The sequence below is a fragment of the Pelecanus crispus genome, chromosome 1, assembly GCF_030463565.1.
Source record: "Pelecanus crispus isolate bPelCri1 chromosome 1, bPelCri1.pri, whole genome shotgun sequence".
Classification (NCBI taxonomy): Eukaryota; Metazoa; Chordata; class Aves; order Pelecaniformes; family Pelecanidae; genus Pelecanus; species Pelecanus crispus.
The window spans coordinates 72,715,796-72,787,884 of NC_134643.1; the positions used below are offsets into that span (position 1 = coordinate 72,715,796).

At 38.8% G+C, this 72,089-nt stretch overlaps 1 protein-coding gene across 1 annotated transcript; it reads right to left on the minus strand.

Annotated features, from left to right (window-relative positions):
• Window positions 1-16,448: 16,448 nt before the first annotated feature.
• Window positions 16,449-51,632, minus strand: SLC15A5 (solute carrier family 15 member 5). The gene is made up of 9 exons (XM_075727879.1): window positions 51,263-51,632; window positions 49,221-49,443; window positions 43,092-43,261; window positions 38,955-39,175; window positions 36,205-36,391; window positions 31,252-31,440; window positions 26,623-26,754; window positions 18,456-18,564; window positions 16,449-16,593 (listed from the first exon to the last, which is right to left on the minus strand). The coding sequence occupies exons 1-9, from the start codon at window positions 51,630-51,632 to the stop codon at window positions 16,449-16,451; spliced, it is 1,746 nt and encodes a 581-aa protein (XP_075583994.1).
• Between the last annotated feature and the right edge of the window lie 20,457 nt (window positions 51,633-72,089).

The following is a 72,089-nucleotide window of genomic DNA, read 5'->3' on the forward strand; positions in this document are numbered from 1 at the left end:
GGCTCGCAGTAGTATGACTATATAGATACCTGAGCTCCTACTGAAGTCAGGCGGAAGTAAAACTTCTCAAGTGCTCGTGTGAGGTTGATCACATGCCTCTTGTATTCAGTTTTGGAAGATCACAGGGTTGTCTCCACTTCCCTATTTCTGGCCTCCTACAGCCTCTGCTAATATAAAATAGAAGGACTTCCCATCTGGATGGGTCTTCTGACAAGCACAAACAACATACGACTCCATTTCCATCAGAAGTACAGAAGAATGCACAGTGGGAAAACGTATCTTTGAATTCAAGATTTTTGAACTTATTTTCATTCTATGAAAAATTCATTTGTGCTATTAAAAACTGTTGTGGCGGAAACCCAAAAATCCAAGCCAATTTCATAATGGAAGGCAATTAAGTTGATTGCTGAATGATAAACACCACATCTTTCTTCAATGGGGATACTGTTCTTGAGCAAGCAAACTGTTTTCTGTTCATGAATTTAAAAGAATGCATCATAAATCTCTCAAAAGTTCAGTGGAAAGCAAACATTCATTACCAAGTCCCTGTTGAAAGTCTCAGCCGTTTAAAGAGCTTATATACTAATAATGGGGACAGAAAAAAACAAACTGGCTCTTATGCAAAAAATATTAGGATTAGAAAAAATACTTCTACAAATCCTGAGCTATATTTTTGCTTTCCAGCTGTCTATTCATTTTCAGGAATGAACGTCTTCCTCTGGAATCTGTAGGTTGATTTAAGACTGGAATGAGAGAGTCACTATGAAAGAGACAGTTATTGCCTTGCATGTAGTCAAATGACAAAGTTTATTTCTTAAGTAGGACAAGAAAAAATGTGCAACAGAAGCCTACTGATTTGTTCCCTTGGTCCAGGTTATGCAAACTATATAGGTTAAGATCCTTTGTTCTGAAAACCAAACCAAACCAACCCCATCAAGAATTGACTATACCAGTCTAGGAATTCAAACTGAACAGAGAAAAAGAATTTTAGTGCTAGGCAGACCTTGAAAAGGCTTAAGTAGGAGAAAAATACATGGTTAAATTTGCAGTAGAGATCTATTTTGAAAGTAAAGTCAGGTAAGAATCTGGGGCACTAATTATACTTTGCAGATTCCTGGACTTCAGTATTTTTCTGCAGCAGTAAAGTCACAAATGACAAAATGCCACACTTTACTATTGCATGATCACCAAAACCTAAATGTAGTTCTTAGCTTCTGTAAACCATACACATTACACATAAAATGTAGGGAATGTAAAAAAAACCAACCAAACAAACAAAAAAACCCCCACAAAACCAAACAACCAAACAACAACAACAAACAAAACCTTTATGGCAATTTTAGGACTTTATGGTTGAAAAATCCCATAGGTCACACCACACATTCATGCAAAACATACTGGGCACACTTAGACCCTCACAAAGGACTTTAAGTCAAGCCAGGTAGCAAAATTAAACCAGGTATTAAACCCTGAACACGAGTCCACTGCAGTTGTGATTCTCATGATCTAGAACTAATATTATTCACCAACAGCTGAGATGAAACTCAAACCACATGAAATGATGTTATCAAAAGACATTAACTGAAGAAAAATTTTAATTGCTTGGAATAAGTGATATTTCTCTCCTGTTTCTCAGTATTCTTCATTGTTTCAAAAGGCACCAACAAGTTCCTGGGGTTAGAGACGCTCCATCTGTTGTATTTGAACAATACAGAGAGAAGTGAACCCTGGATGTAATCTGAATCTTTGGACACATTAAGGAAATTAACACCAACACTAAAAAAAGTTAATATTCTCAGCAAGCTGCTCCTCCCTTCAACTCTCTTCTGTACAGGTCAGGCTAAGATTTGACTAAAGATAATACAGTATTTTAAAAAAAAAAACAAAACGTATTTTCAGTGGGAAAACCCAATGTTTTTGATGCTTTGTAGTGTCAAGAGGCAGAAGCAGCTCTTTGAATTATAACTTTAGAAAGAGATTAAATAAGAAATATATTGTACAGCCGTAATTGTGGAATGGAATGGTTACCTGGAAAGTAGCAAACAGTGCAAGCTACAGTAGCCATTATCAGAAAGGCTATAATGTGCAAAAATACTGGATGATTAGGCACAGCAGATTACTAGGAAGGTACTCCAACTCAGAAGCCCCAAAGCCAACATGATGATATGATCCTTTCTCATGCCAAACAATCTCAAAATGTTGTGTGGGAAATGCTGGCTTGTAGTTTGCTGACAAATGGCATCTGGGTGCTCAAGATGATATTTCACCCAAACTCAATTTTCACAGGGTGCTCATGACTCTTGTAGATCACACGTCTTAAGGGCAGCCAAAATGGGCATTTTAACTGGAAGGTACTGCCAGAGTCATAGAAATGACCCTAGACCTGTCCCCCATTCTTTGCTCCCTTAGTCAACTGGCTGCAGTGCATTTGAGGAAGATCAGCACCTTCAGCAGTTCTGCACACAAGTCAGGCTTTGAGATCTCCCATTCAAGAGACATGCTTCAATTGTGTTTATTATAACAAACTACATCCCCTGCACGCTGCAGCTCCCTCACCAGGTTTCTATTTGAGCAGAGACTAGGTTAAGCAATTTGGGAAGCTCTTAAGACATGTACACTGCCAGATAATTAAAAAAAAAAAAAAAAAAGTGGCTGCCTGGCATGACTCAGCAGTCACATATTTTCATTCAGAGACATTTAGCATTAAAATTCAAACCAACTCAGGTGTCATTAGCTATTTATAAGGGAAAGAATCTCAATTAAGTATTCTTCATTTGTTAACGATTCAAGTTACAATGGAGCTTTTACTTCCTTTTAATTGTAAGCAAACAATGTTATTAGTACTCAAGGCAGACAAAACAGCGGTATTACCATTATTCATTTACCATTATTACTAAAAAGTACAAGAAAAAGCAACAAAAACCCCCAACCTCAATCTTTTCCTCCACCCCTCAAGATATCCTTTCTAATCCTATAAAAGCATCTGTCTTTGATTTCAAGTGGAGTACCTGCTGTGCAGGATGCAATGCCAATCCAATTTGTGTGCAACAAAAACCAAATGGGTTGAAATGAACTCTGCATTTTAAAGATGTTTTTGTTTAATCATTACCGTCACTCCTCTTTAATGAATGCATTAATCAAGCAAAACTTCAAGCAAAATCGGAAAGGCTCATCTCAAGAAATGAAAAAACAAACAACCCCCTCCCCCCACCATCTTCACAATATCCGCTACTGTCAAACACTGTTACACTTTCCTTTGGCAGAACTTCAAATGCATATTACTGTAGGTTGTTTGGAGACATTAAGTAGAAGCAGCAAGCTCCCTCCAGAAAGAAGCGGAGGAGGAAACAGGTGAGCTGCCGTGTAGTCTCAGCTCTGCTACTGAGCTGATTAATGACCTGCTACACAGGATGTACAGCTCTGAGTTTTCCTGAGCACCCCCTCAAACATCCTAGAATTCCATTTTATTTTAAGGAAATAACAAGAACGGTCAATACTGCATTGTCAGCAACATGTAAAAACCATGTACATAACATTTATTCAGCCCTTCGAAATTAGTTGGTTTCAAAGCTCGGTATCAGTAAGAACAATTTGATATTCGGAAGATTTCCACTAGACAATAAAAGGCACAGGGCTGGCCTAAAGTGAAACTTTATAGAAATTAGGGTATGCAAATGCTGACTTCTGCCATAAATTCAGTCACACCCATTATTTACCTTATGATGTTTATCCAAATTTTTGAAGCAGGGATTGAAGATGAATTTACATGGGAAAATACTGGCCAAGAAGAACAGAAAATAGGAGAACACCACAGCTTTTCCAGTCTGGCATTCCCACCATCTCCATCACCCAGGCAAAATTAAGGATTTGTTGAAATACAACCATCATGATACACTGGAACAAGCCAGTTATCATTTCACAAATAGTGGAGATAATTCGATATAACTTGCTCAGATGACAAATGCATTTTATATAAATGTTTTTCCTTTATAAGAATTTTCCTTGTTGAAATTGTCATATTCTTTCATCAAGGTAATGTTTAAAATCCATTAATTCTCTCTTGCTTCATTTGTGCATCATTTTTTTTCCAAATGTTTAAGGCATTTCTACTGGTCACTGCCACCAAGGTACCACATGCAAACCTGGGGAAAAGGGTTGCTGAGAGCTGTACCAAAGTTGCAATGTTCCTTCGAAAGGCTTTATTACAGAGCTAGATCCTTTCCAGGAGGAATTATCCAATAGCACTCCATTAAAGGATCATAAAAATTTTAAAGACATTTTATGATTAGGCCATTGACCTTTACCAGAATTTCTCCCATGGCTTCCACAAATTTTATCTCAATGTGGAAACAAAAAACAGCAGAGGAACAATCATACTGTTTAAATTAATTTGTAGTTTGACAACAAAAAAAGGCAGTGTTTCCAGTATCAAATGTACTATAGTAATAGCACACAAAATTATCATAAATGAATTTTTTTCTAAAGAAAAAAAAAGAAATTAAATTAGATTTTTATGTGCTCTCTCGATCCCTGGAGGATTCATATTCTTTTTTCATATTTCTGAACAAAACTAGGGAGTGAAGTTGGCTATACTGATGCACAGCAGATAGACATTTTGCTGTTCTGATGCTACTAACTAGAAGATCAGCTAGTACCTTTTCTGGAGTAACTGCATGGGCAAAGGACAGTTGACTCCTCTACATGATCAGACAACAAGCAGTCATTAGACAGGGCAGGGCAAGAAACATCTTCCATCCTCTGATGTAAAGGTCTGGAATTCACTGATGTTGTTATTCTTTGTATTATATTGTATTACGACAACCACAGAACAGGTCTTTTTTTATTAGTTTGTTTTAAAATCTATCCCATTCAGAATTATTCCAGAACAGCCCACTCAGTCAGAAAAATGGGGGACTCTGCTCCCCTGATGAGCAGTGACTGAATCTGATCACCGCCAGGTTCAGAAAAGGGAAGGAGACAGCTCCTCTCAGTCTCATTACAGACTCCAGATGAACCAAGGTACGCATGAATTATGCATGAGGTAATTTGAAGAAGTTGTTTAAAAAGTTTAAGTTCTGATTATTTGTCATCAATTTAAAAAAAAAAAAATCTGTCACCACTAGCAACATTTATTTACCAGTTATTCCAGTGTTATGCATTCAAAATAATAGCTAATATTTTCCTTACTCTTTCATTCCAAATTCTCCATTTGAAAAGCAATTAAAAGATATCCTCAGATATTCTTCTGAGAAAGACTCAATTTCCTAATTTCAGTTGTTGATAGATACGAAGCAACATCACATAGGGGGGCAGAAAAAGAAAAAGACGAGAGAAAGAAGTCATCCCAGCCTTCTGTCAGGCACTTTACAGCATAACGAGCTATGATGAAAAACAAGTCAAACGCCGAGCAAACAAGAAAGCTGGGAAAATTTGATCTTCCTGACGGGATCAGGAGTAATTAATTATAACCCATGTGACCACTGGATGTCCCCACTGTTCCTCAAATGCAGCACAGACACCATCTACCCGGCAGTTACAAAGCCAGCAGATCTGACAAAGAGCAGGGAGTGTGCAACTACACGGGTAGCGATGATACCCACAGTAATCAAATCCCCAACGCACGCGGACACGCACACGCCCGCCTGTGTGGGAGCAAACTGGAGAGCAGGGGAACAGCAGATCACACACGCTGAGAGAGAAACGCTCTTTGAATACACTTTCCACCAAGTTCGCTTGGTGTCTACTCGATGCTTAATAATGCAACACGGAGCCAGGCTGGGTGACAGATCCTCAGAGGGAGCCGGGAAAGCAGAGTTACTTCTGAAGAGATGTGCAGGAAGCCTGGATTAGAGCGTGGCATGCAATGGGGCAAATGGAAAAAACCTTTGTGCCATAGCAAGTGACAGGAAAGGTGAGCAGGAGCAGGGATGCCAGCATAAGATCACCAAGCACCTGCCAGTCAAAAGCGTCCAAGAGAGCTGAAATAACAAGAGAACAGCTGTAACGCCATGGGGTGCTCTTCATATCAAAGCTTGGAGGGCACTGGTGGGATGAAAGCTGGAGAAGGCAAAGGAAAACAAACAAACAAAAAACCCAAGTGCACTTGGAAGACTACTTTTACACATCCTTCTTTTGAGGCCAGGTCATATGAGAGGTTTAAGTTCACATGAAGGTGTAGGAAGCCGAGGTGTTAGCATCAACTCATTTTTATTTATTTTGTCATGTGACAAAAAGCCAGACCCAATTCTGCCATCAAGGAAGAACCAAGTGCCTTGCTTACTATGATAAAAAGGAAGGAGGTCATCCTATTTTTTAATGAAAGGAATCTCCTACTAATAGATTCAAAAGCAAATTTCACATCGACCACGTGTCTATTTTGCAGACGTAGAAAGCTCAAGCTCTGATAGGTCATGACTTATTTCACGCTTGTAATAAGAGGTTACACCACAAAAAACATCAGATCCCTCCTCTGTCCCCAGCTCCTTTTATTAGCACAGCTCACTGATGTTAGAAGTTGAACTACAAAGCTATGGGAAGGGCAGCAGTTGCTCATACAAAGTAATATTTGAAGAGTTTGCACTCCGTGAAGGTGATTTGTGAGTTTATTCTCTTTCCTCCATCCTTTCTCCCCTTCCTACCACATGTAGAAGCCTGATCAGTGAAGAGTCTGGGCCACGGCTGACTTCACCTTGGACTTCAAAAAGCAAGGCATAAAAATCCTGCAAGAGCACAAGCACTAGCAGAGAGATACTAAAACCAAATAGAAACTGAAAACAGGTACCTAAACCACACATTTCACTAGAACATGCTAAACTGGCAATTAGTATTATTTTTAGTTATTATTAGTATTCTGATTAGTTACAGAAGCTATTGGGACAAACAGAAACACAGAACTAAGGATAACTCCTTCAGCCTGGATGCCTGAAAGGGTTTACTAGAAGGGTTTCATGTTTTGTTCTGTACTTTTTCCCTTCACACACTGTTAGAAGGATGACTGGTCTGACACACTGGAGATATTCTTTTGTTCAGATTTCAGATGTTCACAAAACAGAGCTGCACTGAAAAGACGGGGTTTTTTTAGGGGGAGAGCCCTGGGGGAGGGAAGTGCATGAATATATTTGAATAATAAATTGAGAATTTCATGGTTTGCAATTAAATTAATTAGGTACTCTGAATTACTGGCCAGTGACTCTTCAAGCTAGTTCTACTTGGTTTGAAGTGATGTATACACACAAATGTGCCAGAAAACCTATAGATAGCTTTTGTTCCCTCCCCTCGATCTCATCTCTACTTTCAGATCAGCAACTGACCATAATACATATGCTTTGTATGAAGAATAAAATGGATAAAGTGATTTGCTGAGATTTCACAATAATAATAAAAAATTGTTACCTGTTAGGCTGACTTCTTGTAGCCAACACTCTCTTTTGCAGCACGTTGTCCGACAGAGAGAATTCATTGAGTATATTTCAGCCTTCCAAAAATAAGAGTTACTATCATGAGTCTTCATCCAAAGATCTGAGATTGCTTAAAAATGTCAGGGATGCTTTATGACAGCTGTTCAAATTCCAAGCAGTTTCTTTATAGCTTTTGGCTCTAAAGGAGGATAAGTAACATATCTAATCCCGAGACCTGATTACTTTCCCAGGTTTAAAATGGAGACTGTGCACTCTCATTTTCAGACTCGTTGGAAAGCTAGCTAGTTCTCTGGCACTTCCTCCTCTCTCAAGATGTTACATCTCCACTTGACTCCAAGCTGAAGTCAAGTAATAGTGCTCTGCACTCTCCAGCACTCAGCTTTTTGCGTCTTAATCAGGTGCTACAATTAGAAGTCAGCCATAATTAAGGCCTATGTAAGTTTAGGAAAAAACAACAGATAAAAATATCAAGAAACGGTGAAAATCCATTGAGCCAAACATTTTGGGGCCCAAAAGTTCAAGATCTCATCCACCCTCTTTGTCCTAGAGCCTAGAGAAGGAAGAGTTTAGCCTATAGTCTTATGGCTGTGATAGTAAGATAGACCCTTCAGAATCAGTCTGATTCCTCTAATTTTAATATTATTGTGGTTTGAAACTTGTAAGGCCCACTGTGGAGCAATTTAAATTAAATCTTTAGCCATTAGAGATACAACTAAGCCTCATTAGTGTTTACAAAGAATTACCAGGCTCGTAGGAATTATACTTAGGTAAACAAAACAAAAACTACCGAGCCATTGCTAGGGTCCTCGCCAGTGCCTCTGCAGAAAAGGTTTTGCCTATGCAAGCTGGAAGACAATTGAATGGAGGAGTATTAAAAGGCATACACAGAAGAAGAAAAAAAAAATGGCTTAGGCCAAGTTTGCTCATACCTTTATTCTGTGGCGTTTGTTCCTTACCAGCCATTAATTTAGCAGAGAAGAATTTGGCCTAGAGTTGCTAGTTATCTCTGATTAAGTTTTAGCTAATCTTGTGTGATAGAAAATGCATGCATGAAATCGCTCTGTAGTCCAGTCTGAAACACTCATAATGCCTTGATAGAGCCCTTTAAGCATGATAAACTAGAACAAGACTACACAGTAAATCCCATCTTGCGCTAAGGAGTCTCACAAATTCAGTTTTAATTTTTATAAACAGATTGCTTCTTAGGTTGTTATTATTAGTGTGAGCTGGACAGCTTGAATTAGGGAATAATTTATTCCCTGTGCATTTCTAATTACAGAAAAGAGGTTCACTCACTGACACACTTGTCCGTCTTGTTCTTTCCTGTCTTTCAGGCATGGCTGATTGCAGCTAAATAGACAGACCAGCACAAACTGCATAAGAAACACAACTCTGTCAAAAAAGGACTGAAGTGTTACCATTAATTATTCTGGACCATGTGCTCATTTACAACAGATCTAACATGAGAAATATTCTCAGAGGTGTCAAACAGCCTCAGTTTCATAGGTGCATGGGGGTAGCACTGACTAAATGTTTGAGTGACTGGTAGGATGTGACCTGCCAGAGACCCTTGAAGCTTGGGGATTTCATGTGCAATTTGTGTTTCAGCATTCAATAGATAATTTAAATTGGGCCACTCTCTCTGAGCATTTCTGAAGGATCTACATGCCTGAGCCTGTGTCGGAACTGCACAAGTACCTCAAAAAAAAAAGCATTTATGAGCATCTGCAAGTGATTATTTGGAACTCGCTGCATCTTAAATAGGCTCAAAGAAAGTGAAAATACTGTTTTCTAAAGAATGTCGAAAGGTAGGCGTAACAATCACTGAGTGCATAGGAAGATAGCTTGAAAATGCTAACTGGGGGAAAGAGCAAAGACAAAATCACCATGATTTAGTTAACCCTCGCTACAACAGGGGCTGTCATTTTAAATAACTGAGCAGAGAATAGGCCACTTTAGCCATTAATCAGATGAACAAACTTTGCAAAGGCAAGAATCAATTGACTGGTAATTCACATTGGAACTGAAAAGAAAAGAAGCACTGGATTTACTGGGTAAGTTATATCCTTCAACTATTTTAGCCAGAACTACAAGAGTACCCTCTTTCTGGTCATTTTTTTTTTTAAATTTGAGAAATATGTGCATTAGGTGTGCCCTCACTGCAACTGTGTTTAGTCTTTTTAACATCTATGCAATCTAACAGACAAGACCTTCATCCACCCTCATGTATTCTCACAAACATGAATTTCCTACCCCAAGCAAGGAGCAGTAATTGAAAGCTCTTCCATAATGAAGCAACACCATTTTCAAATAGGTAATATAATCACCTCCCTCCCCTCTTGGTACAGTTTGCTGCTTTCTCTGTTGTTGAAATTATTTGCTTATTTTTGCAAGACCTGCATAATTTCTGTACTTGGATCTCTGCAATGAAGTTTCTCCCTTAAGGTCACAGACATTCCCTAGCTCTTTTTCACAGAATACGTAAGGCAGAACTTTTTGCTGCTTAAGGTTTTACATGATATTCTCGCCATTAAAGTTTAGTTTACAAACAGCTTAAGCTTAAAGAGCGTTTCCACTAAATGACAGCTCATTACAAACAGTGACAAAACTTATTGAGGGGGTTATCATCTGTCAGCATGATATTAAAATCTCTTAGGTTTTTCAACTGAATATTTTAAAAAGGAACCATTTCAAGACAATAGGAAAGTGTCAAGGTAAAGAAATTCAGAATTGCATGTAATACTGGTTTCGCTTTCAAGCAGCATCCTCTTGCAACCTTTGGTTTGCTATTGAACATTTGTTTTGAATTTATGATTTTGCTTGGTATCAAAGATTGCCTCTTTCTGCCAGATAAATAGACAGTATCTTCATATCATATTCATTGACCATCCGAAAAACAAAGCTGAGATAACTTGCTGTGCCTTTTTACTAAGTGCTACTGTAACTACCATCCCCAACCTCATCAGCAAACTTGCTTCTGAAGTTCACATGACATGACAATGAAAGCATTCAGGATCTGTTTTCAAAAGATGCTTTTTACCAGGCTACAAAGCAGGTAGGACAAACGTTGACTGCTTTAAGCTGGGTTTTTTTGTTGGTTCACTCCCCCTGCTCCCCAGTGGTTGGGTTTTTTGGTTTTTTTGTTAAATGCTTCAGATTTCAAAACATTACTTCTGATCTGAAAGGAAAAAGAAAATACATATATATATATTTAAATACTAAAAGAAGTATCTAGAAAATATGCACACCTACATTCAGACTCCATCCAGTCATCACACACTGCTGGGTATACAGGACTCAGTTTCAAATCCTCTGTTCTAAGCTAAGCTGTTCCAGATGTGGTAGAGCAAGCACTTGAACAGGAGTTTCCCATATTAACAGGAAAGAAGTCTAACCCTCAAAATGTAAAGTTAATATCTTGTAATATTTTATAGACGTGCTTTTTCTCAGAAATGTATTAGATAACTGGAATGAGCATATTTTGGCTCTACACAAAATTCTGGTGTTTGGAAAGGTGGTGGACTACCCTCCAGCCAAACTGTAGATATACCTACTCCACATTTTTTATTTACTCTGGGGGAAAAAAACCCAAACAAACAACAAAAAAAAAAAAAACCAAAACAAAACAAACCAACCTCTCCCCACCCCCAAGAAAAAAAAAAGTAGGAAGAGATGCTGGTCATACAATATTTTAAAAAAAGTTTCTGCTACTTTTCTTTTTGAGAGCATGTATCCCCCAACAAAATGTGTAGACTGTATCTACAATTTGGTAGTCTTAGGGTGCATTATCCAGTACTCTGCAGGATAAAGTATCCTCAAAACACTGAAAAATCATTGTTAGAGCAGTTCCTTTCAGTCTTACTACCATTGAGTATTAGAAATGATTAACTAACTATAAAGAGCACCAGTACTAGTACACTGCATGAGGTTCAGATGTCAGCCTTCTCTGAATCAAGGAAATTTATATTTACAGTTACACACAGAGACTGAAACTAGAATAATTTAAAGTACTACGCCAACAGAATATTAATTCTGTGGTGAGACTTTCTAGAGACCAGGTAGATAGAAAGGAAAAGGTCATTTTTATTCTATTCAGAACATAGGCATGATGAGGAGACTTGTGAATTTTTGATAATTTTTTGTTAAAGATTAAATAAAAGCAGTCTTTCAAAACATCCTCTGGAAGGTAGCTACATTTGCCCTTGCCAAGACAAATCTAGTACATGTTATAGCAAACAGACACCAAGCTGAAGTCTAAAAGCTTTAGTTCTGCTCTGCAGCTCTGGTCTAGGGCCCCAAGGAAGGCATTCTCCTACCTCATCTTTCCAGCTCAGTTTCCACAGAAGCTGAACAAGACTGATTTTCATATCAAGTGGGTCACGCACCTCTTCCATCACTGGCAGAAAGCCAGCAATTCTAGAAAATTTACAAGAACTTTCAAGATGCAATAGTAGCTCCAACTAAAAGAAGGGAAAAGAAATTCAGCACAGACCCAGACAGCTCAGTTCAATGCTGTAAAAAAGAAATTTTTTACAATGAGGGTGGTCAAGCACTGGAACAGGTTGCCCAGAGAGGTGGTAGAGGCCCCATCCCTGGCAACATTCAAGGTCATGTTGGCTGGGGCTGTGAGCAACCTGATCTGGTTAAAGCTGTCCCTGCTCCCTGCAGGGGGGTTGGGCTAGATGACCTCTAAAGGTCCCTTCCAACCCAAAGCATTCTATGATTCTATGAAAATTACCTCTAGGGTATTTTAATTAGACACACTCAGGATTCTTTACCAAAAAGAGACTTCTGGATGTTATTCTTCCCTTCATACCTAGGGAACCTGACTGAAACAGATTACATAACTTGCACAAGGATACTCAAAGGCTGTGTAGTGTCTGATCTGGGATCTACCTTCTGTCTACTACTGCTGAGTCTTAACAACTCCCTCTTTCCTCTGCAAAGCTGCAGGCTTCAGCAAACAAAGCATTCCTTATACCTAATTGGTATTACATGGAAACTCAACTGCTCTTATTTACAAAACCACAGATTTATGTCAAGCAAAGCCAATTATGCTTAATGTTTAAACTATTGCAGGTGCTCAATGACATTGTTGCTAGGCAGTAGAAGTGAAATTGCTCTTTTAATGCATCTTGTTCCAACTGGGAGCATGTGTTTTATCATCAGTGCAAACTTAACAGATGGAGATCTTAATCCTCTCCAGCAAGCTTTCTTCACCCTCCCTCACTCACTCAAATGGTGTCCCATGCATTTAGACTTAACTGAGGTGCTCAATGAACAATCTGGGACAGAACTTGTATTTTTTGTATGTGCATACATGAATACAGTATATAACAAACATTTAACCCTTAAAAAAAAACCAAAACCCAAAACTGTACCAACAGTAATCAGCAATACATATGACTATTCGAGGTTAGTAATGACCTCTGCTGAGCACAGTGCCTACTTAAACAGTGATAACCAGAGCTGATAGAGACCACAAAAGCAGCTTCTTTCAAAGTTAAGACTAAATCTACAGAGTCCTTTATACTAATTTCACTGTGTGCTGGGACAAGATTTATAAAATACAGGCAGTACTCAAACTGCAGAACAGAACTGGGATGTTTCTGGTCACTTCTAACCTCACTTAGGAGGCAGCTTCTTCCACAATAAATTTCAAAACTATAATCTTTTATGGTGAGGATTACAACATGCAGATCTTAGATCTACTTTGTGCAAAGAAATGTCACCAGGTGACCTCAAGCACAGGCAATCAGACCTGAATGTTTTGTTCTCTCCCATGAAAACTGCCATGTATCAACAAAATGCTGAAAAGAAGGCTATTTAACATTTTCCAGTTGCTTATTGCATTCTTTCACATGCACATGCATTTCCTTATTTTGTCTGTCCCCTCATTTTTTCTAATATATTAAACCAGATGTGAAAAGCAGCTTCTTTCAATGTCAAGACAAAACCTATGGAGTCCTTTATACTAATTTCACTGTGTGCTGGTACAAGATTTATAAAATTTAGGCAGTGCTCTGAAAATACAAAGGATTCCATCAGCTTTGTATGGAGTCCCAGATGCTGCAGTTCAAGAAGCATCGCTGTCTGTTGGGTATAACTGCTAAATTGCTCTGTCATAACAGCTAGCATGATTGATAGACTTTTGCACATAGCTTCCTCTGCACCAATGGCTGAAATAAGTCAAAATCCAGCAATCGGTACCCCTTTTCTTTTGCCATCCATCGAAAAGGCCAAATTCTTACCTAAATCTGATAGATAAAGCCTTCATCTAGTCCATGTGAAGAAGGCAGAGAGTTTTCAGTAGTCAACTCTTCATCCCAAGGTCCATTCTAACCCATATCTTCCACAGTACCTCTTTATGAAGGCTGCCCAAAAATCCTCTTTTTCTTGCAAAATGATCTTCATCAGTCAATTAAACTGCAATAGCTGCATTCTGTTCTCTGCTGTCATCTATTCTCACATTTTGATTTCTGAGGAGGAAAAAAAAAAAAAGATCTTAGGAAGCTTGAGGTCATTCAGCCTGAGCATGCACCAGAGGAAACACTTTCTCTTAAAAGAAAGTTAGGTTTCTTTTTTTCGTGTCTAATGTAAGTGGTTCCAAACTGCTGTTATTTTTTCAGTTTTAAAAAAAAATATATACATAATTATCATTAAGTGTTAAAAACATCTCCAGCCCAGTTATACTCACTGGCTCAAATCTTAGATTTTACCCTTTTATTACATAGTTGTTCTCCTTTTGTGTGTAACTCTCAAATGCATTGACAGTGACCACATACCTGTTGTCAGCAGACTCCAGCCAGCGTCTTTGCAGCTTTTCTGTGCCAAGACAAAAGTCAAGTCAAGTATTCAGGAATTTCTCACTTTTTCTTTATGGAAAAAACTAGATGGTTCTGTGGCTTAAAGCTGGGTTTATTGCAATAGAGATACCATTTAGAAAATAATACCTTACGAGCAAATAACTGTCAGGTGGGATGAACAGATTTACTCAAATATCTGGAAATTAGTCTGCCTCCCACTCTCCAGTGCCCTTGGGGACTAGGTCCTTCAGCCTTTTGCTGCCTCTCCTTCTCACAGCCTGAGCACCAGCCCAGCTTATGCAGTCACTTTTGGAGAAAGAAGCTGTCTCTTGCTGGCAGGGCAAGAACCAGGGCAAGGCAAGGAGGCAGCCTTTTTTCCCCCCACACCACTTGTTACAGGGCAAACAGGATTGTACACTCAGCTCCATCATCATGGCATGACGTCCCACACTAGTCAGTAAGCACATCTTTGACATGGTTGACCGTTTCAGATGAACTTGTATGAAGATATACTTACTTCTTCCATCTCCACCAGTGCATCCTAGGATCACGTTCTCTTTTACCACAAAGGAAGATATTAAACAAGTTCCACAAAAAACTCACCTCCAGATGGGCATCTCCCCTTTCTACAATATCTGTTGCCACCTGGGCATTAACAGGTCCCTCAGCCACCTTGTAGCTCTTCTGCTGACCCTGATCTCCATCTTCGCAAGTTATTTCCCACGGGACATGTCAAATGCTTTACTGAAATCAAGGCAGATCATCTCTACTATGTTTTGTTTAGACAATGAATTCTCATTACACACAGACAATAAGGTAGTCTGGCAAATCTACCTTTGATACATTTCTGTTGCATTGTATTCAATTTTCCTTTTATCTCATGACTTTAAATATTCTCTTATAACTTTTTTAAAAACACCTTAAATACTAGCGAGATCAAACTAACAGCTCCTGACTGCCTACCTTCCTACTTCTTAGATGTATTTACTACATTTTGCTCCCCCTCCTGCAACGCCCAACCCAAAGTTACAGCATTAAATACAGTTAATGGTGGCAAGATGATTTATTTTACCAGCCCTTTCATGGTTTCAGCTCACAACCTACCCTCTGTGTCACTTCAGTGCATTATATTCCTTTAATGCAGTTTCTCCTGCGGTAGAGCATTCCTCATATCTAGCAAGTATTCTGGCTTGACTACCACTTCCAATACAAACATCTTGATATCAAAGTGCTCCTTTAGTTTTTGGGTTCAATATGCTTACTTATCACATAAAGACCCCACTTCTAGCCTCATTCTTTTTAGTAACACAACTTTAAAAAAAAAAAAAAAAAAAGTTAAGTGTTAGATTAGCATTGCTCACCATACCCAAGTCAGCCAATCTGGGGAGTGTTTAACACTGTTTAGATCTTTAAAGTGGAATGCATTTTACTAATATTTTTTCCCACCCATTTTTTCCCCATTTCCAACTGCATCTACCCTTTCCCAATCTTCTTCTCCTAATTCCCTTCACTGCCTTCAACTGGGCGACAATTAGTAATTTTGGTGTAAATAAATTCTAGTCTCCAGTTCTCCTACTAACAATTTTCTATATATCATCCTTTAGCAATGACAAATCTCACAGTGCTTCTGCCAAATAAAAGACTAGATGCCTCAGCATCAATGTTTCATGGCATACTTTATGGACTTATTACTGGTATATAGTTTCTAGTATATTTTTGGTAGATCTCAAAGCAATTTGCAAAGAAGGGTAGTACAGCAGCATCCATTTTAGTGATGAGGAAACTAAGGTAAAGAAACAACTTGCTGAAGGCTGGGTAACAGATAAGTAGCAGAGCCAAGAATAGCACACAAGTCTCCCACCTTTGCCAGTATCAACCAGCCAATACCAGACTCCAAAATTATTTGTAAATGATACTGTCACAAAGTAATCTGCTAGACAAACGTATACATGAGTTTATTAATTTTGAACCATTACTAAGTACAAATACATGTGGATACCTATTTCCCTATAAAGATTAAAAGCTTCTCTCCATCAACCATGCCAAGCAGTGAGCTCTCATCCTCAATGTGCTTTACGACACCGCAGCATCCTATGACAACATTATTATTCCTAAAATAATTCATAAATACATTGGCAGTTCCACTTAAGTATGCTAGGTAATTTATCATTAGAAAACCGGTTGGTAACACACTCAAAATTTAGTCAACAAGGGTGAAATTTTATCACGTTTTCTCCATAGGAGACAAAATGGGAGAATTTTCCAGGACGCTACCATAATGCTTGATGGCTTTTTCATGCTTCAAAAGTTTTTCTTCAGGAAGACTTCCTCTGAATTCATTGGTGTATTCCTGATTCAGATTGTTGTATCTAGGAGGGAGGATAGGGAAGGAAAATACTAAAATAATCACCCTTTCTGGGATTAGCTTCACCCACTGTTTATTAGGTAATATTTTGCAAGTTACAATGCCATCTGAGTCCTGGACTTCTAAGCAGCCAAAAAAATAGGACAGTGATATGCACTTTCCCAGAACCTTTCAGAACTTCAGGATGAGAAGTGCCAAATGGGATGCAGGTGTTAATAATAGCTGTACCATGTAATTTTAACAAATTTAAAAGAGAAACATTTTTTTTCCTCAGAGAAATTTTAGTGTATTTTTTCTAATTCAGAGTTTTAAAGCCTGATTTACCCCCAATGCTAAATCAGTGTTTATCTGAATAGTCCTCACCCTTTTTTTCTCCCCTCGGGACAATTCTTATTCTTATTATAATTATATTTGACCTCAAAAAACCACATTTCATGTAGGTTTTGGTTGTCTTTTTGAAAAATGAGGTACCTTTGAAGCAAAATACCAATTTAAAATAAAATTTAAAAAACACCCTTTTTTTTTTTTTTCTCCCCAAAGGATGACTGGAGGTCAAATTTCCTGATAAAATATATTAATTTATGGCAAAATTATTTGTTGAGTTCAACATAATTCTATGGCCACTTTTTGACAACCAAAATCTTTTAGTTTTCAGCAGTAAATGTCACAAATGAAAACTTCATTTTACAGAAGAATAAAATCCTGTTTTATAAAAGGAAGACAAAGCACATGCAGGAGAAACATTTCTAATCATGGCTCGGGTCACATTTAAAAGAAGAGAATCAAGAACTAGCCACTGGAATGAATGGACACTTGTTTCTCAGGTTACAATGAAATAGTTGACAAGACACTATGATAATCTTTGGTGCTGCAAAGTTAGTGCTATATGTAATAAAAAAAGCAGTATTTTTCTCAAGAGTTCTAGAAGTACACTGCCCTTGGAAATTTTCTATTATTGTCATCATCAAGTCACTACTTCATCAAGGTTTCTGAAAGATTTCCATAGAACTGCTGCCCAATGTCTAGGAGAGAATGCCACTGACACGTGACCCTTCCCACTCATGGTGACACAGGTTGCTTCCCTCCCTGTTCTTGACTACGAGTTGTTACTTATAACGCTGACAACAGGAAGTTAACTGTTATTAAATGTTCTGGAATACAGGAGGCAGGCCAACTTTCAAACCACCCTGGATGTAAAAGGGGATTGCAGTTGTGAGTTCCTTGCATTTTACAGGCAATATGCAGGGCATTAAACCCAGGCTCTATAGGTGGCATAAAATTGCTTCTTGTGGGGGGGCTAATTGAGCAATTCTATTGCCTCCAGCAGAAAGTTGCTTTTATCTCATTGCCCAGTAAAGTATCAGAAGGCATTTCAGGGTTATTCTGTTGAAACCACTGCATACAGCATTAACCAGTAGCGGTCTGCTGTTTCCTTGCAATCCCTTCGCCTGCTGTCCTATACTAGCTCACTGAGATGACAGCAACATTTTTTTTATGTATATTGGCACAAAGCCAAGTGCAGTGGAGGTCAGTTCCATGACCGAGATATCTTGGTGCTGTGATCTAAACTCCATGCCAACATTATCCTTCTGTAAAGGATAGGATGCTCTTCTTTCTTCAAAGCATTTTTATATCAAGAATACCGCTTAAATACGTAAGGCTAATTACATTTTTTAACCCTACCACATAATTTTTCCTGCAAAATCTCTTCTCAAGGCAGACAAAAAATACTACAGTCTGAACCCTGAACAATAACATACGATCTATCACTACCAATTCCTTATTACACACTAGTTTACAGGTTTTGCCAGAATTTCTACCCATATCTACAAATGAAACATTAAGCTTTCATTTTCTGACACATACCTGTGTGCAATGGTCCAGAACCCCAGGGTGTTCACCATCATTAAGGAAGCCAAGAAGAAGAAGTATCTCTCCAATTTACCTTCATGTAGCAAGTGTGGAAACCAGTTGCCTGGCAAAGCAGACATTTGAAGCAGAATTAGTTTACCTTGCAGGATGAGACGTGGCTCATATGAAAGACACGAAGAAAACTTTGTATAAAACACAATCACAGCAGGTGCTTTGAACCCCCCCTGTAGCTATTTATACAGACTTCATTGTCACAGCATCTATGGTTTTTTGAGTCTACAGTGTACTTTGCTCCTGCTTTGCAGGCAGGCAATAGAGATCTAGAGAAACTAAAGAACTTTTCTAACAAGTCTGAAGTGTCCTGGAAAACCTGGCTCTGCGCAGCTACTACTATAATGATTGGGCGGTCTTCCCTCTATATTATCCTGTGCACATAGCTAAATAAATGTCAAATATGAAAATTTTAGGAAGAGCTAGAATTAAGGTCATCTCTAGAAATCCTTATTCACACCTCTCATGCTTTTAATAGGCCATTCTTAAGGGGGGAAAAAAAAAAGCAGCATAAAAAGCATTTGTTCAGTGCCTTGGATGGTGCTCCATTACCAGGCGCTACCTGACATTTTACTTTACCTTTCTTTACCTTTCTTTCACAGCCTTTAGCTGTGAGTCTGCAACATGTTCTTGTCTTGCACACAGCATTTATTTGCATGAATCAGACCTTTTTCTACCAAGGCTTTTGGGAATAGTGTCTGGGACATTTTGGCAGCTTGAACTCCATTCAGCAGAGGACAGTACCACCTATATACACGCAGAGTCTTCCCTGCTGGTATTCTTGTGTGCTTTAGTTTGTAACTGTATTGCTTTTGATGTTGTCCATTGCAACAAGTCTGCAAACAAGCTCAGGTAGTAAATAACTATGGAAATCAAGATGCTTAAAAAGAAAGCCAGCCCCAGTCACTCTGCATTTGAAGACAATGAGTACCTGAAGTACCATAATCATCTACAGCAAAAACATAAAACTGAGGTGAAAAAGAAGTTACAGTAGATACAGAATATCAGTGAGAGCTCTACAGTGCAGTAATGACCTTCTGCATTATTTGGGAATACAGGTATTTATTGTCTTTGAAGAAGAAAGAGATGCTGTCTTCATTAGCAAGTAGTGAAGTGCAATAGGAGCAAATACAGAGCGTGAAACAGCTGGTGCTGAGAATGTGATGTCCACACTATACACAACGTAGGGGTGTGCACATCAGACCAGTTCCCACTAACAGCTGGAACACATCAGGCACGAGCATTTTTTTAGTTTAGTTCGATCCAAAAGGAATGCAGGTGTTTTGTGCTCCAAGATCCCTCTGTGATGCAAATCAGAGATGATCAGGTGATTCAGATCAAAAGCACACTCCTGATCTGAACTAAAACACCAGCATCAATGTCGCCTTTCTTTGCTCCCTCCAAGTCTGGCATCAAATCCTACCCACCTAAATGGAGTGGCTATTCACCAGCTGATTGACCTAAAAGGGAGAGGAGGAAAACCAGCTGCCTTTGCCATAGCTGGGCTATACAAACCTGATAGCCTTAACTGATCTTTTGGCCACTAAATGCCATCTTTAGCCATCCAATGCCATTCTTAGCTTGTCAAAATTTTCTACTTAGAGAGAAAGCGCACTTCCACAGCCCAGGAGAGCCAGCATTCAAAGGATTACACCCCACCCCCTCACACACATATATTTACATTTTTCTCTTTCCTCCACATCTTAGAGTTGTAAACACATTTCTTTTCAAAGCAGTTACCTTTAGCTCTCCTGGGATTAACAGAGAACAACTGCCATCAGTGCAGCAGTTTTCCCTAACTCCTCTGCAGTTTGCTCCGTGCCACGTTACCTTTCTGCCTGTCACAGAGCGGCACCACCTCACCTCTGCGTGCGCGGTTCCTTTTGTAGTATTATCTCAGAGCAAGTTTTAAAACGTATCATTTAACATTGTCAGTTGACTGAGCTCCTAGGTGCTATAACTTCATTTTAGTAGCTTATAAACTTTTACTGTCATAATTCACAATCAGGTAGTTTTTCATTTCACATCCCCCAGTGGCCAATAGAAGTCACAGAGAGACCGCGTGTATCTGATGAAAGAGAAAGCACGCATGGGGTTCGGCGCTACAGCTTGTCAAAGCAGAGTTCACACTGTCTGCTAGGTTATTTACATCGGCTAGGCTAACTATATGAGCAGCAGGAGCTTCCTAATGGAACGGCATTTACAATGAAACCTGAACAGAAAATATGTACTTAAAAATAGCACTGAGCGATAAAAAGGAAAAAAAAAAAAAAAAAAAAAAAAAAAAAGAAGAATTTAGCAGCTTCTGAGAGAACGGAGGAAAACGGACCTTTGAAACTGTCTTAACACTAGCAAAGGCACCATATTGAAATGCTGAAAGTGGGAATGTTGGTTTTACCAGGGTGGCAGGGCAGCCCAGCAAGAGATCTGGGTTCTGCCCCCACTTCACCACTGGTCTCCTCCATGGCCTGGGTCAAAGATCATTACTCTGTCTCCTCTCTGCTTCTTTTAGTGATTGCCAGTGTTTAAACAGTGAGGCCAGAATAACAACACAAAGCCTTTGGAAAAATCCCATATTATAAATGAGCAACAGCATAGGCAGGGACACAATTAGATTGGGCATGGTAAGATTCCAGCTCCCATAGCGCTGTCTCTCTCTTTCTCTCTCTCTAGTTTACTGCTCTATCCAAAGCAAGAGGTAGGAGCAAGGCTTTCTTTTCCTTTCAGTGACGGGCAACAAGGTTTGTCAGGGGTGCTTTTCTCTACAGAGAAACAGGGGTGGCAGCAGTCCTAGAGATATCCAGACTTATCTTACTGCTGATACGCATTTTCACCAGTGAATACAGCAAAGATCAATGTAACCACTTCCTATTTTTAGCCAAAACCACTTACTTATCTTTTTTTTTTTTTTTTTCCCTTTCCTTTTCAAATGGAAGTTGGTTTTCCATGAAAGAGGGGATAAACCTGAACTACATTTACTTCTACTTACACTCATTGCACAAAGAATCCTCTGCTGGCAGGAAGTCTTGGGAGAACAGCCGTCGGTGTTAAAACATCAGCCATGTGTTTCAGGCAGCAAAACTCCCTTTAGACGCTTTCACGGCTTACCCCACTAACACTTTCCACAAGCTGTCTGCAGACTACAGCACCCTCCACTGACTGGGTTTGGGGTTCATACTTTCAGGATTTTACTCTCAGCCATGAATGTCAGGAACCTATTGGGCCAGTTTGTTTGTTTTTGCTGGAGTAAGATGCCCTGGGCACTATTGTGTTTGAAGAGTCCAGCACTTTCTCACCCTTGAATCAACATGCAATATGCTAACAATTCACTTTCCCCCAAAAGACACTGCTTTTGGGTTCTGTCAATCCTTTACTTTTCTATGGAGATTGCCAACAGAAGTGCCAATTACAAGGTTGGTTTGTCACATAGATAATTGTTCACTGGGAATTAACTTTCTACAACAAGCTCCAGAGTTCCATTTTTATTCCAACAATGGAAATACTTTGTAGCATGAATCACCACAGAAAATCAGAAGTTTCCTTTAGCTGTGTATATTTTAAAAAGCCTTTTCTTATTGGTTAGGGGTGAATTGGTTATGCATTTGATGGCAAATTTAGAACAAATTAGAAGATTAAGTCTAGGTACAGTCAGTTCCTCAACCATACGTCGTTGAAATAAAGTGCCTGGTAAACTTTCACTGATATTTTGCAGTCCTATCGATTTTGTATCAAAAATGCTCAGGTAGTACAAGAGGGAGGAATATTATACAACACCAAGAGAAAATACCTGATCCTACCAACAGAGGCAGAAAAATAGGTGAAGTAGGGATTAGGACACGGACAAAAACACTTTCTTGGGCTGTTTCTGGTGGATGACTGACAGCCACAAACTGTCGGCAATACTAGCCATCAAAGACGACGTGGAAAGGGCTGTAAGCCTGTCTTTGACATATACTAGTGCACACAAGGTATCTGTCACTATGATGGCACTCTTGGAGCTCTCAAGGGATTCACAACAAGCCCCAGAGTTGCATAGGAAGGCATTCAGTTTGTTCACAGAATAACACCATCAGATTTTAGTATTGGGAAAACACAGAGGACAGAGCAAAACAGTCACATTCCAGAAGCTGGTCTATTCTGTATGATTCCCGCATTTTTACAGCTATCCTGTGACCTAGACTATGATTATAGAAAAATTTAATTAATATCTTAGGATTGTATTGCCTTTCATCATTTCATCAAGTTAGTGGGCATATATTTAGTGTTTAATCAAATCCAAATTAAAGTCTCAGTCTGCCTCTAATCCTTATTAGCTAAGTAGGCACCAGTGGACACCACCATCTGGACTGCAAGAAATATCCTTTAGCTTTATCATGTTTGGCATTTAGAATCACACAAGGCTACAAACTGAAAAAAACATAAATCCACAAAAAAACCCAAAACCCTGTTCTCCAAATACAAGCAGGAAAACTGTGTCTGGGACAGTTTCCTTCCTCTGACCTTTTTTTTCCCCCCCTTACATATTTACGTTAATATTTTTAGAGAAATGTATTCTGAAATGATTGGCATAGGAGGACAGGTTTTGTCTTGCATCTTCTTCTGTTAAAATGTTAGGAGAGGTAAGAGATCCAAAAGAAAGCAGTTTCCCAGCTTGTACTGAAAATATCACTGTCACCCGTCATCTGTTTGCACTCGTCAGATTTTTTAAAAAGTCTTATTTTATCATATTCACACCATCCTCCATAGATGCGTTAAAAATGATTAATGCAGCTTTGACTGTGACTGATATCTGATCAACTTTGCCAATAAAAACCCAAATAAAATTCTAAACTAGTGACATGAAATAGGATATAAAAATGTTTAAATTTTGTCAACACCCTCTGTGCTACAGCACTTCAAAATACACACTGGAGGATCTACTTCACTGCATCCTGAATTGCTTCATGGCAAACATGATCTCATTGCTTAGAGATGGGAGAACCAGAAATAGTCTTGGCTCGGGTTTTAGTGAAACAAGAATCATGGGACAAGACAAAAGCACCCATAGCCTGAGAGTTGCACACTAAGCCTTGTTAAATCTTACAAAACCATTGCATAAACACTATCATCTTCTTTCAGCAAAAGAGAAAGAACTTTGGTCTTCCAATATAAATAAATCAGTTCAGCTTTTTTTTTTTTTTGGGGGGGTGGGGGGGGTGGGGGAAGGAAGTTCCAGTTGATTTGCTTTACCCCCAGTTCCATAACTTGTCCGGATACCAAATGTTTTACAAGCTCTTAAAACAGAGCTGAAAGAAATACCAAATGTGAGTAATGAGCTTCATTTGTGTCATTTGACCTAAGAGAGTTCACAATCTTATTCTCTGAAGTGCTGCCATCTTCAGAGGGTTCCATAGGTAACCATTAGGTTTTATAAATTAAAAAATTATTATTTTGCTTAACTTAAGCTTTTCATCACAAGCAAAGAACACTGCAAGAAGCACAATGGAAAATTTTGGAAAAAATACAGATGGAACAAGAGAATTTTGTATATAACATTTCCTGTCAAACTAGGAGAAAAACAAAACCATGCCTAAATGCCTCTTTGGTTTTGTTATAGTCTATACCCAGCTCCAGAAGTCTGATCCAAAGACTACTTTAATTTGTGAGTCAGCAGGACAAAAGTCTAGCTGGGATGAGTAGAGCAATACTCTAAGTCTTCAGTCTGAAGCATTATAACACAAATGAAGATGCAGGAATATCTCCATTATTTACAAGCTGTGAATTGCATGAATTGTGGTAACTTGGAATAATTAACCTCATTCAAGCAGGGAACACTGGGAAAATGATACCCAGTGAGATTCAACTTATTTTTAGAAATAAAATGTGAGAGCCCAATAATATGTTGTTTACATACTAATGGGGAAAATAATCTCTAATGCTTCTAACTAGAGCAACAGAGCAAACATTAAACATTTTTCACTATATTTTCTCTAAAGCTTTTCCGGTTTTGCAGAGGACTTCCCCTATTTAGGGGCTAATTCAGTCCCAGTACAGCACCTTAATCTGAATACAGACCGCCAGAGAATCCCTTGAAAATTTAAGGGTGACCTTTGCCCAGGATAATGGTGTGGTCAATTCCATCTACAGGAATGGCAGGTCTGACAAAGTTAAATAAAGGCATAAGTTATACCTTTTTTTTTCCAAAGCTAAGTAGAGAAGTTTGCCACCCAACTTCATAAAAGTGAGGAGTATTTTAGCCAGGAAACTTTTTCAGTTTGCTCAAAAATCTTGAGCAAAAAGGCTTAGAACATGGCAACTGCAGTCTGGAGAATTTGGAGAGTTCAGGCCTTTTGCTCCCAGCCACGATAAGAATTTGAAGGCTCTGATAAAACAGTATTTCTGCAAGAAATGAACATTTTCTTTTTTGAATCAATTAAATGTTTTCATACAGATTACAGAAAAAGAATAAATCACCTTGATATAAAATTAGACAAAAATCTACTGAATTGCAAATCAAATGCAAAAAATTATTTACTCTATTGCTTTGTATAAAAATATTCTATAAAGGAATAAATTACAGACATAGTGGCACAACATAATCAAAATGTTTTGATGTTGACATTATGCTTATTTATAAATATTTAATTATATCCAAAGTTAAATTACAGTAACATATGTCAATTTTTCTAAAACAAAATATTTCAACTTTATCAAAATTAATAATTTCCATACATTTGGGGGAGGGGAAGAAAAAAAAAGTCAGCAACACGGTCTTTCTTGAAGTGTTACTTTCATTCAACCCATATTACCCAATGAAAAAAAGTCTGTTCCACTGGGAGACATTCAAGGAGCTCTGCTCTCCACACTGGATGCCTAGGTACTTAATAGTTCTTTGCCCGATTCATTTGGGTAAGCATTCCTGGGTTTTGCCCATCTCTAGGTGATGCTTTTATACCTTGCAATAAAATTTTAATTGAATTGTTAACTTAAAATCAGCACTGCATGTCAAAGAACCATTCATTTGTTCAGATCTTGCAAGTAGGAATCAAAATTTCTTGTCACACTTTCAAAAAACCCACTTCCCCTTGTTTTTCAGTTACATGGTTCTTTATGTAGGAAAGAGAAGAACCCAAAACTTAACCATGAGCAGTTACAAAATTCTGCAGCTGTGATAATTGCAATGGTGTTGTGCATTAGGGCCAGCAGTTGTGCTCTTCAAGAGAGCAGTTCTCTGTAATGCAGTAACAACGAAGCTTATCAGTGGAAAGCATCTTTAGAAGTACTGCTTCAGCAAGGGGAACTATTTCAGATATGTGAACAAAGGGATCACTGTCCTTCAGTTCAAGAACTCAAGTACTTTACTTTTTAAATTTACTTATGAAAAAACTCTTTTCTGTACTGAACAAAGATTCATCAGCAAAGGAAAAAGGCCAAGAGTTTCTTAAAGTCTTATCTTGAAAGTCAGCAACCCAGAAAAATCTCCAGTTCAGGGCTTACACTAAATACTCCGCAACAGGCTGAATCTGAAATAACTCTGTGAATTGCAGTATTCATCTGCAAATGGGTAAAACCACAGTGAGACCATATTGTCACAGAATCTAGTTCTTCCAGTAGCTGGGCAAGGAGAGAAACGTAAAAAAGGCAAGACAGAAGTAGTGAGCCTAGGGTACCAAATTCCCTAGACAGCTATGAAACACTCAACCCAACCACCTTTCCCCTACAACACTGTGGAACAGAAAGAAAGGCATGTTCTCCATTCTTTGAAGCACTAATCTGCTCTCATGGCCAGAGGCTTCCACGTAAACATGGCTAACATGAATGTACTTCTTCAAAAACATGAACAGGTCCTTCCTAGACAATTTGTTTTTCTTGTCTTCCAGAACAGAAGTATAGAGATTGGAGGTGAGGGCTTCCTGCAAGATGCCATCCTCTAATTACTCCAACCATCAAAACTAAGATGACTCATTAAAATTGGATGAATACAGCTGGAAGGCTATTTCCTATCTTAATTCCATCTTAATTGTGAGAGCAAATCAATAAAACTTTGGCATCCCCTTTAATTTTGCTGCCTAATTCTTCAAATCAATATTAGAAAACTGCTCAGGAACACTGGTCATGAGCATACTCTTACCTTGAGTGCCTGCATGGGCTGTCTGAACAAAGAAAGCTCCCATAAAGCAGCCAGCTCCATTAAAAAGAGTTAAAAAATGCATGGAAATCCCTCTAATTCTTTCTGGCACAAGCCGGAATGAAAGTAAGGAACCTTAGAAAGGAAGCAGATACAGTTACAGGTTAAAAAAAAAGTAAATTATGGTAGAAGATAAACAAGACAGAAAAAAATCCAAAGTGTCTCTAATAGGAACTTTCCGTATTTTACATGGAGAAGTACTTGCTGCAGAAGGGCAATCAGACTTGTTAGTATGCACCCTATTAACAGAGGATTATCCAAACTGTTTAAATGAATATCCATAATAAATGATCCCACATACAACTATTGATATTCCACAGGTACGTAAAAATCTTTCACCCAGACAACTGCTTTCACCTTTTCACCTCAGGCATAGCAAGACAAGAGAAACACCACCACAGTCAGCAAGCGTGAAGACAGCAGATGGATATTTAACTGCAGGACAGTGGGACCTCGTATGCCAGAGCCAATGCAGCGTGGCCACTAGTAAATACTTGCAAAATCCAGAGCTCTACCTTAACGTGGACAGTTACCTTACTTTAACTTAAGGCTGGGCAATGCTCCTTTACCCCACAGAACAACCCCCAGAGTCACTGGCTAATTTTTAAGACGTCGTTCTTCATTTTCTTGCCAGAAGACTAAACCAGATGAAGCAACAGCTTTGGTGGTGAGGGGGAGCTGTGGCATGCCATTGTAGCATGGATGACTACAAATAATCTAACCAGTTGTAATTTGGCTAAACTAGGTTAGAGTAACAGTAAGTCTTTATGATAGCTGTTCTTTTTGAGTCACTTTCCTTGATTATCAAAACCTTGTTTCCTAATTTTACACCCTGAGCCCCCATCCACACTTGTTCTCCAAGCTGTAGTGTCTCCCAACCTACTTTATTAGTTGAGTTTGAATGACCTCCAGCTTGAGAAACTTGTCAGCAGAGGATCCTATTTGGATGCTGAGTTGCCTGAAGCATCTCTGAATACAAATGAAACTTTGCAATCACCATCTTCCACCCGTTTTAATTTGGATGTCCAAATGAGAGCATTGGAAACATATTAAAGAAAAGAAAAAAAATACCATGGGCAGTGGTTTTTCCTTGTTCACAATAGGAACCAAAAGCCTGAGGGCAAGATAAAGCAGGTGAGCCTGGGACACCATCTGTAGATGCAACAGTACAGTCTGAAACATTGTACGGTCAGTGTCCTAGCTAATTTGAATCACTAAGAGCCTAAAAAGTTTTTGGTTATTCCTCCCTTCTAAAAGCAGGGGTGCAAAACATGCATCTTGGCCAAATTCTGCTTGGGTAATTGCATCCTACTTACCTAAATTACCCCCGCTGCTTCAATTGTATATTCCGTTCCTCGCTTCTCCCATGGTGCTGCTGTGAACTATTAAACAGCTGTTGCATTTCACCCTGGAGACTATTGCATTTCATCAGTGGGTGAAGTGATCCCCAATATATCCTTTAACTAACAGAGCTGTTAGTTACAAGGCTTCCCTTTTCTAAGTGCTTTGAGACATGTTGATGGGCAGATGATATTCTTGCAGCACTTCACCAAACAGTGCAAATCTGCTAACCCTTTGTAGGGCAAAGCAGTTACAGTGCACCAGACGGCTTGGACACTGGCAGTAACACAGCTGCTGCGGCCAGCAGGCTGGCTGCCCATCACCAGCAATCTCATGCACTGTGGGGGCAAATGTCTACTAATATTGTCCCACAGGATGGAGTTGTTTTGTTTGTTTGTTTGGAGTTTTTTTGTGGCAGTATTTTTTGGGGGGTTTTGTGGTGTTCTTTGGTTTTTAGGTAGTTTTGTGGTTTTGGGTTTTTGGGTTTTTTTGGTTTTTTTTTTTAAATCTTTGGGTTTTAAAAGAGTAGTTTCCTAGTTTAAACAAGCTAAGGTTACAAATTCAAGCTGTCAGAGGCCTGAGAGATCTTACATTCTAACATTGCAGAGGAAAGCAATTATTTTATCATGGTTTTATTTTATTTTTTAAAGGCTACCTCAGTACTAGGGAAACATTAAATGCTGATATTATTTTAAGAGATGCCACCTGAAGCAGATGATTATATAAAACTCCTATCAACAAGATAATGAAATATATTATATAAACACAACTGTAAGTATCAGGGCTCAAATGTAGATAAAGAGTTCAATATGCCAATTCTAGCTCCTCTGACCAAGCACTTCAGAAATGAGATATCTCCTCTCTTCCCTCTAATTACAAGTGTGAACATTTCTCTCTTCAACTTGGATCATGTACTTTCAGGTCAAATAAATTATTATGATAATTGAATTTGACCTTCTGCATAACAAAGGCAGTAAAATGTCAGGAAAGGTGAAACAACTATTTAAGTGTCTAGGCTGTCATTACTATCCATGGAGATCCACTGAATGGTTCCTGAACAGCAATTCAGTTCAAATTGAAGTAGAAACCTAGAGCTCAGTTCAGTAGCCTGAATATAGATGCCCAGTGCTGCCTGAAATGCTCTAGTGCACCTTAGCCATCTGCACGGGGCTGTCTGATAAGGTGCAAGTCCTACGGAAAAACCATGCTCTTCTCCAGCAGCAGCTGGAGACCACACAGGTACCGTGAAGAGTCTGCTTGCCCCACATGCATAGCCTAGACAAACGGTGCCAGACACCTATGTGTCAGCAAGTGAATGGAGGCCTGCATCTCCACCGACTACAGTAGTAAAGTACTATTTTAGGTACCTACCTTTAATTTTCTACATGAAAATCTCAAATTCCCATTTACCTGGGTTCTTGATTCCCACCTCTAACTGCAGCTCTTAGCAAGATGCTTAATCTTTATTTAAATGGGGAAGACAACTTTTCTTCCTAAGAGATGTTCCTTCCTAAGAAGTGTTCAAAAAACGGGTAGATGTGGCACTTTGGGACATGGTTTAGTCTAGTCTACCCTTGATTGGTTTAGTGTGGACTTGGTAGTGTAGGTTAATGGTTGGACTGGATGATCTTAAAGGTCTTTTCCAACCTAAACGATTCTATGATTCTAAATTCTAATCACAATCCTTTAAAAAGATTAAAAAAAAAAAAAAAAAGAAAAAAGAAAAAAAACCTCTGAAGACAGAGCTTTTTTCTTTTCTAAAAGCTAATGTCATCTTACAGTCATTGGACTTCTGTTGTGTCCCAGCGTGCTAGATTAAAAAGCCTTATTCTACCAGCAATATTCTTCTCATGCTTCTGCATGAGAAGACTGTAAGCAAGCCACCTCCTAACCTTTTTTTTTGTTAAGCTAAACAGAGAAGGTCACAGTTTTCAGTTACACTTAGCCTGTAACCTAGAAACCACATTACCTGCCTAGAAACCTGTCTCAGTTAAGTACTTGAGAGCTATCGGATGAAGAGGCATTATGAAAGTGCCAAGTATTTAAAACTAGGGAAAATTACCTTTTTAGTGACAGACCGTGACCCACAGCTCTCAGTAGTCTTAGAGTATAAGAATGAAGCTGAGACACCGAAGTTATTTCCTGCTCTTAAATAAAAATCTGAACATTTCTGGGGTTGTACTGGAACAATAGACACTCAACCTGTAGAATTAAATGCCTGCAGAGATCAGGTAGTCAATTACTTTACCTGTGTCTCTTTAAGTGAATGCTGATTACATTATTTTTGTAATACTAACTTTTTTTTAAGCTTTGCAAGGTAAAACACTGCTAAGCACTCTGCGTGCTTCTCAGAAGAAAATAAGCCTCAGGAATGTCAGTGTAGATGTGGATAAGTAAATTATGGAAGGGAGAGAAGGTTCAGACTCACAATCAAGAGCACATCTACATAATTTACATCTACATAATTTACGGATGGCAGGCATGAGCTAAGCTCTGCCGGTGCTCTGCAAAATAGGAGTGTTTATCTCTGGCTCCATGCCACAAACTAAAGCATGATGCTCTGTGCAGGCGTGTTCACATGACTCCCCATTGGAGCACAAACAAAAATCTTGCATCTGCCTACAATATTCTCCAGGTTAGCCTGTCAGTTGAATTGTTACCCACCTGCATATGCTCTGCGTCAGTGAAAAACATGTAATAATTCTGTTAGCTGGGTCTACAAATCAAAAGGGTTAAGCTAAATGGCTTCACCTTGCTTTGACTGTGGCCTAAAAGTGCTCATAGACCATAACCACAGCTCAGCTGTCATGTGCGTATTTGTTCTGTCTCAAGAAAATGATCACAGAAGTGTTCAGGTCAGAAGGGACCTGAGGATCTCATCCAGTCCAGCCCCCATCTGAAGCAGGTTCAGCTTCAAGACTAGTTGCGCATCTGAGCCCAGAGTCCTACCGCTCCAATCATCCCCCCACCAAACAGTGGATTACACACCCCAGGGTCCTGACCAGGCTGTGTCACCTTCCACTTAATCTGGAACAATGTAATTGCTCACTGAGTTACAGCCAGCAAGACAAATTATGCTACTCTGAAGCAGGTAAAGCACAGATCTGCTCATTAAGCCCGTGGAAGAGAGCCAGGGATAAAATATCAGATGACAGCAATTATTTTTAGGAAGCTGATATAATTCTCTGTGAATGAGGACACTCTCACTTTAGCCTATTAGATTTTACTTACAGGAGGGAGTTACCAAAGCTTCCGCCACTCCAAGTAGGATGTACTGAGGAGCTAAGTGGAAGCAAGGCATGGAGGAGACCAGGAGAACCTCCTCTGAAAGCCTCTGCTCCACCTGAGGGAAGTGCTTTCGGTGTATTTCAGAGAAGCCAGCAACCATCACGGAAAGTGCAGCAGTTAACTGACCTACAACTGGGTAAAGAGCACAGAAAGCTTTCACCAAGGTTGTAGTTACAGGCTTATCATGTCTTTAGAATGAAGCACAGTCCCAGGAGATGCAAAAGAAGCTTCCCCTTTTCCTCCCCCTCCGCAATACATCCTCTCTGGGCACAAACACGGACAAAGAGTACTTGCTACACCACAAGCTTAACTCTAAAGATATGGGAAAGGGACACCAGCTCAACACAGAAAGAACTTAGGGATGCAGAATAAATGAGAGGAAAAACTTTCCTGAACAGCAAAGTCACAAAGAATTTTTTTTTTTTTTTTTTTTTTAAGATTGGAGATGGTAAGAAAAAGAGGAGAGAAAGAAAAGGTGCCAGCCCTTCCAGATACCACAAGAGATTGGGTGGGAATAAGACTACCAAGCAGGGCAAATGCTCCTATTCAAGCAGCAATAATATTCTGAAATACACACATACACCATATCTTTTACCCATTTGTTTTCTATACAAAAAGAAGTAGTGCAGGCAGTGGAAGTCCTGGATTTCTAAGGCTGCAGGCCATGGTAAATGTGAGAGAAAAAGATCAGCAGTGCATATCTATCACACCTCAGGAGATCAAGCATTCCTACATTTTCCCCTTTCCCTCCACCATAGAGTTCTCCTGACCTATTTTTGAAAGTTTGTTAGATAGTGCATTTGCTGGACTGTTTAACAGTTTGGGATGAGACGAGCTGCATTGCTGGAAGAGAGAATATCCAGCTTTCTAAGTGTTTACACATAAACCGTTGGACTAGAGTTGCCTCCTGCCTTCTTCAGTTGTCCTGAAGAAGTACCACTGCATGATCCATAACATACTGGATCCATAATACATTTCAATATATTACTGCACATGCAATGCATGGAGTCTTACTGCCTGCCTTAGTGGTAAGGCACAAGTACTGCACAAGCACACAGGTCAGGAAATACACCTTCTATGTTTAGCCTCATAACGCAAGAAAAAGCTTCTAATAAACTCAGATTTATTTTATAGACCACACACTTCACCACACATTGCATAGAGGATGCTATTTAAATGTATTATTTTATATGTCTTGATGTTGACAATATGCAATGGTTGTAGCCTCTCAGAAAAGAAAAACACAAAGAATGCAAAGTTTTCAAGTAAGTCTGCTGAACTTGAAACATTTATACTTCTGATGTTTTGAGCTCCCATTGATTTTGACTAAGTTTGTGGTTTCTCAGCATTTCTAAGCTATAATGTAAGTACGGGTGTGAAAATTTGGTTTCTTTTGACAGCTTTGGCTCAAATACCTGGACTGTGCACTGCTTTCCCCATAAGAAACCTCATCTCACTTCATGACTGGAAATTGTTACACTTACTAGATTTGATGTCAACATTCAAAGGCTTTTGTTTCATTTTGTATTTATAATACATATAAGGTTTGTCTCTTTGGGTGCCAGGACAGAACAGGCAGAAAACTCATACAGCTAAGTGGCCTTAGCTGTGTTGCGTTTTTGCATGCATCTGTATTTCTTCTTTCAGCAACAAACTCTCACACCCTTCCATCAGCACAGTTTTCCTGCATTTTCAGAACTTTAAATACCCTCCCCTGCCACCTAACCGGAGGCCTGGAAACTGTTTTGCTGTTAAGGCCCCTCTAGTGCTTAATAAGAGCACCAATGAATTATTGCTTGAAAATTGATGATGAGAGGGAATTCAACAGCATTTTCTAGCCAATGCACCTTATCGAGGCCAGGTATAAAGCCCTCAAGGAGCTTTGTGTAATCTACCAAAGCAAGAGTTCTCCTAGTGAAAAATTATGTTAGTACTAAAGAAACCTCAAGCAGTTCTATATTACTACACAGTGCTATATTTTAAGCATTTTCCTTACTAAAAGCCAAAACATTTCAGAAAAAGTAACCTCTGAATGCCCAACAATTGTAATATTTCTTTTAAGACATTATGTGGCAGAAGAAGAAACTGAGAGCCATGGAGACCTGGTTTCCTCCTACCTCTTCTCCCTTTAGTCCTCTTTAAAACAAGCAGTTTGGAATGACCATCTGAGGCTTTGATTTTACAGGAGAACAGGCTGTTTTAGGAACACTTGGGGCTGATTCTAGGGCAAGGTAGTTTATATTATCTAGAGACTAAGGTTGTATTGGACCTTTGTGATTACCTAATCTCATATCCTGAGTAAAACAGGTCAAAAAGCTTTCCTGAAATTAATACTTGTTCAAACTAGAACATCTTTTAGGGACAAATGGTCATCATCAACTCCTAAATCACCCAAAACAGACATTGGACTGGAGGCTTGCTTTTGTGTACTGTACAGAGAGCTATTCCCCACATCACTCTTGGATGGAGTAAATCCAAGACTTACAAGACATTTGAGTATAATCAGGCATTAAGAATATTAGAGCAAGAACTTCTATGGCTCAGGTACTTCAGCCAGAGCCTCTTGCCTATAGCTGATGGACAGCTACCCAGCAGACACACACCTTCAGTTCTCTGGTGAATCTTCTATACTACTGACTAAATCAAGTAGCATAAAATATATTAAAAATACCTGCACACAACTATGAAACTGGAAAAACCCTAAGTTTACCGAATACTGATGTTTTTCATAAAGAGGTCCAGCTGCTCAGTATATTTGGGACACAATCTAAATTCACTTTAACATTTTAATGTTTTTTAGATCATACCTAATTGACAAATAAACCAACAACTATAGAGAAAGCAACATAGATCAGAGTTTTCATGTAGATCCTTATTACAGAGCATCAGATATTTCAGTTCAACATTGTCTATATGGTTCATCCTTGAAAACTGTTATTCTTAACATACTGAAAATTTCCAGAAAACTATTTAAATTTCATCCTCCTACAAGACTTGAATTAAAATATAGTTATAGTCTGGCTTAACACCAACAGTCTATTTATACTTTCAATTTTGTTCCTGAAAATAATTGTGAACCTAATTAACTGTTGGCAAAAATATTGGCACTTAGAGGTCTACCATATTTGCAGGTGCAGTCATATACTTGGATATCTAAAGCCATCGCCTGTACTCACAGGTATTTTTATGCCTCAGGTGATTTATCACCCCTAACAGGAGGCTATTTTAATAAATGAAGCTATTAAGAATAAATCACTGCATATATTTTACTGCTGTTCAATGTAACAGGATAGAACATTAATACTAACTTGAAATTTCCATGGTTTTAAGGAAAATTATTATCTGAATGTGCTTTTTGTGTTTTAATGCAGATGTTATTTTAAAAACTATGGTAATTGCAACCTGCTGGGTTATATGCATCTGGTTTGTATAAAACTTAATAACACTCTTAATTAGGCTAATTTAGTCAGATTAATACCTCTGTGTGTGTCAGTACTCACTGTGCTGCTTGCCATGGGGCACTGAATTAATAGTAGCACACTGAGAAAATAGTTGTTTATAAATATTTTTGTCTGCAGATGGTAATGCAGGCTGGAAGATAACAAATGTAGGAAGTTTAATGATAGTATCTATGAAAGGGGATAGTTTTAAGTGAATATCAGATGTAGCTGATATCAGAAGAGGGTTGAAGAGGGTTCTTCCAGATCCTAGAACATAAGAGGTTTGGGGTAATTAAAAAAAAAAAACAGAAAAAAAGCCACAACACCACCATGAAAAAAACATGGAAGGAGGCCCAACCCCTACTAAAGCCATCATTACTTCTAGGCTATGAGTTTCTCTGAAATGAGTGCCAATCTGCAAGCCTGAGTTTACAATGCTTACTGTTGAAAACGTTGGGACTCACAACAGAGAAGACTCCTTTGTACCACTTCTATGAGAAAGAGATAATACTTCACCTCTGTAGATACCTCTTTGCTTTAAGTTAGTGTAAGGTATGTTTCAGTTTAGGATTTTAATAAATAAAATTACTAAATACCTGGACAATTATGCCATACTAGATACTCAAATGAAAATTCTAGTACTAGAGAGGAAAGCTGTACCTCTCCAAGTAACCTTCCACCTGCGAAACGTTCAGTCTGCTCAGTAGGAACAGCAGCCCAGTGATACGCATCCATTTGTTTTACTTAGTTGCCTGTATGTTTTCTTGTGCTCACCAGTTCTAAAAACAGCTATTGCAGACACAGAATTAGACTAGATACTTTCATTTCACTTGGGTTGAAACTGGAATAAACTGTACCAATGATAATACAATTTCACTCTTATAAGCTGCAGTCCTAATGTTGATGCATAAAAGTGTAAGAAAAACAAAGCCTTTATTCATAACCTAATTATTTAAATCCAAACTCATCGTTTTGAGCAACAGAACATTTCTCCAGTATCAGAGAACAATTGAAGGACTATGCCATCCCCAAAAAAGACTTCCAAAGTAAATTAACTTTCCAAAAGTTAATGGATAAACAAACATATAGAAGAGAACCAAGTCAGAGTAAGTCTTAAGCCTAAATGGTTAGTACTGTTTCTCTCACCAATTCCTTAGGATGACTCCTAGTTATCTGTGAGTGTGTCTCAAAATTTTTTATTTGTTAGAAGATCCTCAATCTCTGTATTAAAGAAAAGCTATTATTTTCTTCTTTATATCTAATATGTTTTTTCATGACTGTCTTTTCAACAATTCCTTTGAAACATATCCATCTTTGAGAGTCATCCCAAAACAAGTCCATCTTAATATTCATAGTCAGAAACAATTGTATAGGATCATCCATCACCTACTGCAGTTTCTCTTTCAAAAGCAGAATACGTATCAAAACTGTATAAACACATGTACTTTATATGTACCAATGTAAATTGTTGGAGAATGTCCAGTGTCCTTGGAACTAAAGAGACATGAGTTAATGCATTCCAAAATAGGAACAAGAATCAGTAGTGGCACAATGCTTATCACATTCATTGCTGCAACTGGCAAGGCAAATCCACTGAAGTTCAAGTTGGAATTCATGGTTTGGAGATAATATCCTGAAGGAATCTGTATTGAAGAACAAAAAACCCACTCCATTAGTACACCAGTTACCTTTCTTGGATAAGATTTTTTTTTTTACTATATTTGGAAACTTCTCCAACTCTTTTCCTTCTGAAGAAGTCACAGTAAACCAAATACCTGCTGACCAAAAGGAACAGCCATTCATGATGAAAGCCTTTCAGATAGCGTCATTCTCATTCTCTGCCAGATTGTAACATTTTCCTTCTATTTCATTTGCTCCTCAGTTTAAGAAATCTAAGCAGCAGCTCATTAGCTTCTTTGAACATTCCTAGTTAGAGCTATCAGCCAATATACTAAACGGTTCTGCCTAATACTTTAGTCATTACTTCTTCGTAGATAGCACTTAACAGAACATAATTTTAGAATAGCAAGATGCAGGGTTATTTTTAACTTCTGATTGTGTGCTCCAGGTGGGAGTAATTTTTAAGACACTCTTGCCAGCACATGGCTTTAAAAGCTATAGGAAAAGAAGATTTGGCCACAGTCTTAGAACCAGCTTAATGTGACTGACAACCATAGCAGCTATATAAAGGACTTCCTTCTACTTCTGGGAATAAAAACCAGAAGAAAACAAATAGTCAGATGAGCAACCCACCAATGACAGTCATCAGGGTATAAAATTAAGTAAATTTGTAAGACTGTCTCTCACTTCAAGAGCAAATAATTTCTCCTGCTTGTGTGAGGCTCTACAGAAGATCTGTTGAGTTTATTTAAAAGCAAAACAAAACAACCCCAACAAAACCCAAACAAACCACAATGGTTTCTACCAGCAGATTTTTCAGTTTGTTTTTTTGAGGAAGCTTGATTAACTAAGCATTGCAATTTTATGTGCGGCTGGGAGTTAAAATCCACTCCATTTTACAGACTTATGGGAAAGGAAAGAGAGGGAACTTGAGCAATTCACAGTGTACAGTCATAACAGAGCTGGATGTAGAACTGGTTTCTTTATTTCTGGTTTTAGAGAGTTCTGGATTCCTGCAGTATTCTGCATGGCTCTTCAACATGACTGGCAATGCCAAATCCAGGTAGAATATTACTGCTTTATAGCTGTCTGAAAATTAATGTATAGTTAGTAACTGAGCTCATCTAGGGTTTCTCATCAATGGTTATAGTCAACCCTACTCACTGGGAGTCTGTTCAGTGCTAAAGAATTACTCAAATGCTAGCTGTTAATAAAAATATTTTTCACTTACATTCCACCTCCAAAAGAAGATATAAATTGTAAAAGGGTGAATAAATGGCAACAGAACTATGCAAGATCAGAATTGAGCCAAATTTTGTTGGTTCCTTCTTTCCACTGCCTATTGCAAATCAGAATTGACTTCTTAATAAGAATTAAAATATCATCAACATGAATCACAGGCACTGAAAGCTGTTAACTTAATAATATGGAAAAAGTACTATTAATCTTTACAAAAAAGATACTGATCTATTGCCTAGTCTAAGAAAGAGCCTTAAACTTATCGGAAATTCTGCCGAAGGAATAAAAGTCATCTCTTTCAGCAGTGCAAATACTTCTATCTTTTCTAGATATATACCTGATTATTACAACTCTGATTAATGATATCTGGTTCATTTCCATCTGGTCATTAATGCATAGCCTTGGCCATATGTGTGCATTTGTTTGTTTAGGGTGGGGGTTTGTTTGTTTGCTTGGGTTTTTGTGCTTTTGGCGGGGGGGGGGGGGGGGGGGGCGGGGGGGGCAGGGAGGGAAGAGGAGAAAGAATGAGGCAGATGGATGGGAAAGTAGAATGATGGCAAGAGGGAGTATCAATAAAACAGTATACACTACATATTTGTAAGAATTTCCTTAAGCAGCATTTTAACACCTATAAGTAAAAATGAATTTTCAAGCCAGCTCAGAAATTTGTTATGCCAGTTGCCAAGGGGTAAGCTACCTCAAACTCCTGCTTAGCCACAATCATCCAGACAGAAATGAATCTGAAGTAATCATGTCAGCTTAAGTAGCTTCTTGACACATTTACATGCATATAACATACACACACTCAGAAGTGGAAAGAACCATGTAGCCTGATAGAGAGGCTGTGAAAGGACTGTTTCTTTCCACAAATGGAAACCCACCCATTACCACGGTAGGTACGCTACCCACATAATCCTGCCAAAACAGTAAGAGAAATATGCAACCAAAAGAGCAAATAAAGATTTTCTACCTCTCCCCAAAAGTGAGTGAATATTCAAGAAATTGGAAAATTAATTTTTTTCAAAAGAATGCTGAGCCTGAGTCTCCGATAACTGTAACACAGCAGCACAAGGAGCACAGGACTCTAGCACTAGATGTTTCAGCCAGTTTCAGACAAATAAGTAGCAAGCAGTCACACAAGCTCCTTCACAAGTCTTGATCAACTCAATTTTACTTATTTGATAAGATGAGAGGATATAACAAGGTATATTCTCAGATAATTAAAACTACTCTGCAAGGTTGCTCTGCTGGTAAAGCAACAGTTAGAAAAAAAAGCACCTAGAAACATAGTAGTAAACACATGTCACAGTATTTTTCAAGATTTTTGTTTAAAAGCTGTGTACCCACCTGCATAATACACATCCTGTATAGAATTTGGAAAGCAAACAACGGGAAGAGCCTGGCAAGCGACTTTGTGCTTTCCACCTGAGTCTCACTGTATTGACCACCATAGTTTTCCTTGGCATGATCTAGCCAGTTTGTCATGCCTCCGTTAAAGTAGCGATATCGCATGCAGCACGTTTTCAGTGCACTAGCAATTACCCCAAAAGTCGTCAGCAGGGAACTGTCTGCAAACAATCAGAGATATTGGTACGGTTTTACTTGCTGAGAAAATAAACAAGACAAGACAAATCACTTTGGGAGGGTAAATACAATCTGATATATTCATCTTTATGTCTTTTGGGGTAGGAGGAAGGCAATAACCATCTGGATTTATTCCAAAACATTCTTTTTTGGAAGCCAGTTGGTTCACATCCTAATTGTTACAAAAGCAATCCAGCCCAACATCCACAGAGAAAAGTGCTTTTTGCTCCCATTTATTTAACACACCACAACAATTTGTTGCTGTGGTTGAGCAGGTAAAGTATTACTTTGCTTTCTATTGATTGAATGTTGTTAGTTTTTCATTCAAGACAGTAATGAAATACTGCATGTCCACTGAAGTCCAGCAAGGGGAGGGTAGTAGTGAAGTGAGAGGGAAAAGCAGCTCAAAAGAAGGGTGGTAAGAGAGTTTTCATGGATGCATTTCAAAGCTAGAAATATATCAGGACTTCCAGGTAGCATCCTGTGGGAGTGAAGTTTCCATTCTAGTATTTGGCATATTAAAATTTGCCCACTGGTTACTGGGTTCAGGAATTGCTAACTTGGTTCTCAGGCTCAGAGGCAATGGAACTAAAACAAGGATAAAAGTGTTAGTTTCAGGCTTGGGAATGCAGATCTATTTACCTTTGATAAGTTGCCGATCCACGCAAATAGGGGTTATAGAACTTCTCTGCTTTTCTGAGAGTGCTGAAGCACTACAACAACTGGGGTATCTATAAATAAATACTTTCCAAAACCTACAGTGAACTAAGAAGATGGTAGAGGGAAAAAAGTATCCCTACTATCTCTGGTATGGAAATTATTTTCTAGAAATATCCACTGACACCTATTAGAAGCACTTGCTCTAGAGTACTAAGAAAGGGAATTTTATTAGATAACTAACATTTAAAACTCTGACTGTTTAGCATTAACCTGTAGACTGCTGGCACTGTTGAATAAAATCTGAAATAGAGAGCATATCATAGCTTGCAAACACAGAGAGTTGGTACAGGTTTTATTGTTCTATATGACTATACTAGGCAGCTATTCTTACCACTCATTGTAAGTGATGTTTAAGTTTAGGATCTAGACTAGTTCAAGACTGAATCTGAAGACTAGAAGAAAAATATGCAGACTTCCGGAGTGACTTGACTAAGAAGCTGACCAGAAAACAAATGGGACGTGGGGCTCTTGTCAAAGCAGAGTTATTTTCAGAAGTAAAAAACAAAGTAGCAGAAAAAGTCAGTATCAGCTCAATTCACTGGCAGAGATAGTAATTACATGTTTTAGGTCAGAGGAGTGAAAATCTTTTGCTTTGCCGTATGCTTGAAGTTAGACATTCACAAAGAAGGAATTAAAACCAGCAAAGTGTTGTTATTACTGCTTTACAAGGGTTTGAACCCAGTCAGTGCTGAAATCAGAAGATGCACAGAGTGCCCCATGACAAGACTAGCAGGCAGCTCAAACAAAGCAACAACATGACTGTATCCTGGTTTATCTGACCTAGTCCTGAAGATAGCCACAGCCATCTCCTTGCCCTTGGAATGGAGGATGTTGGGCAGACTCTTCTTACTCTCTTTGAAGAAAAAGACTGAAATAGACAACAAATCCTGACATTCCACTGCCTTTCTAATGGATCAGCTGAGGCCCTCTTTAATATAATTTCAGTCAACTACCTAGGAAACAGTATTTTGTATGAAGCAAAACAGACAACTATATTATTTAGCTGTGTTTCTCGGCATGGAATTCCAGCAGATTATAAGATCTAGTAAACTGGGAAGATAAAGCTGCTTGAAGCTGTAGTTCAAAAATCAACCTGAATGACACATAGGCCTAATCATTATCAAGAGTATTTTTCCAATGATGTAGTTAGAATTAGTATCTCACCCGTTCTTTAAAAGAAAACAAGTAAACCCCACAGAACTCCATAGTGCTGATTCTTCAGATTACAAATTTGAATAGCTAGTAAGGGACATGTTTAAAAGCATAAATATTTATATCAGTACACATTGTGTAGATCAACATCATATACTCTATACATGCATTTCTAATGTTTTCTTAAAAAAAAATCTATCTATATAGATATTAAATTGCATCTTTCAGAAGGCAATTTTCTTTCTCTTTTATACTTCAGTCCTTGGCTGTAATGTTCTGCTACTTTGACCTTGATCTAATCATGAATAACTATGCTACTTAATTACAATAAAAAGCCTACATTGCACCCTAGATGGTAGATACACATTTTTTCCTCATCTCTGGTCACCTGCCAGTCCTCAAAATTATAGCAGTGGGAAGAAATGCAAATGAAGTCCATGCTTGACAGCTAAACATAATTGAATGCATGATCCATATTTGAAGAGTTACCTTAAAATAAAAAAGGCAGCATATATAAAAATCATTTAAGGTCACTTATGGATTTGAATTACATTTCTGAAGAACTTCCAATTTCATTATCTTACTGGAAGGTACAAAGTACATTATCTTTTATTTTGACTAAGGAGATAAAAAACTTTGCAGATATTAGTGTAGAGATTGGCATTCTGCAAAGGCTTGGACAACATAACGATAAATCAAACAACACTCATAGGGAAAAACATTTGATTCAAACAAAAAACCCCTATTCTGCTAGTTTTGATGATGGCCAAGATAGACATAATCTACAAATTTATGTTATTCCACTTAGTAGAATTAAACTAGTTAGATGATAAACTACAGACTAAGTCCAGCTCAGGGGTGGATACTAATCAATCCTTTTACCTTCTCAGATTGTAAAACCTGCAGTGAGCCCCAGTGAGGCAGCCAGCCACAATTCTCTCCATGACAAGGCAGCTAATTTGATTCTAGTCTTTGCAGCCCTCAGTTGCATATTACCATGACATTTTTGGGGCATTGTGGAGGGGATGCATTTCTTTGGCTCTGTTTTGAATAAACCTCTCTAGTGATGTCTTTACTATGATATTCCCAGGCACTTGATTTATGCATTGATTCCCTCACTGCTAATATATTGTTGCTTAGACTATTTATAACAAAAAGACTGAAATAACAACTTGCTTTCAGTTTCTGTGTTCTATTGGAAAAAGAATAGCAAGGTTTGGGCACATACAGCTTTATACAGGTCACCTAGGCTCCATTGACATTTCTGTCCTTGGTCATGGGGAGGGATGCCATCAAAGGATTCTGAAGAGCTCAGGTACCAACTAATGAGGCCACAGAAGTGTAGGAACTTCTTCTGTTTTAAACTATCCCCACAGTCTGCAACAGGAACTATTTAGAGTTAGTCAGTATTTCTAGTTATTTTCAAATGTGTAAAAACCCATGGTGTTGCATAAGCAAGCACGCTGAAGTAACAATAAGCATCAGACATTCTGCAAGATAAAGGCATTATATAACAACTTTGCTACTAGTGCATATTCCTGTTTAGCTGACTAACCACACTGCTTGGCTGCCAAGGTGAGACTTCAGGCAAAGCAATGGAGCACACTTAAGGGAGAAAACACAAGTGTTCTTGGTGCCTTAGCACAGGCGTAAACTCTGCTTCAACTGACCAAAACCACATTGGGCATAGGTTGAACCAAACATGGCAAGATAAAGTCCACCAGCAGCATGCATATGGTACCTCTTCCTGAACAGGCAAATGCTTTGACATGTGTTTTGACGTGACAGAAAACATACATAAGTTTAGCAGAGACTGCTTTCCACTTTTTCAGCCTGTGCAGAATCTCCAGGTCTTATCTTTACAGAGGATGGATGTTGTCTCTTACACACAGACCTTGTAGAGCTAAAACCCAAGTATCTCCAACCAAACAGGGCAGTGTTGTGGAAGAACTCATTTTAGATATGCAAGTTGATCTCTTCTGTGAAAATAATCTGTAAAGATATTTCCAAGGTACAGTTGCCTCTTACCTGTTTTGGGTTTGTAAATCATTTCACCACGCACCATGTGAATTGTGATCATAGCCATAAGCACGGACACAAATGGGATAAGAAAACCAAGGTTCCTGGCCACAGACTGCTGGATATAAGAAATGCTGACAAAGACAACTGCTGAATTTAGGTTAATAAGCCAATAAAACCTAGTACACACAGACAAGAGAGAGAAGAGTGGAGAGGCTGAATGATATAAGGCCTTTACAGAAGATTAACACATTACATTAAAGGCATAGTAAGTATAGTAAGCATGGAGAGCATCAGTACCATGCACACATTGACACAGCAATTAACATCAAATTTCACTTGGAAGTCTCAGCTCCAAGAGGTATATGATTAAAGTAACTGTACTAAGGCAGTAGAACTGAACAAACTATCAATCAAGTACTGGAAATATTCTTGTGGATCAGAGTAATTAAATACATCAACATTTACCATTTACACATTTAATATCTGATAACATGTTTTGTGTATGCAATGTCATCAAATCACATACTTTAAGCTTAAGAGAAAAATGTCTTAATGCCACCATCCCTTGTTTAAGAAATATTCAAATTCGATTTCTCAGAAGGGATAGCTTTTCCATTAGTTGCAAGGCTCAGCTTGAATTTTTGCTGGTTTCTGGAAATATCTTGATAAGGAGGTTCCCTAGCATAATTTTCTCTGAGACTGACTTTGGCAGTAGAGGTACTTCCCAAGTAAGTGCTGAGCCCCATCTATGCACAGAAGATATTAAAATGAAAATTGCATACTCTTGGAAGCAGATGGCATACCACTAGTTATAGGCCCACTACAGTTTGGAACCCCTGACAATAGCACAATAAATATGCTTGAATGAATTATAAGGACAGCAAAAAGCAACCCCCAAAAATAAAAAGTGCCAAAACAATGCATTTCCCTGATAGGCTGCAAAAGGATAAGTTCTTATTTTCTTTATCCTAGCAAATGTCTTTATATCTGCATGGTTAGGAGTATATTGTCACCACACTTTTTTCCTTGAATTCTGACTCCTACATAACACATTAAATCATGAGTTCTTCTAAAATTCAGCCTTTTCAAGTAGTTAACTGCACAGCTATTTATTAAAGTGAAACTTAAGTGAAACAAAATGTACTGCTTATTCTTCTATTGCATAGCCCTCTTCTCACAACATGACTGACCAATTTTTACTCTACCATTCATAATTGCAAGTGCTTCAGCTATAACCCCTCTAAGTTCTTTTAAATTCTGAGGTGCTCCCCTTATACTGTTCTTCAGGCCACTTGTGTTGTCTTTTTGCTTTCAGCGGAGCTTTAACCAAGGTTTCCCTTAAAACATAACTCTCACACAAAACACCAGCTTGAGGCTACAGAGCAGACTCAATGAATATTCAGCATCTCAGAGTAGATTGATCAGATTTAGGGAGGACCTGCTTTGTTTGAGTCATAGTTTCCAAAATTATTAACTGTCAGGGATCAGTATGATACATCATTTGAAGAGTCAGAGTCAGTCATTCAGCAATTTTTGCCTCAGATTTGACTCTGGCTTGCAGAATTAGCCTTTGAAATTTTAAGTTATGAATTTTACTTTGACTAAACTTTCAAGTTCCAAGTTGGCTTTAGAGAAAACACCTGTATTTTAACCAAAGAAGAGGAATCCATAATGGAGTAGTACTACCTCAATATATCATAGATTGCATTTTGTAAGCAACAGAAAGAGGAGATTCCTTCACCTTTGCTGGGACCTTAGCAAAATGGTTTCATTTATAGGTGAAACATACATTCATACATAATTATACAGCTTAATACGTATTGCTTGAGGAAGCAAAGCTTGCTTTCTTGTCTGGTGCCACTTCTGTCTCATATATGCTATTTGGACTTGAGAATTTATGTTTCCTAATTAATCTAGAATTACCTTCTCAACAACAAAAGAAAAATCTTAACATGTTGTAGAAAACCAGTTACCCCTCAACAATCCAACTCCCAAGCTTTCCAGCTTGATCCCTCCTCAACTCCAAATGAGCGGGTAGGGCAGCAGCGAGGTATCGGTCTACCATTGCAGCTCACCGCATCTGCAATCACAGCAAAATGTGTTGAGTTGAAAATCCTAAGAGGTGGATTGCAAGTCTCTCTTGACACCTAGGAGACTTCCTCAGCCCCATTTCATTCATTTAACATGACTTCTAGGTGGCCTGCCATAATTGCCAAGACAAACCATAGTCATATTGCAAGTTACAGTATTGAAGTGCTGTACTCCTTCCACTTGTTCCAACACTGTCCATTACCTCACATGTAGCTAGTGCCAAGAAAGCAAAACCTTCATCATGTCAGAAGCACAGACCTTGGTAATGCTACTCAGGTCTGCACAGTTACAAAAACAACACTCTCTCACCCTGCTAAGGGATGGGAAATGACCACAGGGCTGTGCAGCAGTAGGCAAGGGAATGTGCTTACGCAGCTTGCATCACAGGACCCAAGGCAAGTGGCAGAAGAAAAATGACATACTCCACCCGGGCAAACCCAGTGCTGCCAAGAGCCATGCAACAGCAGCTCTCCTGGAACCATCACAGACATGCACAGCAGCGAGCTCTCCTGCTTCACGCATTTCTCCGACGTCACACCAAAACATGTCCGAAGTTCCAAACCAATTACGGTTTCTTTTAAGTAATTTACGTTTTCAGGAGATGATGCTCATCAGAACCACGGATTTTTCCCCTCCACTGAAAGCAGTCTCTAGGCACTTTGGAATTATGTTATTCCATGATGATGGTATAGTTGGATGGATTTTGTACATACACATGTTGACCCCTGTTCTACTAAAGCTTTTAAAAAGATATGAGTTACACAACTGGGTCAGCTAGAACTTGTGTAGAAGTTTTGAAACAATTCCTAACTGACAATTTTAAGTTAGAAGTTTCAGTGGCTGTTTTCCAAACTTTGTGAAGAAGTGTGCCGGAGCTACCTGAAGTCCTGACACTTCATGACTTTATGACTGTTTCAGTGGAAGTAGGAACCTCCGAAGAAAAACCCTGAGTACAGGAGAGTGCTTTTGGTTTTCGTGACTGTATAGCAAAGTACTGTAAGATTGAAATGCAGAGCTCCTGTCGTCTAGTAGAAATGAGAAGAAAAAAACCCACGTGTTCTAGCAATCCCTATGGACCAAACAAGAGATAAACTAACCTCAATGCACACATCAGAATTTTGGGATTTGCTCATATCACACAAACAGAAACACATCTTGCTAGCTCTCATATACCACAGCTATCTAATATTGCAATATTTGGACTTGCATTACATAAATGGTCTCAGAGACCCCAGCAGGGCATAGCTGAATTAGTTAAATGCATCAAACTGAATATCATGTCCAACTTTGCAGGGAACAGCTTGTTCCTGTAGCTTCAGTGCTCTGAGGTCTCTTCACAATGAGAGCCAAACACCAACTTGGGAGGTTCATTTCAAGAATGCAGTCCAGATACAAACCTAAATGTTATTGTGACATGCCCATAAAAATCTAATAATCTTATAACATTTTACAGAAATGTATTAATTGTGATAACTTTATAGAAGTAACATCTATGTGACTTCTTATTTAAAAGTATTGTTTATGTTTATACAGTACTCAGAAAGGTTTTACTTAATGTAACAATTGAGATGAACCTGCTGAATGAAACAATCCTGAGGTCAAGTAAAATATATGAAAACATCCTAAAATTGACCTTTTGTCCCTTTTTGGAATAATTTTGCAGACTCAATAGATTTTCTGTCACTTGAGATATTATTTGATTTTATTTTTTAGGCATGCCTAGCTCTCACATTTTAAGTTTTGATTTATCCAAACTCAGACCCAGATATTCCATGTATGGAGCATTATCCAAGCTATATATTTTTCTGTACTACAGCTTTCTAGGAAGTAATTTTTTTCAGAATCGCTATGGAGTTCTCTGCAAAGACAAGGTGGGGGGAAAAACACCCAAAGGGGTAGAAAAACATTTTAAAAAGTCAATGTAAAGTGTGTCCAGGATAACAGCAGAAACTGATCTGCAGTGTATGGAATGAAAAATTATGGAGGGAAGGGAGGGAAATACTATTGGTCCCATGTTCTCTGCTTTTTTTTTTTTTTACAGCAGATCAGTAACACAAGACACAACATTGCTAACTCTCATCCCTAGTCTGGATTGTACCCTTTGCTCTCATTCTCTGCTCCCATAGACAGAATTTACTTCTCCTGCTGCATAACCTTAACCTTAGAAAAGCAGAAGTCCTTGGTGAAATATAGTCCAACAGAATCCAAGTCCCTTCACTTAGCATTGGTATATTCTGTTTATTTAAAAGGTCAGACTCATAGTTCATACTAGGGATTAAAACCAGGCCCTAGATGTGCAAAGCAATCTTCGAGGTTTGAATTAGACAACAGGTAATGACACGGTCTTTTAACCCAATAATTCTGATTGTTTAAATCGAACTTGGCTAAGAACACAAGACTCTCACTCACCAAGAGTATGCAACCATCTCATTTTATATTATTTTAAAATTCAGTCCTGTGACAAGCACCTACCAAGAGAAAATTATTATATTCTGAGAGGTTTTAATGAGATTAAGAATCCTAAGAATTTTTTAAATCTTGAGATTGCAATCAAATAGCCCCTCCTTGGATGCCACTGCAAAAATTATTAAATTTTTTTTAATCGCACATGTGCCTTTCTTAATGTTTCCGAAGTCCCAAGAACTGACCCATTTGGATTCCCCCCAAGGAACTTTTTATTCGTATTATGTCTCCTTTGTAATCAACACTGAGAAATGTCACTTTGATTAAACACAATTCTGAATGGCTAAGACCACAGTACAATAAATTCTCCAGAGCTATCTTTCAGAACAACTGATTGCTCTCCAGTCTTAATCCCCCAGAGTCTTATTTAATCAAAATGATGTTGCTAATTAAGGATTAAAACTCAGAACAGAGTAAAAAGGATATTTTTTTTTTTTTCCTACTCTCCTATGGGCAGGTCAAGGAGGTAGAATCTGCTCTAAGGAACTAAGCAGTCTCATCCACCTTTGCTAAACCTGCCTTATTCATTGAAGTTTGGATTTAATTCAAAACTCTTTGATAGTAACATAATTGGAGGAAAAAAGAATAGCCAGGAAAGCCATTCCCAAAGGAAGATCTGATTCACTAAGATCTTAATTGATTCTTCAGCATTGCATTGTCAATATGCAAATGTGCTCAGTTTTGATTTTAATAACTGTGCATGTACAGGGAAAAAAAGAGAAAAGGGGTAGTTTAGGACTTATTTCACCCTGCCTCAAAGCAGGAATCTGGAGGTTCCCACTATGACTTCTTTGATCCTTACTCCACAGTTTAACCAGAAGGTACAGGTGAATGTATATAGCACTCTGTATAGTGCTACAGAAGTGGTAAATAAAGGCAAACATATCCTCAAAAATGACCCCTCTGACACAGAGAGACAGACAAATAGTTAATATGAAAAAAATCTGAATTTTAAGAACCATTTTAAGAGCAATTTCTCCTAAAGTTTTTAAACTTTAAAATATTCAAACTGATACACAAATGTCAAGTGGTTTATCTGATGCCAAAACTTCACAGCAACAGAGATGAAACAATACAGCAGATCCCTACCACTGAGCTTAGCAGTTAGAGACTACTAGCAATACCTACTTCCAACTGCTGCCTGTCATTGCTAAATATTTACTCTGATGTAAATTCTAATATATCATTGAATTTTGCCATTCTTAGTTAGGGAGTAACAACAAAATATCCTAAAGGGATAGCCATGTTAAAGGTAGAAAACCAAATGGAATATGTTGTTCTAATAGCAACTAGGCTATCAAGTCTGTGGGTATCTGGACAAATCAGTTCATCCTAATTCTGACTGAAGATTTATGTAGGAGGCCAAAATAGATGATCACTTACAGTTCCTAGCAAAAGGAAAAATTTAGGAAAAGTTTTTACAGAAATTCTTGGAAACTCTTCCAAAATCTAAATGTTTTGCAGTTAAAACCAAAACATGAAACCCACCATCAGTAGAATCTGCTTTGTAAGTCAGCAGTGAATTTCAAAGCAATGCTCTACCATCCCCAACAGATATTTAGCTGACATTAAGTTACCAACCAGTTGAAAAAAGAAAGAAGTTCCTTCGGTCCACAGTCCTCAAGGTTGTATGCACTTAATGGACAAACTATAGCTCTTACGCCTCCTATTCCCAGACTAGCTGTGAGTAGTGCAAAGTAGAATACTATTTTCTGCTCCCTTTTGGTTAGCGTGTGAAGAATATGTCGTCTGCCAATGTAAATATCTTCAAAGGGGAATGCCACAACAGGTAACAGGGCTGTGCCTGGAATTGGAAAGAAAGTTGTCATCTGAAATGGATTAGAATCAGACTGATGAATAAGACACATATTTTTAAGCAGTTATATTGAAAAGACAGATAAAAAAAAAAATCAAAGATACACAACAGAGGAGTGCAAAGAGGGAGAGTCTTAATTCTGTAGAGAGGCAGAACCTTTCAGGATGTCACTATATATAGTAAGGCAAGACCACTAAGGGCCTCCTAAGCAATCTTCCTCTGAAATTCTTGTAAGGATTCAGGTTGTTCAATCAACTGAAGAGCTCACTCTGGAAACACAGCTCCTCTCACTGGCCTTCCCCATTGCCTGTGCATAGAGGGCAGTAGCTCTCCACTTGCCAGAGGGCACCAGTTAAAACACGTAACTTCACCTGATGAACCACCGATCAACAGAAAACAAACAAAACACCCATGGTGGAGTGTAGCCTTTTTTGCATCTTCTTTAAACCCCGGAATTGTAATGACAATCATAATTTAACAAATAAATTCTCAAAACTTTTGTGGAAAATTTTCTTTTTTTCTGCTGCAGCTTCATAGAAAATACATGCTTTTCAGAAATTTTACCTATAGAAGCACTGCCATGAAATGCTTTTACCACCTCTAGTCTGCAAAGCAAGTCTTTTAGATTTAATCAGCTACAGATTTTCCAAGTTGTAATTGGAGACTAAACTCAAAATATATTGATGTGCCAACACCACCACCATTAGCCATGACTAAGGCTACAACTGTGCATCAAACCCTAATACGTCAGGTATGTTTAATACCCTATCTCAAAAAAAAAAAAAAAAGTTGTGGTTAAAACAATACCCGAATACATCAAATTCTGTTTGGGTCCCCAGTCTTCTACTTTAAGATCTGCATTGAAAGGACAAGCAGCAGAAGGAGATTCCAAACGAGAAACCCATTGGAGAAACAGTGGAATATAATAGCAATCATTTTTCCAGGCTGCTTGCACAATGGTTTTGCAATCAGCTCTAGAACATTTCAGGAATGACTTTGATTTTTTTCCTTACTTTGTTACATACCTAAATAACAACATGGCTGGCTATTGCAGAAATCAGACATGCTTATGCTCAACAACTGGTCCAAGTAAAGTAAGGTATTTCTATCAGGTTGGTTTAAGTTGACAGAATAACTACCAGCTGTGAGATGCACTAATTGCTACAGAACAGTCATACTTAGTTTGAACAGTGTTTTTATGTAAAAGATCTCCAGAATAACACGTGGGGAAGATTCAGAATCTGCTAGCAGAAAGCAGGCTCTCAATACAGGTATTAGGATACAGCCTCTCTGCCTAAGACAAAGTTTGTTTATACTGGTATATGCTTAAATACATCTTTCTCTCTTCTCCAAAGACAACAGTCATATATCTTTACATATAATAAAATCTTACTACCGACAGTTGGGAAACAGTTTCCAAACTCAAACTATCTCTCCGACTAAAACCTCGCATTTGTCCCAAACACTAATAACCTTAGATTCTTGTTAAAGGGACCAATTTTAAGAGTTGAGCATCTGTGTTCTGAATAGCTAAGCCACTTTCGAGGAGCCAAGTTTACACACCAACTATCCACAAGATGCACACGCAAATGTTCCTTAGTCTTGTTCAAAGCACTCCCTCACAAAAGGACATAGTGCACTGCATAGTACGGCAGTGCATTTTGTAGAGAAGAAACTAAGTAATTACCTGTTAAAGACAGTGGCCACAACGTTGGAGAAAATTATTAGATTTCAAACACAATACTCAATAATACATTTCTGCAACAGAATTACTAAAACATGAAATAGCCACCAGGTTGTCACCTACCTAGGAAGTGTAGAAACATGCAGATGCACACAAGTTTGATCCTCCCCACAAGGCATTCGGCAAGCCAGCCAACCAGTACTGGTGTCAACATAGAGGTGCCTACAAAGCACATATTGACAATAGCTGCCTGGTAGTTGCGATAGCCAAGTTTGACAGTGCAGAAGAGGATCATGTTGCAGACAATGCCAAAGAACGTGAATCGCTCACACAGCTCCACCAGCAGCACACAAATAGCCTCTTGGAGCTTCTTCTCAGATCGAGACAGGTTTCCAGCATAGTTGCTTCTCCCAGGTAACGGTCTTTGCTCCTTGTCAGCCATGTGGTTCAAAAGTTGCTTCTTTTGCATATCTCTTCTGTCTGCACCAGGCATGCTTGTCTTTTTTGAATACGACTGAGTAGAGCAGCTTAAGTTACTGGTATACTTCTGTTCTCCTCCACTGTAATGAGCAAACTGGTAAGACTCTCACTTTGAATTCCACACTTCACTACTAAAGTTTCTTAGGGCACCTGTCACTTTTGTGACATTACATAGCGGATCAAAGAATATTTAAAAAAAAAAAAAAAAATCAAAGACCTATATCATCATTTCAATTTAGCAACACTAAGGAATTCAATGTGTTTATTTAATTAGTCCATTTGGGGGTGAACAAGACATTTCCCCAGAATTATATTACCTATTAAATTATGTGAAACCAATTCAGTATGTGCAACTCTATCTGTATATTAAAGATAAAAGTTTAAGTACACAGGAAAGCCAACATTTTCAGTGGAATTCAAATAATAGATCAAGAAAATAATTAGGTTAAAATAATCTCATACTTTAATTAGGCAACAAGTGAAAAACTGCAAGTAGAGATAAAGAGAAGGATTTTTTTTTAAGGTTAACAATATCTAATCATTGTTATATTTCTTGTTATTTTTGGTTGAAATGCAGATAAAGTTAATTATGAAAATAAGTAACACTACTACATTTAAGTTAGAAAAGCAAATTTTAAAAGAAAGTCAGTTGAATGTATTAGCAAAGGAAAGAAAGCATTCCAAAAGCAACCTAAACCAGAACCATTTCTCTAGCCAGATATTGTGCCATAGCTACAATGCATCATAAAGGGCAGGGGCACAGATGATGTGTTCTCTCATATCAACCAAAACCAATCACCAGCTTGAAAAGAAATTAGGAAGAGCCAAGCTTATAGTGCTTTATAATACTCCTGCTACCTTATCCACAGAGAAGTCTGCAGATTTCCCAGATTAGTTTCTCCATTTTGTGGAGCTCATTAAGATCACTAACACCTGTTCAAAATACTCCCAACTAAGAATGAGAAGCATTCTGCATTTATTTTGCACAAATGCAAATGCATACACATGTTACAAGGCAGTGGTAAATCAGGCCTGCTTCTCTAAATAGAGTTCTCAACGCCTATGATGGCATTTTTTGAGACATAGGCTCTGTTGTTTGTTTCCATCTGTCCATATAACTACTCAAATTTTACCTCTTCAGATCTATTTAGTATATGAGAACTCCTACATCCCAAAACAGATGCACAATAGTATATAACCAGTATGGATAAAGATAGATTCCAAGATTACCACCCCCCACCCCCCCAAAACTAACTAACAAAAAATCTGTGAATGTTGCTGTCAAGTTTTGGTTTGCTTCCCTGGATTGTTTCTAAAGCAACTGTGATTCACGCACAACGCCTAGAAGCTCTGAAGCTTAAATTTAAGTAGCAATAGATTGCTCCCTAAAATAATTCTAAAATACTGGGTTTTTTTAATCTAGTACAAGTCTAAAGCGAGAATTCAGACACCAAAGAACTTATAGTTTTCAGAGATGTCCAGTTAGGGATGAAAACTGTTGTGACCTGTAGCATGCCGAAAACTATTTGTCTTCTGATCTGTAATAGCTAAAATGGTCCTCATTTGGATGAGCTAACCAGAGAAATCCAAACTAGAAATCACTCGTAACTCAGCTCAGTTTCTCCATCAAAGCCTAATGAAGCCAATCCCAAATCAAAACATGAGATGATAGTTTTTAACTAAAAGGCACATATATCTTCTGTTGCATGAAGCTACTCTTATCTAACAGTTCGCAAAGAAAATTACCTTTTTTTTTTTTTTTTTAAGGAAATATGACCATGACCCTATTTTACAATCAGATAGAAAACTTCAGAATAAATACACTCTTGCTCCTATAAACATTTCAATATAAAATAGTCTCTTTTCCTACAAATTATTTTTCTTAAGAGTGCAAATTTTACCTGTTTTCATGGGTGCTAGCAATTCAAAGTGAATCATGTAATGGGAACGGGCAGAGACAGCAGGGTTACTAGCTAGGATGGCTGGATCTTAGTCCTCATGTGGTTTCATTTACCCTAATTTTGGGTTACAAGCTAGGGAAAAGAAATAATTGACTGAACCTTATAAATGCCATAGAAAGGAGGAGGTGAGTGATTTTCATTGTTACTTTTGAATTGCCTTTACTTGTGACTAATATGGGTGTGGTGATTATGATAGTCACAGATCACAATCAGCACATGAGTTAACACGCTCAATGCTAAGAGAATATACAACTTCATCTAACATTATGATCTTTATTGATTTTTTTTTTAATCACTTCTGCAGAAATTATATCTAATTACTTGACATGGTTTTAGTTGAATTCTAGTTGAATCATCTGGCATTCACTTGGCTTATTCTTAATACACAAGATAGTAGGACTGCATAATGCCTAATGAAAAACCCTATTATTTGTGTTAACATATATATTTTATTATAAGCCTGCTTTATTGAAATTGAAGAGGTAGAACTTCAGTATCCAGCACAACAATTCCTCTGGCTAAAAGACAGTAGTGGCTCTAGACCTCTGTTTATGTTCTAGAAGGGTCACTCTACTGTTTTAGCAAATTTAATTCAGCTTTACTCTTACTCTTTTAAAAAAATATGTGAGAAGTGTTACCCTTCATCATAGCAGCACCTGTGGTTCCCAGTAAATATATGGGCAGGGAGCATAATTGACATGGACAGATTGACAGTGCAACACAACAATTTTGACACTGTAAATAAAAAATTACATGGGTCAAATCTTTCTAGTTAGTACCAGGATTCCCATTATCTTGCATGGGTTGAGAAGCTAGCTCAATGACCACTGACCTCAGGACTACAATTTCAAAAATGTTACAAAGGAAAAGCAAAAGCAAGTAGGCTGGGGGTGCGCAAGAATTTGGGAGAGGACACAGCCAGGACAGCTGACCGCAACTGACCAAAAGGATATTCACGCCATATGATGTCATGCTCAGCATATAAAGCTGGGGGAAGAAGAAAAAAGGGTGGGGATTTTGGAGTGATGGCGTTTGTCTTCCCAAGTAACCGTTGCATGTGACAGAGCCTTGCTCTCTTGGAGATGGCTGAACACCTGCCTGCTGATGAATTCCTTGGTTTGCTTTGCTTATATGCGCGGCTTTTGCTTTACCTATTAAACTGTCTTTATCTCAACCCAGCAGTTTTCTTACTTTTACCCTTCCAATTCTCTCCCCCATCCCACCGGGGGCAGAATGAGTGAGCAGCTGTGTGGTGCTTAGTTGCCAGGTGGGGTTAAACTACGACACAGAATCACCATTTTAATTTACTTCTCTTATGCGTATGAGAAATCCCTGCAGGGTGTCCTTCAGCAAGGGTAGCTAACCAGCGCTTTCTGCAGGTATTGCTCATGCCTGCTTTCGTCTAGGGCAATGTGTGGCCTCAGAGAAAGTGTCAGGCACTCTGATATTACATTTATCCTTCTCCCTTTTTTCTTTTCCGTGCAGTTACATGTATAGTAGAGGAAAAATCAACAAATGCAAATTACAAGTCTTTTGAGGCATAAAAACCAGGTGCTCGAAGCCATGGTCTTATACAGGTTGGAGATGACCTGCCACTTGTGAATGTGCTTCACAGGACTTCAAAATGGCTGGGAGGACAGAGTTTAGTTGTAGAAGGGGTAAAGCAAGGCTTCATATTCAAAAAAATAGATTTAACTTCCAGTAAGAACTAACTTTGTCTTTTTCTGTCACCTTTTTTTGTTCTTTTTTTATCTTTAGGTGTCACTTCAGACAATGTCTTACTTCCTGTGTCCTATATGCTATTTCATGGGGGAATAATGGAACTTCTTCTGTTTAACAACCATTTTGGCAACTTCTGCACTGCCTATCTCTGCAGTATCAGAGTATTCTGGCTGCTGTACAGATAGCCTTGAATCAGAACTGGGATAGAATACGACGGTGCTTCTTCGGGAGTTCACAGCATTTGAAACCTGTATCTGATGCTTCTGAAGAACCTCATCAGCATCAGTAAAAATGCTGACTAATATTTGTCTGACTACGTACCAGAAGAACAAATAGAATCATAGAATCATAGAATCATTTAGGTTGGAAAAGACCTTTAAGATCATCCAGTCCAACCACTAACCTAATACTACCAAGTCCACCACTAAACCAATTAAGGGTAGAGTAGTAATTTCATGTTTTCTGGCTTGGTGGCTGGATTATTTTTTAATGAAAGTAAAAACTAGGAATCATTAAGGTCAGAAAGGATCTCTAAGATCATCAGTCCAACCACCAACCCAACACCACCATGCCCACTAAACCATAGAATCATAGAATGCTTTGGGTTGGAAGGGACCGTTAGGGGTCATCTAGCCCAACCCCCCTGCAGTGAGCAGGGACAGATTTAACTACATCAGGTTGCTCAGAGCCCCGTCCAACATGACCTTGAATGCTTCCAGGGATGGCACCTCCACTACCTCTCTGGGCAACCTGTTCAAGTGCTTCACCACCCTCATTGCAAAAGATTTCTTCCTTATGTCTAGTCTAAATCTATTCTTCTTCAGCATAAATCCATTATTCCTTGTCCTGTCACAACAGGCCTTGCTAAAAAGATTGCCCCCTTGCTTTCTATAGGCCCCCTTTAAATACTGGAATGTCGCAATAAGGTCTCCCTGCAGCCTTCTCTTCTCCAGGCTGAACAACCCCAACTCTCTCAGCCTGGCCTCGTAGGAGAGGTGCTCCAGCCCTCGGATCATTTTTGTGGCCCTCTTCTGGACCCGGTCCAACAGGTCCATGTCCTTCTTGTGCTGAGGGCTCCAGAGCTGGACGCAGTACTCCAGATGAGGTCTTACCAGAGCAGAGTAGAGGGGCAGAATCACCTCCTTCGACCTGCTGGCCACGCTTCTTTTGACGCAGCCCAGGATATGGTTGGCTTTCTGGGCTGCAAGCGCACATTGCCGGCTCATGTCCAGCTTTTCATCCACCAGTACCCCCAAGTCCTTCTCTGCAGGGCTGCTCTCAATTCCTTCATCCCCCAGCCTGTATTGATATCGGGGCTTGCCCCATCCCAGGTGCAGGACCTTGCACTTGGCCTTGTTGAACCTCATGAGGTTCACACAGGCCCACCTCTCCAGCTTGTCCAAAAGTGCCATGTCTACCCGTTTTTTGAACACTTCCAGGGATGGTGACTCCACCACCTCTCTGGGCAGCCTGTTCCAATGCTTGACCACTCTTTCCATGAAGAAATTTTTCCTAATATCCAATCTAAACCTCCCCTGACACAGCTTGAGCACATTTCCTCTTGCCCTATCACTTGTTACTTGGGAGGAGAGACCAACACCCACCTCACTACAACCTCCTTTCAGGTAGTTGTAGAGAGCGATAAGGTCTCCCCTCAGCCTCCTCTTCTCCAGGCTAAACAACCCCAGTTCCCTCAGCCGCTCCTCATAAGGCCTGTGCTCCAGACCCTTCACCAGCTTCGCTGCCCTTCTCTGGACACGCTCCAGCACCTCAATGTCCTTCTTGTATTGAGGGGCCCAAAACTGGACACAGTATTCCAGGTGCAGCCTCACCAGTGCCAAGTACAGGGGGACAATCACCTCCTTGCTCCTGCTGGCCACACGATTCCTGACACAAGCCAGGATGCTGTTGGCCTTCTTGGCCACCTGGGCACACTGCTGGCTCATGTTCAGCCGGCTGTCAACCAATACACACAAAACAGAAGTGTTCTGTAAATAATGTAAAAGGTCAATCAAGAAACTGAAATGTAGTCATCAGGAGGTTGAGAAAGCTTATTTGTGAAATCTGTAGGATTAGCAAATCTACTCAAATAAAATTGCTTTATATTTTATAAAGATCTATTAAATGTTATAAAAGTACACTTTGGAGGGTGAAAAATACCATCCATAAAATAACCAGTTATTAAGATTACTGATTATATGAGAAATTCTCTGTGAAGTTCTGGGACTATGGTACCACATCATGTTTGAATAATTTTATTCTCCCTTTGGTAAGCATTCTTGCAAAACTTTCCACTCTTTAGCCAGATGTAGCCAGGAACATCAGCCCAGTTCTGTCTTGCTGCAGGATAGAAGTAATGCCTGTCTTGTTCCATGGCAGCTTTGTCTGTGAAAGTGCAAGACCAGGGTGAGACTTTTAATTTAGGGCAAAGCTGTATTTTAAGAAGTATATTTGTTTATTTTTCCTTGTGTAGTCATAATTAAAAATTATGTGGGAAAGCCATTTTCTTCCTCATTCTGCCAAAAGGTAACATACCAAGAATCAAATCCCTCTCTTAAGAATGCCCAGGAGGTCCCTGTGGAGAGTGTAGACAGGATGTCTTCTGCAAAAAGCTTTCTTTTCTCTGCTTGTCCTATGAAAAACTGTTGTAGCCATTTCTCCCCAAATCCTGCTTTTCCCCCAGTGTAATTTTTTCCTCTCTCTTTCTCCTATTCAAGCAGGGAGTGTGGCTAAAGCACAGAACTGACAGGAAGCAAAACTTCCATAGCTTTTTCCACAGTACGTAAGCAAGTGCAAGTGCAAGAAAGTACGAGACATGGACATATCGGAGCGAGTCCAGTGAAGGGCCATGAAGATGTTGAGGGAACTGAAGCATCTCACATATGAGAGGCTGAGAGAGCTGGGACTGTTCAGCCTGGAGAACAGAAGGCACAGGGGGGACCTTATTAATACATATAAATACCTGAAAGGAGGGTGCAAAGAGCATGGAGCCAGGCTCTTTTCAGTGGTGCCCAGTTATAGGACAAGAGGCAATGGGCACAAACTGTAACACAGGAAACTCAATTTAAACACACATAAAAACTTCTGTGGTCATCAAACACCAGAAGAGGTTGTCCAGAGAGGTTTTTGGAGTCTCCATCCTTAGAGATATTCAAAACCCAACGGGACACAGTGCTGAGCAATCTGCTATAGGTGACTGCTTTGAGCAGGTGGGTGAGACTAGACAGTTGCCAGAGGTGCCTTCCAACCTCAACCATTCTGTGATTCTGAGCAGCGACATTAAATACTGTGCTAAAGCAGAATCTTAGCAAGAAGATGATAGAGGAAAAAAAACTAGTTTCTTGCCCAGTTGCTGGGTATGCCATCTATGAATAAGAAAGGTTTGTTAATTTACTTTTATGATTTTTTTTTCAGCAAGATGGTTTTAAAATTGCTGATCCTCAAACCTTTGCTATAAATGAGAATTATTTTGGCATGATTACCCTGTTCCTTCAAACTGCACATTTTACTTTGGGGATTTTGTTCAAACATATATTATTATCTATGCTAAGCAGTTTTTCATATGTTCTAAGGCTCTTGTGTTATTGCACCTCGTTGACATTTTTATAATTCAGGAGTAATTGAATTGCAATTATTTTTCATGATGCATGGTATGGTTTTATATCATGTTGTTGGCAGATATTCTTTATGATGTTGTTTGGTCTAATGGGAAAATTAGAAGTAGCTCTATCATATAGAAAGATGGCTTTTTTGTGTCATGTTATAGTTTGTAGATGGCACTCAGGATATTTTCTTTTGACATATAGATTTTTAGGTACAGACTGAAATGAGATTCTAAAGCAGGGTCCACATTTGAGACAATATTATCTGTACATCCAAGATGATTTCAACTATTCTCCCATAGTGACAGGTCATTTATATTCTAGTCCATTTAGTAGACTGGTTATTCTAAAACACATATATAAGTACTATGTGATGGCAGAGTTTCTGCTCTAAATTCATCCCTGATCCAATGTAACTGGTTTCAGAGAAGCCATGAAAAGATGTCAACATCTTTTTTAGAAGCAAATATTAATCAGAACAGGGGATGGACAGTAGATCTCCCACTTCACTGAAGAGCTTTCCAACCACTGCAGTGCCCAGATAGTCTCTTAATCTCTCCTGCTGGGGCTGTAGCACATTGCATAAAGCTTTATGAACTGTAGGAAAGCTGACCTTGTAACCTGGAGATTAGGGCTGCCCTTCTGGAATTTGGGGAGAGGCAAATTCAAGGCTGTATGTCAATGAATAGTTAATTATGTCTACAACATAGATAGTCCTTCAGAGACAGGAGTGAGAACACACTGTCTGAGAAAAGCACAGTTTGGCACATTGGATGTAGGAGAATGGTAGAAAATGAGAGCTGAATGCCAGAGCAGGTAGAGCATCCTTTTACAAAGGGAAAAGAAATACCTGAAAGTTTTCAGTTTTGCCCACAAAATAGTATTTGAATCTCACAAATTTTCATGGTATGGGTCAATGGTCATATGAAACCCAGATCGTCTGTCCATATGAAATTCTCATAAACAGATGATTGCATAAAAGTTGATAACAGAAAGTTTCAGATAGCCATCTTGAAACCTTTTTTATTTCCCTCATCTGTTCACACACATTTCAGCCTTGTAAACCGGTACAGGAAAGAATGTAACATAACTTTATTTATTCAGCTGCAAACTTGAATGTCCACAAGCTGAAAACTGTGTGAGTTACTACAGACCCTGTCTACAGTACCTCATGTGGCTTGGTTGAGGGAGAAACTGGCAGAACAGAAAATGCTTCTCCTTGTAATGGCCAATATTTTCTTATTAAAATTGTTTTTTAATGAAGTTGTCAGTCTTTATGAAAGGTGTCAGCATTGCCAGCAGGTCAAGGGAGGTGATCCTTCCACTCTGCTCGGCACCGATGAGGGCATGTCTGGAGTACTGGGTACAATGTCCTCCATTGTCAGCAATTTGCCTAAAATGAATGAAACTGGAGTTGCACTCCTAATCTGGGGATACAGTACAACTGTTTCAAAATTAGCTCTTATTCTTGCAGTAAAGTAAAAGAGAGGTTGAAATTTTGTACCAAGCATGATCCAAACAGATTTTTTTTTGCTAAGGGTTTCAGGATACATCTTCTAGATGTGGATCTGAACTGAAACCATGAGTCTGAACAGGTCTGGGCAAGTTTGGATCCCGATGTGATCTCACAGGTGCAGGCACCTCTTTAAGCTTTCCCTTGCATTTGACATTTAGTGTAGAAGCCACATGCTGCTTCTAAAGTGAGAAGCCACATGCTGCTGCTTTTTTTCTCTGGCACACAACTATGTCAGGGCTTCTATGTCACCTGTACTTAACTATTGTAATGACCTTTGACTGATGTCCCAGCACAACGAATTAGCAAACTACAAGTAGTACAAAATGCTACTGCTAGGATCTAATCCAGTATAAGGAAGGGTAAATACGTAGCTGCAGTTGTACTTTTAATTATGGAAATAAGAAACCAAAGGTCTCTTAGGATACTACAGACAATACAATCCAGGCTGAGCTCTTACTTTATCTTCTCCGTTCTTTTGAAACCTTTGTGAAGAAAAATGAGCCTGAATAAGTATTCTAGATCTAAAACCCCCGGGAATGAGTCTCATCCCTAATTTGAAATAGGCAGGTCATTAGGAGTTTCTCTCTTGCTGAGGAGGATTGTATCATGTTACTTCCACCTGTTTAGATGTAGACGTATATGCATCCTAATAATCATCCTTCTTTTTGCTTGTCTTCTCCTCGTATGGCATAATGAGACCATACAAGTGACTAAAGGCCACCCTCATCATATGGCTGTTTGAAGCATATTGGTCTGCAGACCTACACATTTTTGTTCCAGTCAGGTCTTCTGAATTCTGATTTTCAAACACAGATGACAAACGCTCAATATTTTAGTAATAATTCTCGGGAATTCCATGCACAGCTTCAGAAAGCACAGTCTGTGTGCAGCAGCAGGTCACATAAATGGTTTTATTTAGTTTCCAAGGAAGTCAGCCAGTGCTTGGGATAGCACCCCATATTCAGTCAGTGGCATGGGCCACCAACTCTCCATCTTCTCTTCCTTGTTCCTTTTCCCAGTACGCTTGTACCAGAGTTTGAGAAAGGGGCTGCACAGAGGCTTAGCTCTCACCATGTCTGCCTCTAGGATTTTTACAGCCTCCACGTTAGTCCACTAGCACACAGGAACCTTAGCAAAAGGCAGAATCCTTGGTCCAAATATGAGTCTCAATGTGAGAAAGGTTTGTCTTATCAGATGTGCTCAGCACCTCCAGTCTTCACATCAATCCGCAAAAGCTACAGCTGCCTGGTGCCCATAGAAAGGCACGGGATGTACTCAGACACCAATCTTCTGGCACAGATGCCTCCAGATTTCAACACAACCCAACTCGTCAGCTGATTGCTTATGAGTTTCACTAATGCTGTACTAAAATGCTGTCACTGAATCCATCTAGTACTTTTTTCCTATGGTCCTTCAAAGAGATGCAATGGAGAGGTTGAGTACAATGTACACAGGCAAAAAGAGAGAGAAACCTTGGATTCACTCATTTTATTTCTGGCTTTCATTAGTTAGCTGGAGTAAAACACAGTTTTAAACCACTGTACAGCTTATAATAAAGCACCCTGAGTTGTCTTTTAATATGATAAAGCATCATGTATGCTACTGATTTATTACTAGAGACAAGACAGATTAGTGTCGGTTACATGTTATAAGTGATTTAGCTATAATTTCAAACAAAGCACACTTTTTTAATTAAAGCAGTTCAGTTCCCTGTTTTAAAACCATCAATACATAGAAAAAGAAGGACACCAGATACCAAGTTAGTAGAGAGTGAAAATAGTACGTTGCGATAAAAAGTAAAAAAATTTAAGGGCATGGCTAAGGAATTGTTACTGCAGAAGCATGATTTTAAAGGCCTGCTGACACTCTCAGTAGAGGGTTCTCAGCTCTGACAAGGTGCTTTTGAAAATCAATGGACATTATGAGACTCAGAGTATGTTCAATGGCTTGCACTGATGACGTGTGAGAGTAAGGAAATATATTTTGTTAATGTGTGTGTGCAGCATCTATATTTAATTCCTCTGGATGTCTTGCCGTTGAACATGGCAGGTAAAATAAAACCCCGATAATTAACTTCAACCTAAAGATAGTGGATTAACTTTTTCAACTTCAGTTACTATTTAACCTGACTGATTTTGACTGAAACAGATTAAAGGCGGCTCACATAATCCTTTCTGCTGATGGAATTGGTGGGTGCTGTGATGTCTGTCCCAGGGTAGTGATGACTTCAGCTGCAAAGGTTTATGAAGGGAAGGTTTGCCCATGCCTCAAATGCTGAGATCAATACATCATGGATCTTTATATCAGGCTGTACTTCCAGGCCTCTGCTATTTGATGACTTGAATACACTTTTTCCTGACTACTTATGGCAGTTTAAAGACATCACTGAATTTCCAAAAGTATAGAATAGCTACTCCCACCTAAATTCCAGTCTATGCGATCTGAATTTGTATTTGGGAATGTTGTTTTCAATTCCTGCTTAAAAAATATACTACAACCATCAATGGCTGTTACACCCGCTATTCAGCACTCACACAGAATGCTTGTCATGTTCAATACAAGAACCACCTGCAATATCTGTCTGTGCAGTCGTCAAAGCATGGAAGCAGTTTAAGAGAATGAAAACCAGAATAATTATTATTAACTTTGTTTATATTCGATACATCTTTAAGATTAGGAGTTGTTGGTTTTTGAACACTGGACTTTAAATTTCACTTTTAATTGCTGGTGTGAATTTCAGGATAGAAACACAATTGCTTACACAGATTACACAGTATTTAAAAATAATCCTCCCCTATTTTGAGACATGCAATATACTACATCTTGAAAAATTCATTTTTTCAGAGAGGTGCGCTTGAATGTGCAATTCCAAAACAATACAATCAGACCAAATAGCTTTATCAAAGATAGCAATTCAAAGCTTTTAGTGCAAATGCATCACAAATGCTTACACTTAGAAATTCTCTTTGTGAGATTGTGTTTACAGACGCTGCCACAATAGGTAAAAGAACAAAAATATCTTTGATGATTTAGCAGAGAAAAGGGTAGTACTGAAAAAGAGATTAGAAAGAGTGGGATGCAAGACACTATTGAAAAATAATTGATACTGTTACAGGAAGAAAGGCTAAACTCAAAAAGACAGACAGAGAGGGAATAATAATGAAATAAATTTGGAATTAGGTACTCACATTTTACAATTAGGTATATAAGCGTTTGTACATCAGTAAAGTTTTGTCACATTCATACTACACATTGACCTAAAACCACATTTGAGTTTCTCAGCTTTTCTCCCTATTGCTTTCTCCTTGACAGACTTTTTGAAGATCTTAGATATGAAATATCTTAGCGAGACATACATCAAGTAATTATATTTGTGGCAGAAGAGATGACGATGGAGGAATGCAAACCAGCTTTTGGTTATCACACCAGGATCTGACAGGAAAAGAAAAGCAGAGGGACACCCTAATTTCCTCACCCAGTTCCTCTGGCTGAATTGGAATGGTGAAGGAGAAGCCTAGGTGCCAAGCGATGCACAAGGGGACCACATGGGCTACACTGTTTAACAATGATATAGCTGTATCGCCAAAATGCTTGCCTTTCTCCATGTGTAACAGTGCGCATCAATTTTGAAGGGAAGACCTCAGGTTATAACAGAAAAAAGTCTGGAAGTGGCCCAAGAAATCAGTCTGCACACGCATAAAAGGAACCGATACCTCAGCATCTTGCAAACAGACATTTAGTAAAGATTTTATTTAGTTTTTACTACCACGTTATCTATCTGTTATTCACAATTCCCTTCAGTCCTCTTTCCCAATCAAAACACCACAAACATACTTGAGAGAACAGTAAGACAAGTACTTTAAAAATAGTAAGTGTTAAACTTCAGATGACCTGTGCAAATCTGTTCAGTCTTTTTTTTTTTTTCTCCTGGATTGTGAATAGTCTTTAATTAAAGAAACCAAATTTGTTAATAATCTCAAAGCACGAGGTGGATTTACTCTGGGGATAATTGCCATGAAATCAGAGTTTCTCTAAAACTCAGCTTTACTTTTTGCAGAGTATGGAAAGCGTGGAGTGGATGAAGTAGAGGGGTAGGGCTATGGACTACTACTAACCCCAATTGTTAAGCTAAGGAAATCAGGTTGGCTTCCACCTTTTCCTTCCGGTCTCCACCTTTTTTCTTTTGCTATAATTTCTGCCCCATCCTCTCCATTCCTCTGCCCTGCTGCTATTTTTACTTATCTCCAATTTAACCTGTCCTTTATTTACTTTTTTCTATCCCTGCAAACTCTTATTATTCCTCTGCAGAGCAGCAGGAACTGAGATTTCTGTATCATTATTCCTCTTCAGTCTGTTCACAGACACCTTTTTGTTATCACTACCTTTTTCTTCATTCTTCCTTTCCACAGTTCTGCTGCCTTTTCTTTGAGGGGAATGGAGAGGCAAAGAAAGATGTAAAAAACCAGAAGCTGGTGAGAATTTATTTTTCTTAGAATATGCCAGTTCTTTAAAAATCAAACAATTACAATACATGGGTCCAGATTAGCAAAAATCTGGCAGATTCATGCTTGTCAGGCCAGACTTGTGCAAGAATTGCCTGCCTTGCTGTCCACCACTCCCATGGCAGCCTGCTGGCTGGACTGCCTTCAAGTCAGGGGTGACAGATGCTCCAGAGCCTACATCTCTTTAATCATCTACCAGGGCCGCGATCCTCAGGCCAACAGCTGGACTTTGGAACAGCTGGAACACACTACCATGGGTGTTTCCATCAACAAGAATTTAAAAGTGCTGAGGTCTTCTTCCAAAGCTGACACAAACACAATTTTGAAATACTGACTAACTCTATGAAGTTGATTTTTTTTTTTTAACCCTCTCCACACTGCAGGCTGGATGGAGGCTAGCTGGGACAGTTGGGAAATAGAGTTTTCCTTCTCCATGTTCCAATGCCCAGAGCCCCAGCAGCTTCTGATGGCCAGAAACACTAAAACCAGCAAAAATGTATGTAGTTGCTGTCTGCAGTCTGGTGCATGCTTAGGAGCAAGGAGGGGATAGAGTATGCTCTGTGCAAAGGGAATCTTCTGAAGATGCCAGTGCTACAAATCCAGCAATTCTTCCAGGGCATACAAAACTGAGATTGCAGAGGAATATACAGTTACTAAATACAGCCAGATATTTAGCTTATTTGGCAAGTGTTTCAAGGGATGAAGAAAGCACCTTTGATTCCAGTGGCTTTCCATAATTTCAAGTTAACATTTCATGGAAGACTTGCAATGAGTTTATGTCTCCCAGATTATCATACCTCACTACATCAAAATAAACACTGAATTCAGATTGGTTCTTACATTTACTTATGGCTGATAGAGCACATAAGTTGGTCTGGCTACTTCCAAGAGAAAAGATTCATGCTTCCAGCTGAAAAAAATGGCACGGAGTTGTTTAATATGATTGCAACTAACTGTTAATATTCAGGCAACTGACGGAAGAAAAAATAGCATAGTTATACAGTCCCACTGCAGTGATGTTAACGTTTGTAAGATAATCTCCCAACACAGTGCTTGCAGTTCATGTTTGTTCGCGTACTTCAGAGGAATGTTTTCTAATCATCCAAAGAAGTTTACGGTGTTGTGTTGAGTTGACACCAGTTGAAATGAGGTCAGCAAGCAAGAGATCCATCATGAAAACAGCTGTATAGCACTTGTGTGTGCTGTGCAAGTGGCCGCTGCTTCCAGTTTGGTGATGAAATTATGATACGTATTTTTCACAGTGAAAGATTTCAGCAGTCACACAAGCATGCTTTCATGGAGTTGTAAAGTTCTGAGCAGATCTAAGCTTGAATATTAAGCTTTAAAACTTCTTTCTTCTCATAGTCCATACTGTGTTTCACCTCTGGATTTTGCAGGTACCCCTCAGTAGTTCTGGCAGAGTTTGCCCTTCTCTGTGAGAGAAAATGGAATTTATCAACCAAGAATAGGTAGGATTTCAAGTCTTTGGCACTGAATAAGGGAAAGAGTTAAGTTTCAGAAGATGCGTATGAAAGCAGCCATTAATATATTCACTATGATACATAGTAGTGTGTTTAAAATGCATCTTACCAGAGCACCAACTGTTTTTCAACAACTTATTTGTGAATTTTTAAGTGTGAATGCATATCCAGAGGCTCAACCTGATAGTCTTCAAGAGTCTCAATTTTCACAGGATGTCTCTAACTAGTCACTTCTGAAAACATTGTCTGTTGCTAATTAAGTCTGGCACGTTTCTGTCAGATAGGCAGGGAATGTTATTTGCCACACTAGAGATGGGTCATTTATGATACAGAGAATTTGTGGCCCCTTTGCAACTCAACAGCAGGACCAAATATAGAAATGAAGAATCCTAAATAAGATCAGAGGAGAGACTAAGATCCTAAATAATGACTGTACATATATAAGGATGAAATCAAAGCCATTACAAATTTAACATGGGAGGGAAAAAACCCAGCTTTTTCAAAATATCCAATAATGTAACAAACAGATCATGGGGCTTGATACATGGGGCACACCATTTAAAGCCCTTCTGTCACTGGTACTGAGCATTATGTTGATGTCTGCCTTGTTGGGAGAATACCTTCTGTCCTGAATCCACAGAATTTTTCCAGGTAGACATTCTCTAAATTGCTCTGCCTTGCAAAAAGGCAACCAATTTAAGTGAATCTGATTTTTCCAAGATCAGGCATTAAAATAAGCCTTACCCAGCTGTAATCCTTATCGGAAACCCTTGGCAAGAATTGTTTTTCGCTGCCTGTTTGAAATCAGAAAACAAATACTGTACTCCAAGTATCGCAAGATATTTAGCAATTTTTTACAATGGCACAGACTTCTATTCGGTTCTCAGGAGCATCTTTGTAACATGGTGACACTGTGACTTCCACTAGTTAGCAGACATAAAATGGTCTTATTCTGCACAAGAGTTGGATCCTGAGAAATTCTTCTGTGCTCAGTGGTAAGGCTGCTGATGCTACTGCCAGAAACCTTATATTTTCCTGCCTCAGTGAAGTGTTTTTGCCACACCCTTGTCATCGTTAATGATACTTAGTACAGCCCATAATGTGCTACCATTATCCTCGGCCACAGGAAAACGTGGTTTGTACCTGACGCTGCTCACAATCTTTCTGAGTTGGGCCTTATCTGCACTCAAGACCTCTCCCAGCGTAACATTTTGGTTGCCTTATTTCTTTTAGCTGTTACATAACATCAATAAAAAATTTCAGTGTGCAATGCAGTAGAAAAACCCCACAGATAGCTCCCCTCGCTATGCAGGGATGACTACATGACTGAATGCTGTTTTACAGGGCTATAACAACAACCAGTGGGTTGTATTACTCTAACTAAGGTGGTATATTTAAAGTGGCACAATTCTGGAACACAGACAAGGCCTTATTTACCACTTGAGGTATAACAGCTGCATAAAAAATTATATTCCATACATAAATCATCCCATGATGGTGGCAAAATACTGCATTTAGCATCTCTCTCTGCCAGTAAGAGACCAAACAAGGCTTCAGACACCTGCTAATGGAAAACAGAGAGGATGCTTATTTTTATTACCTTCAAAGTTTTTTGATACTAAGCTTGGTATTTATCAGGATTTACTGATTTTATTTCCCCTGTGAAAATTCAAACTTTGCTAAAAAACAAGGGGAAAAATTTTCCAGTGTCTTCCTGACTTTTCAACAAGCTGTGATACTAAGCTTTTGTATTCCCTAATCCAAACCTGTGCTGATCATATCTCAGGAGACATTATTGTGGAAAGAAATATTGAGCTACATTGTGCCCACTCATTGTGCATTTTGCGCCACAAAGGGGCAGAGTACTTGTCACCTGGCTGCTGCTCCCTGAATGCCACGTAGGTCCCATAGGCAGTCAAGTTCCCAGAGTAAATACTAACCTCCTAATGCTGGGGTAGTGTCTATCATTTGGGAACAGCTGGAGTATTATAGGATCTGTTCATTTTCCTTTTTAAAAAAAAAAAATCAAAGAGGATGTTGGGGTTTCCTGGAGATCCAGCTTTCTTTTACCTACCATCTGTCCCACCAGTTAGTTACTTAAGCAGATAACGCTAAAGAAAATAATGCCCAAGCACGTTTTTCATTTTTTGAAAGTAGGTTAGACTATATTCTGGTTTTCACAACATAATAAAGTGAACTACAATCATGTACCACATTGGAGAACATAATTTAGCTCTACATTTCCTCATTTTTAACTCTTTATGTCTTCAGGCTATTCAGTACCTGTTTGTAAGTACACAGCATATGTGCGAGAAGGAGAAATAAGTGGGATCAAATTAATATTGCTGCTAGTTATGGAACTTCATAATGGCAGGACTCCACAGCAAGCAAGTGCATGGCAGTGGCATGTATTCTTACTGGCTGTGAACAACTTCTGTACAACTCACACAAACCCTACCAAACCAGCAGAAGAAATTTTTTGGATTTCTGATACATTCAATATTGCTTCCAAGTCATAAGCATTCAGCTGATGTCCTACTGAAAAGTTCCATGCTTCCATTGAGCAGGAGTTTGCCACATGCATGGTGTCCCCTTCTTCTGTACCTGGACACAGCTGGCTGGGCCATTGAGGAAGAGACCAACACAGTTTTCTTGAATGCCATGGGACACCACCACACCATTTCCAACCAAGCAGTGCACCCAGAAACTAGAACAACATGTGAGCTTCCTACTAATACAAGCTTTCAAAGTGAGATATGTCTTCAGAAAGTGAGGCTAATAAACAAAATTACTGTAAGTGTTATTACAGCTTTGTTAAAGTTTTAGCTCACTATACTTTTCTACTCAGCTGAGTCCTTCTGCTTCAGCTGATAGCAAGGATCTAGTGCAACTCTAGCCTTGAGACAGAAAGATACTGACCAGACAGTGAAAAGCTATCAGCCTCAGCAAACCCACAGATACTATGGTTCACTGACTATCTCAATTGCATTCATACAGCTCTCGTCATAAGAAATATGCTGGGCAAGTTCAGGGACAGGTTAACCTGCCATTGATTTATAAACTTTCTAATTTTTTTTTTTTTTTTGCATGAACCAGTTTCTAGAAAAGGGTCTGTTTTTATTTTTTAAAGCAGTTCTGAACTAAGCTAGATATCAATGAAAGCTGTCAGATACCCAGTAATGTGATTCTTTCTTTCCCCCCTTTTTTTTTTTTTTAACAGAATGGGAAGAAATAAGTTCTCCAATAAATCCCCATTTGGTGTTTCTAAATGCTGGTCAGGACAAGCCCTCTCCAGGAGTTTAAATTCCTGTAATCCATTCAGCCTTCTGCCTGTTGGCTGCAGCTACCAACAAAGCCTTATTTAATGAGTGCCAATTGTGACACTGCATTTTGCAATGCTGAAGGACCAAAGGGCGCACAACTTGTTCTGAGAAAAATGCTTCATCTCAACCGGGGAGAGTGTGAAGCAAAAAAAAACCGCAACAAAAAAACAACCAGTTTTGAGGAACCTTATCTGCCTGATAAAGACTGAAAAATATTTTAAACCTCATTAGAAAAATAAAGTTTGCCTATTTCTCCTGTTTCATACACTGTGCAGGCAATGAACACATATGCTGTCACATTCGTATTTTACGGGCTCTTTTTTTCCCCCAAACCTTCGTACCTCAGATTTGAACTTTAAACTTGTGGCAGTGTTATGTTCATTAGAATAAGAATCACTTGCTATTTCCATTGCAAAGCTCCCCCCCCCCCCCCCCCCCCCCCCCGAGGTTATCTTAGCTGTTTTATAAATCATATCAGGAGGAAAGCTGGCATAAAGGTTGACAGCTCACTCTAGATAATCATTTCCCCTTCTCTTAAGTGACTTTTAGGAGAAAGGAGCATGTAGCTTGCCAGTTCAGTTTCTAGTGGTCAAGCATCCACATCTAACCACCACAAACACACTGACTAAATTAGCTCTTAAGCATTTTACTGAAATGCAGGAAAATCACAATCCTGCTCAGGAGAAAGAGACTCAAATATTCATCAGCTATCAAGCCATATTTTCTCTGTCCTCCCAGTGCAGAGCTCATTACACAGGACGGCATGAACTCCAAAGCCCTTTGACATAGGCTGGCACTTGAAGGGAGGCTGGGGTTTAGATTACTGTTGATTTATCAGCTTCCTCAAGAGTCGGACTGATTAGACTAATGGCTAATAGGGGATATGATTTCAGGAGAAAAGTCCTGTATTGTGGGGGCAGACAAATGAAGCAAGTTAGTTCTTGTAGGAAACAGAAGCTACAACTCAGGGCAATAGCCTATTAAGTAGAAACTTAAAGGGAATAAACAGGCACTGAAAGAATCCTGGGTGTAGGAGAAAAGGTCACCTTGCATATTATACTTTTTCTGCATACATTCATAAAACTAAATCCTGGGCAGAGAGACTGAAGCAGTCTGGAAACGGTGCCAAATCTTCCCAGGCTGAGTTAGAAGGGGAAAAAAAAAGAAAGAAAACTGTCCCTTTAACGCTGCATTTCACCATGACCTGATCCCAGGCTTTTTGCAATTGATAGGAATCTTCCACTGTTTCTACTGGACTTTGGAGCCAGTGTGATTGGAAGAGAAGGGTTCATTATAGCAGGTAAAATGTGGGCGGGGGGGGTCACAGGCAGCAGGTGGAAAGCCTTTTTTGGATGTTGGTTGTGATAGTAGCAAATACTAAGTAAGAAAAAAACCTGAGAATATTAACTTGAAATGTAAGTATGATTCATCTGCTAATCACTGCATCTATCCCTGGAGCTGTTGTCCCTTATTTAAATAAGGATAATAAGACTGTCCTTTATAAAACGGATAATCCTGAAAGTGTGTATCAGTAACTAAGATATAGGGAGCTTATTTTCTCACTGTCTCATAATGCACAATCAGAAGACAAATTCAATTCCATGCCATTAGGAAAAATAAAATCCAACCCTGAAAAAACAGTATCTTTATACCCAGCACATAACTAGACTTTGAAATTAATTTCTCCTGGAAGCCAAGAACTTGACAAGATACAAAAAGGGACTGGATATTTATGCAATTAATATTAAATATGGAATTATTAATTTCGAGGAACAAATGTTTGGAAAAGATGTTAAATTTTATACTTCAGATATTTAGCAACTATAAACTGACCAGCCCAAAGTGACAAAGACAATGAGTAGTTCAATTTGGTTAGCTGCAAATAAAGAGTTAACTGTAGTGGTGTCGAAATAAAGGAACTTCTGAAAGGAGAACAGAATCTGAATCTTAGGCAATAACTTGAATGAAATACTGCCAGTTAAAGAGATATTACATAAAGCACTACACATTGCAGATATTACTAATTCTCAGTCTTCCTGTACTTTTATTAAACTGCTCTTAGCTTGTACAACACCCCCAGGAACCAGATGAACCTTGTATCTAGTACACCCTGGTAGTTTCAGAGCTTGGCAGCCTATTTACACTGGTGGAAGAGACTATATATAAGTATTATACAGTTATTTACATAGGTAAATCTTAAAAAGACAAAGGATTACATGAGACGCCACCCAGTAGAGTGGGTCAGAGTTGAAGGCATGTTTGCAGATAGGTGGGAGGACACTGAACAGCTTCCACTATCAACACCTTGCTGCATAGTGCTGGGTCTTTATTTTACTGGGCTGTCAGGCTCCCTCAGATCCACA

Excerpts from the sequence above, each read along its gene's own strand:
- SLC15A5 (XM_075727879.1), bottom strand. The coding sequence starts at position 51,632 with ATGCCTGGTGCAGACAGAAGAGATATGCAAAAGAAGCAACTTTTGAAC. Across the intron at positions 31,441-36,204 it reads TTCTCCAACAATTTACATTG|TTGTAGGTCAGTTAACTGCT; the intron begins GTACATATAAAG and ends CTCTTTACCCAG. Across the intron at positions 16,594-18,455 it reads TTCTGGACCATTGCACACAG|ATACAACAATCTGAATCAGG; the intron begins GTATGTGTCAGA and ends CCTCCCTCCTAG.